The sequence below is a fragment of the Moschus berezovskii genome, chromosome 22, assembly GCF_049115385.1.
Source record: "Moschus berezovskii isolate FMDL1 chromosome 22, NW_MosBer_1.0, whole genome shotgun sequence".
Classification (NCBI taxonomy): domain Eukaryota; kingdom Metazoa; phylum Chordata; class Mammalia; order Artiodactyla; family Moschidae; genus Moschus; species Moschus berezovskii.
The window spans coordinates 16,638,738-16,690,413 of NC_142481.1; the positions used below are offsets into that span (position 1 = coordinate 16,638,738).

The following is a 51,676-nucleotide window of genomic DNA, read 5'->3' on the forward strand; positions in this document are numbered from 1 at the left end:
ACTTATTGTCTGTCAAACAGCTTTACAGATCTAACATACCTCAAATTCGATTCTGTTCCCTCCTAAACTGCTTCTCCATGGCCCCTAACATCTTAATCAGCTAGCCTTACACATTAAAAGCTGGCACAGTACTCGATGTCTTCCTGTTACCATGCACCTCGTAAGTCTTGTCAACTCATTTCCAAATAAAAACCAGAACTATCCATTTCCACCCATCTCAAATGTTAACATGTCTTAAACTTTTATCACCTTGGTTTAGTGATTACTCAAGCCTCTAAAATGGCCACTCTGCTTCCATTTCAACCCACTCTTCACAAAGCATCAAATGGTCTTATCAAAATATCAATCACACTGCCATACTTAAGTCTTCTTTGGCAGATTCTCATGGCACTTAAGAACAAATCAAGTCTTTGACACAATGGCCTATGACTCTCACATCATATGCTCCATACCTGTATCTTCAACCACATCCTACACCAACTCCCTCTGACCCCACCCAGCACACACAAAAGCACTGCTGCTGCTGCTAAGTCACTTCAGTCGTGTCCGACTCTGTGTGAACCCATAAACGGCAGCCCACCAGGCTCCCCCATCCCTGGGATTCTCCAGGCAAGAACACTGGAGTGGGTTGCCATTTCCTTCTCCAATGTGTGAAAGTGAAGTCGCTCAGTTGTGTCCTACCCTTAGCGACCCCACGGACTGCAGCCTACCAGGCTCCTCCATCCATGGGATTTTCTAGGCAAGAGTACTGGAATGGCTTGCCATTGCCTTCTCCACACAAAAGCACTAGTATGACATTAAAAGGACAGTAGTATGTTGTTTTGATATTCATTATATATCTAATGACCAGCATGTAAGAGGTAGTAAGCAAATATTTGCCAAAGTCTGCAAAACCCATCTCTCCCATCTATTACACTGAAATAATCACAAGAAGCCATAAAATAGACATAACACACCAAGTTTGTCACTTGCCTCTCATTTTTTCTAGATATAAAATGGGTAAATAATATGCATTCTCTCTACTACCCAGTGGAGCTGTTCTGAAGATAAAATGGTTTAGACGAAGTTCTCATAGTGTGGTCTGTGGCACAGCAGCAGCAGCATCGTCACCTGGGAACTGGTTGGAACTACAAATTCTAAGCCCCCACCAATGTAGATTTCCTGAATCAGGAACTCCGGAAATGGGACCCAGCAATAAGCCCTCAATAAGCCCAATAAGAGATTCTAGTGTACACTGAAGTTTAAAAATTTACATGAAAACACTGTAAAAAATAGAGCCAGGTTATGTTATTACGCCAGGTTATGTTATTACTGCCTTGTATGACAAAATCACGTTTGCTGTTCACCAATGTTACATGGTAAAATTACAAAGTGGGTTTTTTTTCATAAAAAGCTTGTGTTGGCCCAGTATTTTAAAACAGAACACCTTAAACGTGAACTACAAATGCAGTATCTAAGCAAGGAAAGCAGAGATAGTATTGCTTAAACAGATATAACTAAGGAATACCTGGAACAGTAGATGAAAGGTTATAACTGAAAATTAGGATACTTTATTCTGTTGGGTTTCGGGAAGAGATGTTTTATGGTGCCTCACATGGTTTGGGTATAAGGGAACTATTAATATGTATGTGGGCAAAGTGCGATTAACCATAATTTATCTTATACATCTTGACTAACAACGATTCAGGTTCCCAACAAACTAGATGTTCAGGTCATCTGCCTCCTGACATGTTAAATAAAATGACAATTGTGATTTTCAGATTCAACTTCCCTCTTTGGGTCAACACTGCCAAGCTGGGTGGGAGTACAGTCAACAGATACATTAATGTATTCTCTTAGTTTAGTCTTAGCGTTACAGGCTTTATTTGCTGACTCCAAAGCGGCAAAAACAGAGCCAAGACCTAAATGAAGCATGAGAGATTAAGAAAATGCCTTATGACTAAAATCTTTATGGGGAATGTTCTTCCTTCAGCTGCACCCAGTCCCCAACCAGGGATTGAACCCACACCCCTGACAGTGCTAAGTGCAGAGTCCTAATCACTGGACCACTAGTGAATCCCCTGGAGACAGTTTTTAAATGGTGCACAAACAACTGGTATAATTCCTTAGTAAATTTAGTACGTAACAACACAGTATCGCTGTGGATTTTTTTTCTTTTTGGCCATGCAACATGCAGGATCTTAGTTCCCCGGACCAGGGATTGAATCCTAGACTAGGGATAGAACCTGTGCCCCCTGTATGGGGAGCATGGAGTATTCCCTGAACTGTGAGGGAAGTCCTTAAGAGCTTTTTAAAAAGCGGTTTTAAGTCAATCTCAAATGCTATATTGCTGATGTTCACCATTCATGAAAATCTTAAAACATTTATTTTGTGATGAGGGAATAAAATGTACCTTCAGGAAGGATTGGTTTACACAATAGAATCCTGCCCAGAGTGTGAACCACTTTTTCCATACCCATCCCATCCTCTCCACCCTTGTAAAAGAAAACAGTAAACTTGATGGGGAAAATCCCTTCACAATGTCTACCAAATCATCATGTTGTACGCTTCAAATATCTTACAATTTTGCCAGTTATACCTCAGAAGAGCTGGAAAAAAACAACAAAAAAAAGGTGTGTTTGACAAAGTAGGGGAAGAATGAAATAATCTGCAGATTAAGACTGAGATCCAAGCGTTGACATTTAACTCAAACTGTGGATGTTCTGGGATGCTGAGTGGTTTTCTCTTTTTAAAAATGAAATAATTAAAAACTTTCTTGTTAACGCATATGCTGTTCCCACAGAAATGTACAAGACAGTAAAAGGGTCATTCCAAAGTCAGTTTATCTGAAAAAGACAAATTATATTAAGTCTATCTTTATTTAACTAAATGTTCTTAAAACTTCCTAAGCTCGAATGATATGTCACAAAATAGTGTCAGAAACATGAAGACATAAATAAATTAAAACATTTGGATTATACTGTCAGTTTTAATTTTAATAAAATAGATAATTTCCTACTACATAGAGAGCAAGTCCATCCACTCATTGATAAAATTTTAGAAATATTTCCTATAAAAAGTTTAGTAGCTGATTGGGAATGAATCCATTAGAACATGATTTCTATAGGTACAGTGTTCCCATCCTCACCCCCATTCTTACTAATTTTGAGAAAATTTAAAAATACAGAAAAGTACAAAAAATAAGACAAGATATCCATATACCACAATCCAGAATTAACCAGTATTTCAATATATTTTCTGTAGTCTTTTAAGAGAAATTGATGTTTATATATAAAACTGAAGTCCCCCTCTAACAGCCCCCTCCCCTATACGCATTCCCTTCCCTTCTGCATTCTTCACAGACAGCCACTATCAAGAGTTTGGTCTGTATCCTTCCAACCCATTTCAAAAACACTTAAAAAACATACATACATATATGTATCCATTACCAATATATAGCACTGAAATTCTGTGAGGAAGTTTTAATTCAAATTTACAAAAATGTCATCGTATTATGTCATTCTGCAACTTTCTTGCCCCTCAACATGACTTTTGAGATCTTTCTAATACATATAGATCTCATTTATTACATTTTACAGATATACAGTATTCCATTGTTAAGTATTTTCCATTTTGTTCCTGATGGGCATTTAAGTTGTTTCCAATTAATGAGTACTACAAATCATGCCACAGTAAAGTCTGATACATAATTTCCTGAGCATACAAACTCAGAGTAGAATTGCTAGATATTTTTCAATTTGCCATAAGGAATATTTCCCATTCCCAAGGTCATAACCATTTTACTATATAGCTTTCTCATACTTCTGCTTTTAACCCAATCCCCTTCCTTTGTGTATAGTTCATGTTCTATCCCCCCACCCTTGGAGAACAAATTACCTCCAAAGCACTTTTTAAAATAGTCCCATTAGCTTCTCAGCTCCTGATGCTTTTTCTATATTATAAATTCTAATAAATGCATAGGTTTTTCCAGAATCTCTTCTGTTCTGCTAAATCAATAACATAGAAGTCTCTTTCTTTGTAATACTTATAGCTCTTTTTTGTTTTTATTACACTGGTGAAGATCTCCAGATTCATGCAGATGGCAATCGTAAAAATGTTTTTCACTCCCAATTTTAGTGGAAATGCATCCAAAGTTTTCAGCATTACCTCTGCAGTATGTTTTTATTGGATACAGGATTTTAATCATACAAATGTCTTTCTCTTCAAGATGAATTCTCTGGTGTCCTTTAAGTTTTTAGCTTTTGCTTCCCTCATTTGTGATGCCTTCCTTCAGAAGGATTATTTCTGATGCGTTATAAGGTGTAAATTCCTGATGAACACCTTTCATGATATCCACAGGGTTTTAATGGGTATGAATTTTCTGGTGTCTAATGTGGTGTGACTTCTGGCTGAACGCTTTCCCGCATTCACTACACTGATAAGGCTTCTTACCTGTGTGTATTCTCAAATGTAGAGCAAGGGTTGAGAACTGAGAGAAAGCTTTCCCACACTCATTGCAACCATAGGGTTTCTCACCTGTATGGCTTCTCACATGTACAGTAAGAGATGAACTTTGAGAGAAGGCTTTCCCACATACATTGCATTCATAAGGCTTATCACCTGAATGAATTCTCACATGTACAATAAGTGATGTTCGCTGAGAGAAGGCTTTTCCACATTCATTACATTCATAAGGTTTCTCTCCAGTGTGAATATTTTGATGTTTTATGAGGTACTTCTTCTGACCAAAAGCTGTTCCACATTCATTACACTTGAATGGTTTCTCTCCGATATGAATTTTCTCATGCTCAGTAAGGTTTGATTTGCCACTGAAGGTTTTCCCACACTCCTTACATATAAAGGGCTTCTCTCCCGTGTGAGTTCTCTGGTGTCTGATGAGGTTTGACTTCTGAATGAAAGCTTTCCCACAGTCCTTACACTCAAAAGGTTTTTCTCCAGTGTGAATTTTCTGATGGGTAAGAAGGTTTTCCTTCTGGCTGAAGGATTTTCCACATTCGTTACATTCAAAAAGCTTCTCTCCAGTATGGGTGTTCTGATGCTTAATGACATACTGCTTTTGGCTGAATGCTTTTCCACATTCATTACATTCAAAAGGTTTCTCCCTATTATGAAAATGCTCATGCTCAGTAAGAGTTGATTTGTGGCTGAAGATTTTCCCACATACCTTACAGGCAAAGGGGTTTTCCCCACTACAAATTCTCTGCTGACTGAGGTGTGACATCTGAATGGAAGCTTTCCCACATTCACAAGGTTTCTTTCCTGTATGAATTTTCTGATGAATGAAAATTTACTTTTAGCTGAAGGTATTTCCACATTTCTTACATGTACTGGGCTTCTCTGTGTATGACCTTTCAAACGTGGAGTAACAGATAAGGTTCAAGAGAAAACTTTATCATAATCAGTACATTCAGAGCTTTCTCTCCAAATCTAAATTTTCTAAAATATTCAGTGAAGATTTATAACCTTCACTGGCTTCTCTCCAGTATGAATTTTCTTCTGCTCAATGAGATGTTATCCAGGTAAAGGCTTTTCAATATTCTTTAGAAGCACAGGATTTCTCTCCAGCCTGACTTCAACAATGAATGAAGTGCAACATACGAATGAAAGTTTTCCCACATTCAGTAAATTCATAGGTTTTCTCTCCAGTATGAATGCTCTGATATCATGTGGGGTTCAAATTTTTAATGAAGGCATTTCCACACTGATTTTATACCCTTTTACAAAAAGGGTTATTACTACTACAAGGAGTAAGCTGTGGCAGATTTCCACACTATTAAATTGATGATTCTTTCCTACACAACTAACTCTAAATTGTGTTTCAAACTCTAGGTTGAAAAAGTTGTTGCCTTAAAAGATAGTCTGATATCAAAGGAAGCACTTTTCCAGTTTTCTTTAGTCACTGCTTTTTTTCTGTCTGTACTTTATTGAAGCTGGATGCAACTTGTCTTCCAAGTCTTGTTGCCAATCTATCTGTTCATCATCTTCTCAAGTTTCTTCTAAATAAAATGGAGTACAAAGAATCATCATTTAAAGGAGTCAATGTATAATATGCTTAGAACTGTGGCTGGCACATGGTAAGCACCCATAAATGTTAGCTTTATGTTATCATTATTTATGAATTTTCCCTAGTAATGAAATTTCAGATTGTGCTTTGGGGGATGAACTAGCTCAAAGTATGAAAGAATCCTCATGATCAATGTCTTCAACTAAATTCTGAGATGGAAACCCTTGAATAGGACTTCTGGTTGAAAATTCACATATGTATAAACAGCTCAGAAAACTCTTGAAAAATAACCTAATCTCATAATCCAGCAAATTGAATATAACAAAAAATGAGGGATTAACAAATAGGATAAAAAGATAACCACATAAACTTGAGAAAGTCTACTAGGGATTCTGAAAAAGGGAAAGGAAAAGACAACTGCTTCCTTCTAAAATTCCATTCAAAGGACAAGAAAAGGGAAAATGGCACAAACTCACAAGAAAGAAGAATGACAGGCAACATCAATACACACAGGTTATTAATTTTTTTTAAATAACATAAAGTACATGGAAGATTTTCAATAGACAGAAGAACTGAGGAAGTTCAAATAACATAAAAGTACTGCAGAAGAGGACACTGATGTCAAGCAAGCAAACCTGTGCCACAAAATATCATAAAGAGTCAGGAAATGAAGGGAAATTTTAAGCACCTCAAAAGAAGGAATGGTATTTGCTGTAAAAACAAAAACTGTTTAAGTTGCAGTTGGCCCCTTACTGTCAGTCATGAGGACAAAGGACCACTCCTTTCACAAAATCCAAGTTATTCTTTGCAGGAATTTAATCACAGAAGCCCCAGTATCAGGGACACTCAATAAATGAGATGACAGGTGCTTTATTGAAAGCAATAGGATGTATATGTAATATGATGAGACCCCAGCTCCATTCTGTAGTCGATGCCAAAAGTGTTGGAAACTTTGAGCAGGATATGAAAGGACCCTTTTCTAGACAAACTAAAAGGCCAGTGAAAAACTTAAATAGGATGCCTCCCATCTAAGATGATACTTATTTGTGGTCATTTTTTTCTGGTGAAACAAAGGACCTGGCAACATCTGATCAGGACAGTATAACTCAGAAGGAGACCCCCAAGTCCATGAGGCACTCTGTGCTCTACTCTTTATCCACTGAAGCCTACCAGTTGACTAAAAGCACCCAGGCGCAAAAGAGCTTACCTTTTAGTGAATCACTCTTAAACATGACTGTATAGCCAATACTCCACACACAGTAGAGGAACCCCACTAACATGAAAGATCAACACTGAAAGAAAGTAAGAAACTCTAAGGAAATAAAGGTAAGGCACAGCAAACGACAAAACCCTGAAACCAATTGCAGACAGTTATGAGAAGATATTTTATCAGTGAAACAATAACAGCATTCTGGAAGCAAGAAACAGAAAAAGGTCCCTCAGAAAGTAAGACTGGGGAAAATGGGGTGGGGTGAGAGGTAAGGTAAGAGAAATTGTATTACCATTCACCAATAACAGGGTCTCCATGGTGCAGAAGGATTGCACAGCTTCACCCTAGCAAACTCAGGTGTGGCCAGGTGCCTTGTTTGGTCAATGACATATAAGCACAGGTTAACAACTGTCATTTCCTGACAGAAGTTATAAGAAGACACACTGAAGGATAAACCAAAGTAATAAAATAGCTGAGTATAAAAGAAGTTCCAGAAAATGAAGGGGGAAACTGGTTTACAGGAAATATTCAAAGACCAAAAAAATGTCCTCTCCTCTAAGTCATGACTCTTCAGATGTCTTAAAAGGTGCACTTGGTACCCTGCACAATGAATAAGAAAAGATGAATATCTAGACACATTACTGGGACATTTCAAAACAGCGAGGTGAAAAATGCTTTCAAAAGAAACATACATCATTCAAAGAAAAGAGAATAAAATTTCCCAACAGAAAAACAGGAAGCTAGACAATAGAATTCTGATTGAAAAAAATTTAAGCTTAGACTATCAATCTAATGAGATGGTCAAGTACAGGCATTTTTTAGTTATGCAAATGCCCTAAATGCACCTTTTCTCCCAGGATGCTATCAGAAGATGTGTTCCACCAAAATTAGTAGACAGAGATGGTAACAGATATAGAATCCAAAAATGAGGGGATGTATGGGGGGGGGATGAAGTAATTTCTATGTTAATGGTGATGAAAAGCTGGAAGGTAAGAGATGATTATCAGGTCAAAGTATAGCCTCGTCTACACTGAAATAAGAGGACAAGAATTCTAGACTTATTGTTTTCAAAGGGAAAAATGGAGATTTCCCAATGCATGTAACAATGTGCAAACTAGTACTGAGAGGGCTTGGAACTATTCTGAATAGGAAATCTGTGCTTAAAGTATAGGAAAATCAAGCAAACAAAAAGTGTAGTGAGTATCAAATCCATGAAAAGCAAAAACTATACATATACTACTGTTATACATGAGAAGATGACAGTTGTCTTAAGGGAAAGCACTTGGGCAAACAACAGATTAAATTGTGAGCTAAACCTAGCCACTTTACTCATGAAGCACCATTTTTTACTTTATTTCATGCTGCACCATTAATTTGCTTTAAACAAATAAATGCCTTACTAACTATGGTTATTAAGACTTGGGCATTGTTTGGCAGGAACTTTCTTCAGACAAAAAAGTAAGAGAATCATCTCAAGGAAAATAATTGATACTGTATGCTGCCAATGATAGAATTCAAGTTCTCGAACAAATGGAAAACCTGTTTCCTCCACCATGTGATTGAAACTTCCAAAGACTTTTCTAACGAGACTGGTAATGTTAACAAAATATGACATTTTGATATTGTATGAGTTATGTCAATATTTTTGTGTTCAGTCGTGTCTGACTCTTTGCAACCCCATGGACTGTAGCCCACCAGACTCCTCTGGTGGAATTTTCCAGACATTTCCTTCTCTAGGGGATCTTCCCAACCCAGGGATTGAACCAGCGGTCTCTTGTGTCTCCTGCATTGGCAAGCAGGTTCTTTACCAGCTGGCCACCCAGGAAGGCCCCCATGTCAACATTTGAAAGAGCTGCAGTTCAACTGGCCAGTGCATGATGGGTTTCCCTGGTGGCTCAGAGGATAAAGAATCTGCCTGCAATGTGGGAGACCTGAGTTCAATCCCTGGGTTGGGATGATCCGCTGGAGGAGGGCATGGCAGCCCACTCCAGTCTTCTTGCCTGGAGAATCCCCATGGACAGAAGAGCCTGGTGGGCTACAGTCCATGGGATCACAAAGAGTCAGACACAACTGAGCACATAATGCATGATGTTACAAAATCATGCATGGGTCAGAAATCCATTCAAAGTTTACAATAAATGGATATTGGTGTAAGAGAACAGAAAAATCTGTTATAATTTCAAATTTCACATTGTGGCTAATCTTGAAAAAATTACCACTTGTAAAGTGTTAGTATAGTACCAAAGAATATTCACAATTATCTGAAAAGGCTATTAAAAACACTGCTCCACAAACATGCAAAACAATGCCACTCTTCTCACTAAACTTTTTTATTTTGGAAAACTGTTAAACTAAGAATTATAATTTAAGTTTATATATAATGAGATTATTATTTGAGTTTTTAAAATTAATAAACGTTTTCAAAAGTTTCTCGATTTTACATTAAATAAACATCATAAAAGTCCACATAATAAACCAAAGCCCTTTGGAGGCCCTCAAGTTTTAGGACTGACTATAAATGTTATTCGGAGAAGGCAATGGCAAGCTACTCCAGTACTGTTGCCTAGAAAATCCCATGGATGGAGGAGCCTGGTAGGCTGCAGTCCGTGGGGTCGCTAAGGGTCGGACACGACTGAGCGACTTCACTTTCACTTTTCACTTTCACACATTGGAGAAGGAAATGGCAACCCACTCCAGTGTTCTTGCCTGGAGAATCCCAGGGACGGGAGAGCCTGGTGGGCTTCCGTCTATGGGGTCACACAGAGTCGGACACGACTGAAGTGACTTAGCAGCAGCAGCATAAATGTTATTGCTCATGGGTAATGGGTTACATTCTATGATGAGGAAAATGTGATAATGGTGATGATTATACAACTTTGTGAATATACTACAAAACACTGAACTGTAAATCCCCAAAAGGGTAGATTTCATGTTATCTGAATTACATCTCAATAAAGCTGTTTTTTTTTTAATTTAAAAAAAAAAAAGAATGTGAAGAGTTCCTAAGACCAAAAAGTTTGAGAACTGATGCTTAAAACATTTCTCATTATTCATTCAACAAATACCTTCTTCTACCTTCTTACTGTGAGTCTGGCACAGTTCTAAGCTCCAAGGATAAAAAGTATTGAACAAAACTGACAAAACTTTCTGCACCCATCAAGTTTACATTCCAGTGGACAGAAAAAAATAAAAGAGAAGGTTTGTTAACAAGTTTTAACTGCTATGGGAAAAAATTAGGGAATGGATGAAGAGTTATAGTTTCAGACAGAACAGCTTCTGAGAAGGTTAAGATTCAAGACATGAAGGAAGAGAGTGAGGCTTACAGATGCGTGGAGGAAGAGCATTCTAAGTAATGGTTAAGTTCAGAAGCCCTGAGAAAAAGCCTACCAAGCGTGTTAGGTAAGCAATCAATGAGTCACAATTAGGCATATTATGTTCCTTATGTCCCTTGGTTTAATCCAACCCCTTCCTATATCTTAGACTTCTCATAATCTATAAAGCTCCTGGAAGCAGTTCCAGTAACAGGTTCCTCAAGACTTCTCCAATCTTGTCTTGTACTTCTAAACATCTTTCCCTTAACTTCTAGTCACAATCACATGAAGTATTTTTAAACCCAAATTTCTACAGAGCTAAATCAATATATGAACTATAATCTGAGATGCTGGATTGCAGTAATGGTTGTACTCTTTTTTTTTCTTTGGATGGCTGACAGTAAGTAAATACAGGGGGCAAAATCAAGGGGGAAATAAAGGAGGACAGTTTACCATTTAAAAATTAAAAAGACAGTAATCAGATCCAACGTTTAAACCTTGACTGGATTCTGGCATTAAAGACAAAAAAGCTATACAAGGTATTTTGGAGACAACTGGGGAAATCTAAATATTATTACATAATATTAATCATCTAAGGTATGGAGAAATAGTGGAAACAGTGGCTGACTTTTATTTTTTTGGGCTCCAAAATCACTGCAGATAGTGACTGCAGCCATGAAACTAAAGGACGCTTACTCTTTGGAAGGAAAGTTATGACCAACCTAGACAGCATATTAAAAATCAGAGACATTACTTTGTCAACAAAGGTCTGTCTAGTCAAGGTTATGGTTTTTCCAGTGGTCATGTATGGATGTGAGAGTTGGACTATAAAGAAAGCTGATCACCGAAGAATTGATGGTTTTGAACTGTGGTGTTGGAGAAGACTCTTGAGAGTCCCTTGGACTGCAAGGAGATCCAACCAGTCCATCCTAAAGGAGATCAGTTCTGGGTGTTCACTGTGAGGACTGATGTTGAAGCTGAAGCTCCAATACTTTGGTCACCTGACGCAAAGAGCTGACTCATTTAAGAAGACCCTGATGCTGGGAAAGATTGAAGGTCAGAGGAAAAGGGGATGACAGAGGATGAGATGGATGGATGGCATCCCCGACTCAATGGACATGGGTTTGGGTAAACTCTGGGAGTTGGTGATGGACAGGGAGGCCTGGTGTTCATGAGCTCACAAAGAGTGGGACACAACTGAGCGACTGAAGTGAACTGAAGGTATGATAATAGTATTTTTGTTATATGGGCCCTGGGCCCCCCCACATAACATTATTTTTAGAAAATGCATACTTCATTATTTAGGAGTTAAGTGGCTTGCTGTTTCAATGCACACAATACTCATGCAGTAGGAAACAGATGCATCAAACATAGCAAAATACATATTACTGAATCTATGAGGTGGGTATACAGTAGATCAATGTACTCTTCTTTCAATGTTTTTACCGTTTGAAGATGTTAAGAACAGATTTTAAAAAATTCTTCTACAATAATTCAGATTATTTAACAAGTTACTGCATGTGTAATCAAAATTTCAGACAGAATAAATAAAATATTGGCCTTCCTTTCAACAGATCCATATGATAGATTCCACACATAAAAGTAAAAAACATGTAAGATGTTTACTAAGGACTTTTGAATTTCTGTGCAAAATGTGAAGTAGGATGGACAATCATATGGTAGATCAATAAAAGAGGAATTAAGTTACGGGTTTAAATAAGCAGGAACTGAAAAGGTAGGGAATTTCATAATCAAAGGTCAAGATTCAAATAATTTTATAGAAAGAAGGAAATATGCCTGAGAGTCATTTCCTAGGCAGGTTGATAAGAAGTCTTCAGGTCCCCAAGGAAGAGAGGGGTCTGGAATTCTCGAGGAGAAAAGGACAAACATTTTTCCTCTACATTCCTTAGGATTATGTATCCTGCCTGAGGACAGTCTCTAGATTAAACCTGGCTAATTATGTTATCTTAAAATGTAAATTATGGCCTTCTCTTTTCATGAAGATGGCGAACGAAGGCGAAGAAGGAAGCCCCTGCCCCTCCTAAAGCTGAAGCCAAAGCAAAGGCTTTGAAGGCCAGGAAAGCAGTGTTGAAAGGTGTCCAAAGTCACAAGAAAAAGAAGATCTGGACGTCACCCACCTTCTGGCAGCCCAAAACACTGCGGCTCAGGAGGCAACCCAAATATCCTCAGAAGAGTGCCCCTAGGAGAAACAAACTTGACCAGTATGCCATCATCAAACTCCCCCTCACCACTGAATCCGCCATGAAGAAGATAGAAGACAACAACATACTGGTGTTCATTGTGGATGTCAAGGCCAACAAGCACCAAATTAAACAGGCTGTGAAGCTCTATGACATTGACATGGCTAAGGTCAATACTCTGATCAGGCCTGATGGAGAGAGGAAGGCATATGTTCAACTGGCTCCTGACTATGATGCTTTGGATGTTGCCAACAACATTGGGATCATCTAAACTGAGTCCTGGAGAAGGAAATGGCAACCCACTCCAGTGTTCTTGCCTGGAGAATCCCAGGGACAGGGGAGCCTAGTGGGCTTCTGTCTATGGGGTCACACAGAGTCGGACACGACTGAAGTGACTTAGCAGCAGCAGCAGCAGCAAACTGAGTCTAGCTGGCTAATTCCAAATATAAAAGTTTTCACTATGTAAAAAAAAAAAAAAGTAAATTATGGCAGTAGGTCTGGTCTTTACAACCTCCAGATATTCTTTGGATTCACTGGAGAGAACATAACTCCATTGCTAACACTAGCAAGTGGGTACTCTTGCTACCCCTTTCTGATGTCTATGTCAGAAGCTTTCTCTATCTCCTTTAAATTTTAATAAAACTTTATTACACAAAAGCTCTGAGCAGTCAAGCCTCGTCTCTGGCCCCAGATTGAATTCTTCTCCTTCAGAGGCCAAGAATCTTGGTGTCTTTGCATGATTCAGCAACAACCTTTCATGTCCACATTACACTCACAGGGTTAATATGTCCTCTCCTGATTAAACTGTATCTTTTAAGGACCATGAGAAAGGAAATGATCCAGACCTAATTTGATATGACATCTGAACCTGAAATAATGAGCTGAAATCTATAACATAATGAAAATGAAGTCAATTGGATAACTGTTATCCCGTAAATAGGTAAAATTATGGTGGGAAAGACAGAAAGGCTGGAGATGCAAAAATAAAGACTGATATTTAGAGAAAGCTTGGGACTTCCCTGGTGACTCAGATGGTAAAGTGTCTGCCCTACAATGGGGGAGACTCAGGTTCAATACCTGGGTTGGGAAGATCCCCTGGAGAAGGAAATGGCAACCCACTCCAGTACTCTTGTGTGGAAAATTCCATGGATGGAGAAGCCTGGTAGGCTACAGTCCATGGGGTCGCAAAGACTCGACACACAACTGAACGACTTCACTTTACTTTCCTTTTACTTCTAACTCCAGAATGAATGAGTCGTTTCTAAGAATTAATTTATAAACGGAAAGAGGAAAGGCAGAATGCAGAGTTCCAGAAGACATGTTCAATAAGAGGGTAACGAGAAGGGGGAGAAAAAAGCAAAAGATGGGTAAACACTTAGACAGACAAAGCAACAAAAGCACCAATAAAGCTGAAACTGGAAAGAAGTCCTAGAAGGGTAACTCAAACATAAGTAGATCCTTTCCTCTAAAATGGTAAAATAAAGACACATTGGGATTTCCCTGATGGTCCAGTGGTTACGACTCCACCCTCTCGCTGCCTGGCTCCCTGGCTCCCTGGCTGGGGAACTAAGGTCCCATAAGCCTCAAGGTACAGCCAAAAAAACCAAAAAGACATCTCTGCTCACTTTCTGTCTGAGAAGGAGAAAGATAAAAAGGAAAAACTGCATTGTTGGCAAAAGTAGGAAATAGCTATAATTCTGATGTCCTACTAGGATAAATATAAGTAGGCAGCTGTCACTGCTATTTTTTAGGAAGAGCTCTTATGCACAACACTCTCCAAAAACAAACAGCACAGTCTCAGGGGGTCACATCACCACAGCCTAGTTTCTAACAACAGAATCTAGGAATGCAGGCAGGATGCAGGAGACTTGGACACAATGGCATCTCTGAGCCGTAAGAAAAGTAGAACTGAGCAAGGAAATGCAGACACCGCCACTGATTAAAGCAGCTTGTCAGTATAGCAAAACATAAGTCTTCTCAACTTTCTAGGTCCCCTAAATTCCTAACTTTCCAGCTCCCTAGATTCCTGACTGCCTACCTGAATATGCACTTAGATGATGGATCAGTAGACAGGACACAATTAACAAATCCATAAGAAAATCCTTGATCAGTCTCCCAATATTCCTGAAGTCTTCTTGTCTCATCCTTGTCTAGTTAAGTCATCAGTGACTTCTCTTTCTCTCATATCCAACATAAAATCAGTCAATCTTTCAACTATTCCTTTAAACTATCTTAAAAATCTGACCACTTGTCACTAAGAAATAACTATTACCTAGATCACTGCAGTAGTGATCACTCGCATTAATCTCCTAGCCTTGGCCCCCTATACCATCTTTTCTTTATAGCAGCTCAAATTTAATTCTGATCTTTTCACTTCTCACCTCAAAAACCTTTGATGGCCTCTCAAATCACTCAGAATAAAGGTCAAAGTCTATGATTTGGCCTGTTACCTAACCAAACCCTTTGTCACTCTGCTCAAGCCCACTGCCCCGATCACTATTTCCTTAAGAGGAAGCTCCAGCTTCAGGGTTTTTAAGACTTTTTGTTCTTTTTGGCTGAATGCTCTTCCACCAAATACTGCATACTGCACTCTCATACTCTTAAATGTTACTCTCTTAATGAGACCTTTCCCTGACCAACTTATTTAAAATTATAACCTCCAACTGGCCCTCACTATGCCAGTTTTCCTTGCTTTATTCTTCTTCACAGGACTCACCACCATCTGATAGAATACATTTTTTACCTATTTACTCATAGTCTGTCTTCCCCAATTAGAATGTAGACCTCAAGAGGGAGGAATTTTTGACTGCTTGATTCACTAACATTTCCCTAGTACCTGAAATGGTGCTAAATACAAATCATGCAGGAAATACTTATTGAATATATCAATATACCATGTTGGTAGACATGTAAATTGGTTTATTTCTTTCGAGAACAATGTGCCTGTTTCTATCAGATCTATAAATAAACTTAACTTTGACCCAGCATTTCTACTTAGAGTAAATTAGGATGTAACTGTATCTGCACATCTCTGCAAAGCAATATAAACAAGTATATTCACTTGCATCTTCACTCACACAAGTCTGGAAACAACCTAAATGTCCATTAGAGACAGGTTAAATGAATTAAGTGTTGATGGAGAAAAGAAAACCATGTACACAGCAGAACACACACCACCATTTAAATGAAAAGACTGAGTGCTTATATATATTTATATATATATATTTATTTATATATATATATATAATATATATATAATGCACCACAGATACATTAATAAATGCTTGTTTATTCACAGACTGCCTCAAGAAGAATCCATGTGAAACTCTTAAGTGATTGCAGCTTTGAAAAGGAACTACAGGACCGAGGGTCACATGTTTTCACTGATGTTCAAAAACTTTTTACAAATTCATGTATATTAAAAAATAAATACAGATTCATCCATCCATCCATCTATACACACACACGTAGCAAAAAAGCAGAACTGATTTCTATAGCAAAAACTTCTGAAAAGAGGTACATTGGGGCAGAAGGGAAGGAGGCAGTTTACTGATGCATAATGGGGGAACTGGATAAGAAGACAACAGGAAGTGTGATTACAGATGTAAAATATGATGCTGAAGCATTTAACCACGAAAAAATGAGAGAAATTGCTAAGTAACAAAAAGGAACCTAAACATCAGACAATATGTAAACCTAAGATATTAAAAGACAACACACAAGGAAAGGAGCCTACACACACGAGAAGATATGAGACTGAGGGTATCATGGAAGATAGAACGATCACAGAGAGGCAGCGGGAATGAAGTGCGAAGGGCTGACATGCAGAATAAAAATAAGAAGGGCACCTGGCCCTCTAGAATCTGATTAAAGGGATAGACTACTAAAAGAAAAAATGATGACTGGAAATGTCCTTCAGGTTTCTAAAGACTTACTCTAAGACTAGGCCTGATAAAAAAGCTTTTCAGAGATGGCAGTGCTGACTGAACAACTGTGATGTGCCTGGTTGTGATGCACTCACCTGAACAAACTTCCTTTCCACTTCTTTCTCCACCATCCAGTGTTTGTCTTCGTGCTTCAACAGAGGATCACATCCAGCCTGATCAGTTCACAACCTGCTACTGGGGAAATGACACAGCACTAGAATGTTAATGCTGGAGCCAAAGTTCTCACCTAGAACTCAGCTGAGCCCCGGGGCCTCCCGGCCTTCTGAAGGATGAGAACGGTGCAATCTCCAGGAATGCACAAGGAAGTGACCCTGAGAAAAAGAATAAAGTAATAACTTTTTACCTTAAGAGATTAAAGCACATACAACTATATGAGCAAAGGTACTATCTGGATCCAGAATTTCAGTCATTTACTCATTAAACCATTTAAGGCTCCACACATCCAGAAATGGAGGAAGAAAGGGGGAATTTGAGAATTTGACTTACATAGGAAAATCTGTTCACATCTTACATGACTGGCTGCTACTGTTCTCTAGCATCACACTCCTATGTAGGTTTCTAAGTATGATTTTAACTGTGACCCTTACTCTTGGATGAAATTTAATATTCATTATCTAGAACAACATATACCTATCACAACTAAGTCACATGGATAAAGTTGTTCTTGACAGTATTTAGGAACAAAAACTGAAAAAGTGTTCCTGGATTCCTAATATTTGATTGCAATATACTCTAAACGAAACTATATATTAAAAATGTCCTATAAATATGTTCACCCACACATTCAAAACAAAAGTTATGAACATTGTTGGGACAATAGACAAAATTTGAATATAGACTTTGAATTAATAGTATTGATATTATATTTTCTGATTTTGATTACTGTACCATGATGATGTATAAGAATGTCCTTGTTCTCAGAAAATTTATGCTGAAGTATTTACAGATAAAGGGAGCAGTATACAACTTAGTCTCAAATAGTGCAAAAAAACCTACACGTTTCTGGAGAATTAGAGAAGGAAAAATAAGGCAATTTAAAAAGTAAATGCTGAATTTGGGTGAAGTGTATATGGAACTTCTCTGTATATTGCACTCTTCTCTAGAAAGGGTACATGCAACTTTTCTACAAAGCTGAAAATATTAAAAAAAAAAAAAAGCAAAATCCTAAAAACTACAAGTTACTACTTATACACTCTATCTACTACGCATGGTGAAAAAGCAAAGTCACCAACTTGTACTGGGGTAGGGCAGATGGAAGGCTCAGAGCCTGACTTAAATAGTAATGTACACAGAGATAAACATGAGAGTGCAGGTTGCCTAGAAACAACCTGCAGGAAGGAGATCAAGTTTGATCTCCTGGACATTCAGAGTGTCAGGTTTCTAAGGAACATGCAGGCAAATATATGCATTAGGCAACTGCATACATAAACGGGAAGCTCAGAACAGCCTAGAATGGAAATGGGAATCGGTCAGCTGTCAGACTAACTGCTGCTGAAGACAGGTGAAATGTTATGTGATTGCTTATAGAGAGCATACACAGTATGTGAATGGTCAAGGACAGAATCCTAGGAACACGAATTGTCAAGGAGACAAGGAAACATTTCACAGGAGCAAAGTGACAGCTTAGTTTCAATCTTTTAAGTACTTTTCCTTAAAACCATACAAAATATCAAGCAAATGGGCTAATGGGAAGAGGGGAGTAAGGGGCAAGCAGCTAACCCATACATTACACCTGTAGTGAAAGTAGTAGAATTTATTTTAACTCTAAATTATATGTAAGTGTGGCCCCAAAACCTAAAATAGCAGAGGTGGTACAGGAAGCACAATAGTGTGTGTCAGTGTAGCAAGAAAGACTAAGATAATGGTGAGAGTTCCTTAAGGTAGCAGACCTCAGAAATAACCAGGAAAGATTCATTCTCAGAATGAGGAATTCACCCTGAGTGAGGACTGTGGTAATCAACAAGACTCATGACAAAAAAAACAAAAACAAACCCAAACTCCATGTTATCTCTATCAAAGGAAAACCCACATAGGGGGCCTAAAGAGTAAGTTGCAAAAAATCCTACGAAGAACTGGGAATGCTGAGAGAGATTCTAAGGACTTAGGGAGTTCAGAAATCCACAGTTAATATTTCCTTACAGAATGAGTATTACTCTAAGACCAAATCAATGAGGGTAAAACCTAGATTAACCCGAAAAAGACTGCAGGGGAAGCAGAGCAGACTTAAAAAGCACTTGGGAGTGGGGTTACCCCAGATTCAGAAACCTCTAAAAATAAATGCATCATCCTGGAAGGCAACTACTATGAAGATTTATGGGGAACAGATAGAGGTCGGCCTCAACCAAGTTAGGATCAACTAGCCAAAGAAGGTGCAGAAGCTTTCTGCTTTTAAACACTAAAAGAGGCAGGAGAGCTTTGAAGCACAGAATGCTACTATGTTTCCCTTTTCCTGGTACTTGTCTAGGAAAATCTACCTCCTACAAACATGGAAAATACTTTGTGTCTATACAAGGAGGCTTTAAGAAAAACAGTGGCAATCAACAGCAGAATTTTCCAACAGTTAAACTCACCTGAAAATTACTGCCACAAGTACATAAAACAAAGAAACACAATGTAACAAAATTATTTTTTGAAAAAAAAAACAAACAAAAACTTTAAGCAAACAAAAGCTATAAAAAGAACACAAAAGATAAATGGAAAAAGTGAGTTAAAAAATGGTCAACCAAAAGGAGGAAATGGAAAAACAGAATATGAATGGGTATCTTATTTTTGTTCTGTTTGATGTTTTAAAGACTGTAGTTATCAGAGTTTAGAGATTTTTATTTCCTTGGTTAATGTGATCTTTCCTGGTTGTTGTATATGAAGCGTGGCAGTGGTCTCAGTTTTAAACTTTTTATTTCTATTCACACCCCCAGAGATCCAGGCAGGAGGGGTAATATTTACACATATAGGTCATCATAATCTATGTCTGACCATAAAAGCCAGCATCTTATCTAATGCAAAAACACTGAGGGCATTTCTATTAAATTCTAAATAAAGATAAGGATGCCCAATGTCTCATTTTTTAATGTAAATATAAACAATAATAGGTTAAGCAGGGAATAAAATTAACTTATAGAAACCAAGCTTTATATTATATACCACAACAAAGACTCCATTCAAAACAGCAATATAATAAAGGACCTAGAAATAAACTTATAAAAAGTGTCTAAAATTTATATGAAGAAAACTTTAAAACACTCTAAAAGACCCAAAAGGAAACTAGCATATATACAACACACAACATGTACACAGACAGGAATATTCAACACTATAGTCCCTTTCCCTAAATTTTACAAAATTTAATGCAGTATCAATTAGTTTTTTCCTAGAACTAGACAAGCTAATTCTAAAGTTTACACAGAAAAATAAACAAGAATAGTTAAGAAACTGAAAAAGATAAGCAATAATAGGAGACCAACTATACCTGATACTAAAACAAAATCATAAAGCTCACACACTAAAAAGATAAATATGGGTACATGAATACAGATTGGAAGATGGATGAGAATATAAAGTCCAGAAAAAGATCAAATACATGAAAATTTAGTATATGATCAAAATAAAGAATCTTAAAATAGTACATTAAGGTCTTTTAATATTAATAAATGGTGTTGGAAGTACTGGGTAGCCTACTGGAAAAAAATATAAACCTGGATGCATACCTAAATATCATATGCTAGGATATGAAAACCCATAAAAATGATAACCTTGTAAGGATTTGAAAGTAAAGATGAAACTTGGAGAAAGCCTTTCTATGACCATAAATGAAAAGCCCAATTAACTAACATCATTTAAACTAACTGATAAATCTAACATAAGAACAAAAACTTCCTGATTCCACGTGATTTTTAAAAAGAAACAACCACTGAACAATATCAAAACACAAATTTAAAACGTGAAAAAAACCTGCAACTCATCTCACATAGGGCTAACCTTTCTAAAGTAATTTAACAGTTCCTAGAAGGAAGAGGGAGAAGGCAATGGCAAGCCACTCCAGTACTCTTGCCTAGAAAATCCCATGGATGGAGGAGCCTGGTAGGCCGCAGTCTATGGGGTCACTAAGTCAGACATGACTGAGCGACTTCACTTTCCCTTTTCACTTTCATGCAATGGAGAAGGAAATGGCAACCCACTCCAGTGTTCTTGCCTGGAGAATCCCAGGGACAGGGGAGCCTGGTGGGCTGCCGTCTATGCGGTCACACAGAGTCGGACACGACTGAAGCGACTTAGCAGCAGCAGCAGCCCTATGTGCAATTCCACTTGCAGCAATCTACTTTAGAGATAATCAAGGGGCTTCCCAGGTGGCGCTAGTGGTGAAAAATCATGCCAACGCAGGAGAACCTTCCATAAGTACAAAATGACATAGGTGAAAAATTACTCATTACTGCAAGTAATCAGTAATAGCAAAATATTAGGAATAACCCAAATGTCCAACAGCAGAATCAACTACAGTACACACACACACGAGGCAGTTAAAAATCATGTATATGATTAAGAAAGGGTATCTCCAGGACATATTGTGAAGTGACTAAAAAGAGGAATGTACAGAATGCATCTTTTATATAAGGATGGGGGACAGGAGGGAAATAAATATACAAGAATGGCCCAACAAATACAAAATCTACTTGAAAGATAAACAACAGCAAAAAAGAAACTATATTTAATTGGGACGGAGAAGAATGTGACAGGGAGGAGAGCAAAATGAGATCACTCTATGAGATACAGTTTTTGTTGAAATGCATTATCTACTTTTTATGTAATCAAATTCATTTCTTAAAAAGCAGTCACTAAACTGGAAACTGGGCTTCCCTGGTGGCTCAGAGGTTAAAGTGTCTGCCTCCAATGCGGGAAACCCGGGTTCGATCCCTGGGTCGGGAAGATCCCCTGGAGAAGGAAACAGTAACCCACTCCAGTATTCTTGCCTGGAGAATCCCATGGACAGAGAAGCCTGGTAGGTAGGCTACAGTCCACTGGGTCGCAAAGAGTCGGACAGGACTGAGCAAGGGAATGGAATGAATGAAATTGGAAACAAATTGAAACACATAAACTCAACTGTGCATTAACTTGGTAATTAACATAATTCCTCAAAACAAGGATTTATTTCAAATGACTTTAAAACAGAGAACTTTGACTCTACATCTTTAGTGTACCCAGTGGAAGGGCAAAAATAGCTACAAAGAAAATTTTCACAGGATACAGTAAGCTTATGGTTACTACACTACCAACATTATTATTTTGAAACTATTTTCAGTTATTTTAAAACTGCAGAATAAAGCAAATAAGCCCACACTTGTATTAACCTATTCCAATTTTTTTTTTTTACTATAAAATACAATTAGAAGCTATTGAGGTAAAAATAGCTACTGAGGTAAAAATCCTGAAACATTTAAACTGAATTAGAAATACTAATATGAACTCATTATTTTTTAAAATGGGTTTATTCATTCTGTCTATGAAATGGCCTCGAAACAATGTTACCTCTGTAGCAATGAGAGCATCTAGCACCCAGATCTTGGTCTTTTACTGGTCACTCTCCAGTGAAAGGAACCAGAGCTCCTTGGAGAAACGGCCAATTCCAAGTCTGGGAGGGAAGGTACAAGGTGGGCCTGGAAATTTCAAAGTTAAATGGTGGCAAGTTAAAATGAGACAGGAGTTAGCAAGAAGAAAGGTCCACTGAATAAAATTGTGATAATATGACCATCAGAAAAAAAACTAGCTATAGTTATAAAAGTACAACTTTAAAATGATGATTAAGGAAGAAAAAAACCAGGATAAATTTGATACAATTTGAGGCAGCAATCAAATAAATGTAAAAGTAATGAAAAAGCTAGAAAATCATCACTTTGCAAGCCTGAAGAAATTACTGCTGATTCAGCTAAAGGATTATTTATTGGTGTTAAAACCATTCATTAGGGACTTCCTTGGTGGTCCAGTGGTTAGGACTCTGAGCTCCTGATTCAGGCAGCCCAGGTTCAATCCCTGGTCAGGGAACTAGATCCCATATGCAGCAACTAAGACACAGTGCAGCCAAATAAAAAAATAAATTAAAAAAAACCCATTCATTAAATGATCAATGAGGAATGAGCAAATTATGAAACCATAAAGATTACATTTTGGTCATAAAGGAGAAAACACAATCACTAGTGGTGGATCAATCATATATTTCTCTCCTAATGTTATTACGTATACAATTTGAAGATCACCTCTGATGAAGTCTGACCCAAAATAACTCACAATTAGGATCTGTAAAAAACATCACCAGAAGCTCTGACTTAACCATGAGAAAATAACAATCACGAAATCAAAGAACAAAATCTCATAAAGCAGGCAGTGATGAGCTGCTAAAGATGTGTAACCTGAACAAAGAATTCTAACTTCCTCATTCCAGTTATAAAAGGAAATGTCAAAAAAAAAAAAAAAAACTTAAACATAGCAATTTACAAAGAGCATCTGCATATCTGAATCTTTCAGAAATTTTTACCAGAAACAGTAAGAATAACTACTATTTCTGAGGAATTTTTTCTCCCTTTCTGTATTTTTAAACTGTTATTTTATATTGGAGTATAGTTGGATTATCAATGACACGTTAAAGGTGAACAGCAAAGAAATTCAGTTATACCCATAGAACTAGCCATTCTTTTTCAATCTCCTACTGATGGACATGAATTGTTCCTAATCTTTTCCTATGTGAAACACTGTATCTGTATTACTTCATGTAAATTCAGGTACATTTGTAGAATGAATTTCCATCTGTAAAATAACTAGGTCAAAAAGTAATTATATATACTGCTGAATTGCCCTTCATAGGCCTACTTCCTTCTAATACCAATACTATTTTAATTTCTGAGGATTTAAAATGCTATACCATCAGGGGAACTCCCTGGTGGTCCAGCAGTTAGGACTCTGCGCTTTCACTGCCCAGGGTGTGGGTTCAATCCACACCCTGACTGGAGAACTAACATCCTGCAAACTGAGCAATGTGGCCAAAAAAAAAAAGTAAAATGTTACTGTTGGCTTCCCACTTCCCCACACCCCAACTGCCTTTCTTTTTTAGTTTTATTGGCTATTCTAGCCTATTTTTTCATATGAAGTCCAGAATCAGCTTAATCTAGGTCCCCCACCCAAAAAAATTTGTGGATACTTTTATTGGGATAACATGAAAAACACTACTTTTGTTCCTATCTTACATTACGCCCTTCAGCAGTATTTTAAAGTTCTTTTCCGGTAGTTTTGCATATTTCTTAAGCTTATTCCTCAATTTTTAAAAAACTGTCGTTGTAAAAAATGGTTTTCGTCTATCCATACCTTCTAACTGGCAGTTGTTTGTGTATTTGAAGGCTACTGCTGTGAAGGTATTGATTTGGTACCCAATTATTTAAAATACAAGAAGGATAACTGTAGGAGATTCCTTAGAAAAAGTACCTTTGTTACGTCACAAAATCCATAACCCGGGAAAAAGCATTTAGCAGTCAGGATACCTAACTGGTCCAGATTCATGGATAAACATTGCAGGAATTAGTTTTTTCAAAGAACGAGGATAATAGTGCGGAATGTAGAACCTCAAACCCTTGACTCCCCAGTTCTCGGCTTCTGCGCAATAGGACACTGCTTCTAAAAACGTAACGCTGATATTTACTCTAAGACTTAACAGCAGTCCTATTAAAGTATCCCAAAGATCAGAACATTGAAGATCATTTGAAGCAGGCTCTCCCTAACAAAAATATCCTTTGAAATATTGCTTGTTTAAAAAAAACAACAACAGTGATTTGCCTTCTACCCAATTAAAAGGAAACGCACTTTTATACCAAAGCTCCTTTAAAAATTATTTACCACTTAGCTTTTATAGCCCTTATCTTCAAGTAAGATGTTCCAGAAAGATGGCACCGTTAGTCACCAGCACTTTCGACAAGGGAAGTGCCGCTCGGATGTTATTCTCCCAGTGCTGGTCTCCTACATCTCTCTTAGCAGCAGCCATACAATCCCGGACCCACAGTTTCTCCCTCAACAATCTCAAACATCCGGTCAAATTTGCGGTCAAACTCAGGGTCACGTATCGCTCGAACCCTCCCCAGAGGCCCCCACCCCCACCCTACATGTAGGCCAGAAGCTCTTAAACCCACTCCACACCCTCGCACCGCACCCCAATAGATCCGGAATCCTTCCCTTCAACCTCCCCGACCCCATCGGCCCGAGACGCCCACATCCCACCTCCTATTTTCGCGCCACGTGGACCCAGGGGCCGGACTGACCCGCGGACAAAGACCAAAATGTCCACTCGGTGCGCTGCGCCTGCGCACTCCGAGGGCGAGTGATCACTCCCAGAAGTCTACGCGACGAGGCCCGCATGGTCACGGTGGCCGAGTCAAGGCTGCTATTTGATTACCTTCTGTCAACAGCAACGGCGCTTTCCCGGCCCTGGACTACATTTCCCTTGAGGCTTTGCTGGTTGACACTCTACGTCTCTCCGTCTCTTTCCCACAGCCAACTTGGCGGCCTCTTCCTGTGATTATGAGGCTCTCAGAGTGAGTAATCCTGACTTGGAGAAAGATAAGTTCAGGCATGATGGAAGGTTTGGAGAGGGAACTCCTTTCTTTGAAGGCTTTCGAGGGCATTGTCAAACGGGGCAAGCCCAGTCTGTGAGTTATGAGGACGCCATCTTGTCTGTGGCTGGACTGTCTCTGGACTACGTTTCCCAGAGTCCACAGTGGCCCAGCGTTAGGTCTCTCTTGACGTCGTGGCGAGATCTTTAGCTCCGCAGGGACCCGGACGCGACCAAGGGAAGGCAGAAGGTGAGGGGTCTGGGACTCTGGGGCGGGGACGGGGCGTGTCCAGAGAGCCTTGGGTTTTTGCGCGCTGGAAGCTGAGGATGCGAGATTCTGTATGTGGCTTTGTGTTTCATAGTGTGAGCAGATTGTGCGACTTTGTGTGCCTTATTGGGTGTGAGGTTGTGACTGTGTATAAAGATGTGGAGGTGTCTCATTGTGTGGTTGTGTCCTTGTGTGTCCTAAGAGCGAATATGTGGTTGTATTTGTGTGATACTATTTGTTCAGCACCAAGTGTGTAGCTGTGAGGTGCCTGTGACTCCAGTGCTCTGACAGATTGTGACCCCAAACAGTAATTATAACCTCAGCCTTCCCGTGTAACACCGGCATGGGGCATGATGTCCATTCTTCTCTGCTCACCATTGCCTGTGAGGGAGAGTTGGGCGATGTACATTTAAAAATGCCCTGATCCCTCACGATTGCTTTTTCTTGATTCTTCTCCAAGAGATATATTGAGAGAACTCCTGTTGAACATTAAAAAGCCAGGTTCTCCGTCCATCAGTTTTTCTTCTTTCCCTGAAACCCTTCTTGTTTTTAGAGATGTGTGCTTAAACACATACACAAGTAATTCAGCCAAATGTGAAGATTAATTGGCTTTATTCAACTTCTGAATCCGGCAGTATCCCATCTACCAAGTAGCTACTCCAAAGGGTTGTACAAAATGGAAGTTTTTTACGGGCAGCAGGAAAGTGGGGCAAGGAAGTTAGTAGCAAAAGAAAAGAAAGGATTGTTTTAGGCCAGGACATCTTTTAGAGGAAGGGAATGGCATGGGTCTTACGCAGATTACCTCACTGGTGCCAAGCAGGAAATTTCAGATCGATTTGTTTAAAGAGTACATTTTCTTGAGAAACATTTAAACTGGAATTAAGTCTTGGTTTGTTGTTATGGGACAAATGACTCCATCTTAGGCTTTTTTTTTTTTTTGAACACGTGCTTTTCCTTTTCATCTGAAACTTCTTGCCTAACAAAGCCCCACACCACCATTCACCTCCAAGTGAACTGGAGTCCTGTATTTGCCATTGCAGCCAATTACTGAGTGCCATGAAGGTAAACTGAAAGGCCCACACTTTCCATATTCCCTGCACACCTAGTGTTCATCTAAATGTTTTAAACTTTTCATTTTAAATACTAAAAAATAAAAATAAATACTTAAAACTGTTGCAAAAATAGAATTCCCAAATACTCTTAACCCAGCTTCTCTATCAAAACCAGGAGATTAACAGATACACTGATAGATACTGATATTGTTTGTTATAGTGTCCAGGCTTGCTCTGCTCACCACAGATAGGCTAATGAATCCGAGAGACGAGGCGTGGAGGCAAGGAAGAGACTTTAATCGGGGAGCAGACCAACAGAAGAGATGGCAAGCTAGCGCCTCAAAATAACCAGGGTCTGAATGCCAGGTTCTTTTATAGATCAGAGAGAAGGAAGCGATGAGGAACTAAAGTCAAAAGACAGAATAGAAAGGGAGATACAGAGGGGAAGTACACTGAAAGAGTCTTCAGTCTTGCAAAACATCTCCTAGGGAATGGTCAGCCTTCAGAAGGGGTGTGTTAATCTCTTCTATTCACAGGTGGGCAGGGACAAACTCTCTCTCTGTCAGCTGAACAAAGGCACTTTAGTTTACAGTCAAGCAGAGGGGCAGGGTCCTCCAGGCAATCCATTGAATATGATTATAATAATAAAAGCAAGTCAAAGAAACAGTTTCCAATTGGCTTCCTCTCTGCAACAGTTGTTGTTCAGTTGCGCAGTCATGTCTGACTCTTTGTGACCCCATGGACTGCAACATGCCAGGCCTCCCTGTCCCTCATCATCTCCCGGAGTTTGCCCAAGTTCATGTTCAGTTATACTAAGAGTTAATAACTAATCTACAACTTTTGTTCAGATTTCATCAATGTGGCTTAACTGTCCTGTTTCTGGACAAGGATCCAATCCAGGATCATATGTTGCAGTTAAGTTGGTAACTCTCCTTAATCTTCTCTTTTAATTTTATTGTATTGTTTTTATTATTTAAAAAAATTTTTTGCTGCACTGCATAGTACATGGGATCTTAGACTAGGGATCAAATCCCCTGTATTGACACATGCAGTCTTAGTGACTGGGCTGTGGGATGGAGGAAGTCCTCCTTAGTCTTCTTTGATCTGAAACAGTTACTTCCTAGGGCTTCCCAGGTGGCTCAGATGGTAAAGTGTCTACCTGCAATGTGGGAGACCTGGGTTCAATCCCTGGGTCAGGGAAGATCCCCTGGAGAAGAAAAATAGCAACCCACTGCAGTACCCTTGCCTGGAAAATCCAGTGGACAGAGGAGCCCTGTAGGCTACAGTCCATGGGGTTGCAGAAAGTCGGACATGACTTAGTTTTTCATGACCTTGACACTTTTGAAGAGAACTGGCAATTTATTTTGTAAATTCTGCAATGTAGAATTTACAGCCTCAATTTGAAGTTGTCTGACACTTCCTCATAATTAAATTCAGAGTATGTAGTTGAGTCAAAATGAAAGTCACTCAGTTGTGAAAGTCGCTCCATTGTGTCCAACTCTTTGTGACCCCATGGACTGTACAATCTCTGGAATTCTCCAGAACAGAATAGTGGAGTGGGTAGCCGCCATCCTTTTTCTCCAGGGAATCTTCCCAACCCAGGGATCAAGCCCAGGTCTCCTGCATTGCAGGCAGATTCTCTTACCAACTGAGCCACCAGGGAAGTTCTGTTGGGAGACATAAGATCAATTTGTCTCATTATTAGCAGTGTTAACTTTAATTTGCCAGGTTTCTTCACTGCAGTCATTCTTTTTTAATTACAATTAATGTGTCTTATGGAGAATTACTCTTTAGTCTATATCAATATGCTGTTTCTTATCCCACTTTCACCTACTACATCCATTGATAATTCTTGCCTGAAAATTTATTACCAAGCATTTTCCAAATGCTTTTTTTTTCAGATTCTGTTATTCATTCTATATTTATTCATTATAATTTTGTTAGAAATAAATTTTCCCTCTCCCCATTTAACTTACCAACTCTCTGGATTTAAGTACTGTAGGTTATAATCCATTACTATCACTATTTTATTGCTGAATTATCCCAAATTTGACCACTGGAAAATCCTTTGGATTGGCTTCTGTATCTTTTCAGTGTGTCTGCTAGATGTATTTATTTATTTTTAGTAGTTCCTTATTTTCCTGCACCACAAGATGTTCCCGGTTGATACTGTACTTTCCCAGCCCCAGTTGTGAAATCAGCAAATTTCTGAGGGATCTCTGGCTCCTTTTATGTGAAAATTATACTTAGAAACCAGGATTAGATGTACTCGTTGCAAATGGGATGCTCTTGCTTCTTGACTTTCTCAGATATGAAATACATGCATCTTTACTCACATATATGTATTTGTCTTTATTTATACTTATATAGATAATCCATGATTTCATATGATCTCTCCAGTTCAGTACCACAACACTTCCTCTAGCCTTCTCCATTTCCTTTTCTGGAATTCCTTTCTCTGACAGTAAAAAACTTGGCTTTCATTAACCACATATATTTATATATTTGCTCAGTCTTAAGTAGAAAGTAGCTTAAGAATTGCTAACCCATATCCCCAAACCTCATACAGTACTTTTTGTACTTAGTCTTACAATCCATAGTAAAAATACAGTTGTTTATTCACTAAGTCTTGTCCAGCTTTCTGCAACCCCATGGACTAGAGCCCACCAGGCTTCTCTGTCCATGGTATTTACCAGGCAATACTGGAGTGGGTTGCCATTTCTTCTCCAGGGGATCTTCCCGACTCAGAAATCGAACCCATGTTTCCTGCATTGGCAGGTAACTTCTTTACCACTGAGCTACCAGCAAAATCTCCCAAAATACAGTACCCAACCCAAAAAATGAATAAAAATAGTTTTCCCTGTACCTTTCTATATGTTAACATTACTCATTTGTAATATACCTGGGTTCATTTGATACTGTATGTATTTTATTTGGGGTTCCCAAACACACATCACACATCTTGGTTGATTTTAATTATTTTTTGAGTATGTGAAACTTGAACATATTGTGAAAGTCAGAATTAGATCAAAAGATCTACTCAGTTATTCCTCCATCATTTCTTCTCTTCTAATTCCATTCTCCCATTCTTTCCACTCTGTTCCCAGTCACCCATTGTAGGTAACCAGTCCATCTCAGTTTGTTGGGTGTTTTATGGTCCCTTGGACTGAAAGGAGATCCAACCAGTCCATTCTAGAGGAGATCAATCCTGGGTATTCATTGGAAGGACTGATGCTAAAACTGAAACTTCAATACTTTGGCCACCTCATGCGACGAGTTGACTCACTGGAAAAGACTCTGATGCTGGAAGGGATTGCGGGCGGGAGGAGAAGGGGACGACAGAGAATGAGATGGATGGATGGCATCACCAACTCGATGGACATGAGTTTGAGTGAACTCCAGGAGTTGGTGATGGACAGGGAGGCCTGGGGTGCTGTGATTCATGGGGTCACGAAGAGTCAAACACGACTGAGCGACTGAACTGAACTGATACATAACATAAAATTTGCATTTTAATTGTGCTGTTCAGTAACATTAAGTGCTTTTACATTGTCCATATATACCACATTATGTTTATTGGTTTACCTATTCATGAGTGCTTAGGTTACTAACATCTTTTCACTTTTGTGAATAATACTGCTGTGAACACAGGTTTACAATTATCTGATCAGGTCCCTGCTTTTCCTTCTTTTGGGTATATATCCAGAAGTTGAATTGCTGGATCACATAGTATGTTTATTATTTTGAGGAATCACCATATCATTTTCTAAAAGAGCTGCACTGTTTTATTAATACATTCCCACTGGCAGTGCACAAGGGGTCTGATATCTCTACATCCTTGCCAGTACTTGTTTCTTTCTGATTTTTCTTTTTTTTTTTTAATAATACCCATCCTAATGAGTATGAAGTGGTATCTCATTATGGTTTTGATTTTTGTGAATTGTCCATCTCTTTTTCCTGTTTACTTTCATGGTGCTTTGTTTGGGGATTTTTTTTTTTTTGATGCTTTGTCACATGTTTAAGAATTCTTTATGCATTAGGAATATTAGTTCCTCATCTGTGATGTATGGTGCAAGTGTTCAATATTTTCTCCCTGTTTGAGAGCTGTCTTTTGACTTTGCTTTGCTGGTGGCTCAGCAATAAAGAAGCTGTCTGCAATGCAGGAAACCCAGGTTCTGTCCCTGGGTCAGGAAGATCCTCTGGTGAAGGGAATGGCAACCCACTCCAGTGTTCTGGCCAGAAGAGCCTGGCCAGCTACAGTCCATGGGGTCGAAAATAGTTGGATACTACTGAGTGACTAACACACACTTTTGACTCTGTTTATGTTACTTTTTTTTCCATTGAATGTTTTTATTTTTATATAGTCAAATTACCAGTATTTTCTTTTATTGCTTCTAGATTTTGAAAGCCTTTCTCGATCTCAGAATTAAAGGAGAATTTACATGTGTTATCTTTTAATAATTGTAGGGTTTCATCTTTTACATCAAGCACCCTGATCCATTTGGAATTTAATCTTGGGGTATGGATTTAATTTTATATTTTCTAAAGGGCTATACAGTTTTCCTAGCACCATTTATTAAAAATTTTCTTTGCCACAGTGATTTGAAATGTGATCTCTGTCATATACTAAATGTCCATGCACACTTGGTTTTCTTTATAGGTCTTTGGTTCTCTTCCACTGGTTTGTCTGTTTATGAACTACTGCCACACTTTTTTTAAAGAGGCTTTATGGTACATTTTAATAGCTAGTACAGCTACTTTCCTGATGTTCATTTTTTTACTGTCAAATTGTTCTGTTTCTCTTTTATACCATCTCTGCAGCAAAGAGTTCTGTTAGCATAGACCTACATCTCTCTCTTTTTTTGATAGATCATATGATAATTCTATCTTTATTTATTTTTTTAAATTAACTTTTATTGGACTATAGTTGCTTTACAATGTGTTAGTTTCTACTGTACAGCAAAATGAATCAGCCATACATACACATGTATTCCCTCCCGTTAGGACTTTTTGTAATGAATTCCTTTGGGTCAGGCATTCAGTTCAGTTCAGTTCAGTCACTCAGTCGTGACCAGCTCTTTGCGACCCCATGAATCACAGCACGCCAGACCTCCCTGTCCATCACCAACTCCTGGAGTTCACTCAAACTCATGTCCATCGAGTTGGTGATGCCATCCAGCCATCTCATTCTCTGTCGTCCCCTTCTCCTCCCGCCCCCAATCCTTCCCAGCATCAGAGTCTTTTCCAGTGAGTCAACTCTTCGCATGAGGTGGCCAAAGTATTGCAGTTTCAGCTTTAGCATCAGTCCTTCCAATGAACACCCAGGATCGATCTCCTTTAGAATTGACTGGTTGGATCTCCTTGCAGCCCAAGGGACTCTCAAGAGTCTTCTCCAGCACCACAGTTCAAAAGCATCAATTCTTCAGCGATCAGCTTTCTTCACAGTCCAACTCTCACATCCATACATGACCACTGGAAAAACCATAGCCTTGACTAGACGGACCTTGGTTGGCAAAGTAATGTCTCTGCTTTTTAATATACTATCTAGGTTGGTCATAACTTTCCTTCCAAGGAGTAAGCGTCTTTTAATTTCATGGCTGCAGTCAGCATCCGTAGTGATTTTGGAGCCCCAAAAAATAAAGTCTGACACCGTTTCCACTGTTTCCCCATCTATTTCCCATGAAGTGATGGGACCAGATGCCATGATCTTTGTTTTCTGAATGTTGAGCTTCAAGCCAACCTTTTCACTCTCCTCTTTCACTTTCATCAAGAGGCTTTTTAGTTCCTCTTCACTTTCTGCCATAAAGGTGGTGTCATCTGCATATCTGAGGTTATTGATATTTCTCCCAGCAATCTTGATTCCAGCTTGTGCTTCTTCCAGCCCAGTGTTCCTCATGATGTACTCTGCATGTAAGTTAAATAAGCAGGGTAACAATATACAGCTTTGATGTACTCCTTTTCCTATTTGGAACCAGTCTGTTTTTCCATGTCCAGTTCTAACTGTAGCTTCCTGACCTGCATACAGGTTTCTCAAGAGGCAGGTCAGGTGGTCTGGTATTCCCATCTCTTTCACAATTTTCCACAGTTTGTTGTGATCCACACAGTCAAAGGCTTTGGCATAGTCAATGAAACAGAAATAGATGTTTTTCTGGAACTCTCTTGCTTTCTCCATGATCCAGCGGATGTTGGCAATTTGATATCTGGTGCCTCTTCCTTTTCTAAAACCTGCTTGAACATCTGGAAGTTCACGGTTCACATATTGCTGAAGCCTGGCTTGGAGAATTTTAAGCATGACTTTACTAGCGTGTGAGATGAGTGCAATTGTGCGGTAGTTTGAGCATTCTTTGGCATTGCCTTTCTTTGGGATTGGAATGATGACTGACCTTTTCCAGTCCTGTGGCCACTGCTGAGTTTTCCAAATTTGCTGGCATCCTGAGGGCAACACTTTCACAGCATCATCTTTCAGGATTTGAAGAGAAACCCAAATAAGACGGTAGGTATTGCGAGGGGGCATCAGAGGGCAGATACAATGAAGTCATAATCACAGAAAACTAGTCGATCTGATCACACGGACCACAGTCCTGTCTAACTCAATGAAACTAAGTCATGCCGTGTGGGGCCACCCAAGACGGGCGGGTCATGGTGGAGAGGTCTGACAGAAGGTGGTCCACTGGAGAAGGGAATGGCAAACCACTTCAGTATACTTGCCTTGAGAACCCCATGAACAGTATCAGAAGGCAAAATGATAGGATACTGAATGAGGAATTCCCCAGGTCGGTAGGTGCCCAGTATGCTGCTGGAGATCAGTGGAGAAATAACTCCAGAAAGAATGAAGGGTCAGGCATTAGACATTTATTAAGAATTTTCAAATATGGAAAATGCTAATCTAGAACACAGGGAAACAAAATACTTTAAAAAAGTGAGTCTCTATTTTTAAATTACAGATAATGTAATACGGGAGATAAAACTGGTATACAAATGTCCAAAGCAAAGGATGATAAAGGGCACTAGTTCACTTTGCTATTACGCTGTGTGAATTCTTAGGAGGAAGATATTTGTATGACAGAGAGCAGTCATTGTCATGTCATCATATGTAAGTCAAACTGATCCCATAAGAACTCTGAGGAGGTGAATTGAGTCACCTGTATTTCCTGCAGTTTTCATTCTAATCTTCAGAAATCCAAAATATGACAAGTGGAGTAAGGTGCCTCTATAGCTATTCAGAGAACCCTGAGGCCAATAGGGCAGGTTATAAAAACATCATAAACCCATCTGGCAAGAAGAACTGAAAGGAAGCATCACTTATACACAGGACTTGGTCTCAGTGACTTTTAGTTCTTTTCCAGCTACATAAATGTAGTTACCAAATCAAGAAGTTTGCAACTATTGGGATCTGACCAAGTAAAAATAACAAAAGCCATTCTGTGAAAGAGAACTGCTTTCGAATATCTTGAGCTATTATTTCATGTTCAAAGGAAGATTCTTAGGAAAGTACTTTCTTTTTCATCTGCTACTTGTAGGTTATATTTAAAAATTAATGTGTGGTTATTGAAAAAATACACTTAAGTAAAACTAAGAAAATTGAAGATCACAACCCAGAAATAACCAAAGTAATCTGTAAGGATAAAAATTTCCAGAGGGACTTCTACTGGCTGTCTAGTAGTTAAGATTCCACACTTCTAGTGCCTCCACCACAAGGGGTGCAGGTTTGATCCCTGGTCAAGGAACTAAGATCCCACATGCCTCACATGGCATGGCCAAAAAACAAAGTACATAAAACTTCCCAGATGTGTTCAGTCTGGTTTTTCTATTTTGTCTACTTTGATGTATACATGTATTTTACAAACAAGACCACATGATGCCCAGTTGTTTTGTAATCTGCTTTTATTTCACTAGCCATATCTTGAATATTTTCTATGTTATGAACTACTTCATTACTACTAAATTTGTGAGTACTCAGCATTACCATTTTATAGAAATCTTTCACTTATTTAATATGCTGTTGTCTGACTCAGAATCTTGACCATTGCCTAGGAATGTACATACCTCTCCGTGTGTAGATTTTGGGTTGATATTTAGACTGGAAAAATTTATGTTTATGTCCATAAAGCTCAATATATATAAAAATATGACATACAGGGAAAGTTTCAAGTTACATCAGAAATTCACTTAGTAAAATATCAGTGTCATGTGAGTATTTTGACAGAGGTATAGATTGGCTTGTGAACGAAAGGAATAACTAGTTGTCAATAGCCATAATAATCAGTGATCAGGAATTGATGTTTTAAGAAATTTTCATCTTAATACAGTAGTTTCTTATTTATATGTAGATTTTTTGTGTTTAATTATGTTTAGAAATTATCTAGGGGCTTTGTATTAAAATGTGGCACATTTTATTTTTCCACATTTTAAGTATTGGGAAAGATGCTCCTAGTTTGAGTTTTTACTCAGGATGATTGCTTTTTCAGGAATAGGTTACTGATGTTAAGGTGACAACACCTATATAGATCTCATGACCTACTCATGACCAGCAACGTCTCCCACTACCCCTTCCCAGGCACTGGCAATCCAGCCCAGTATTCTTGCCTGGGAAATCCCATGGATGGAGGAGCCTGGCTGACTAGTATCCATGGGGTGGCAAAGAGTCGTGACTTGGCGACTAAACAACAGCTACAGAGGACTGGAAAATGTCATCTGCGTGCCCAGAGGGAGAGGAAAACTGGATGCTTGAAAAACTGGATAATGGTGAAACTTTACTAATTAAATTAGTAATGTCTACCACCCTGGCTAAGACCCATTTCTTTTTCTATGTATAGAAAGTTGCTTCTGGATATTAGGTGTGAATTCTTTTTGGAACAAGGAAGACATCCTGGGCTGTGGAGAGAGACTGACAAAAGGCCTGTGCATAGGTGAGTGAGTGCGTGCATGCGTGGTCACTTCAGTTGTGTCCGACTCTTTGCAACCCTATGGACTGTAGCCAACCAGGCTCCTCTTTCCATGGGGATTTTTCAGGCAAGAATACCGCCATCGGTTGCCATGTTCTCCACTAGGGGATCTTCCTGACCCAGGGATTGAATCCTTCTGACTTATACCTCCTGCACAGACAGGCATTTTCTTTACCACTAGCACCACCTGGGCGGAGAAGACAATGGCACCCCACTCCAGTACTCTGGCCTGGAAAATCCCATGGATGGAGGCGCCTGGTAGGCTGCAGTCCATGGGGTCATGAAGAGTCGGACATGACTGAGCGACTTCACTTTAACTTTTCACTTTCGTGCATTGGAGAAGGAAATGGCAACCCACTCCAGGGTTCTTGCCTGGAGAATCCCAGGGACGGGGGAGCCTGGTGGGCTGACGTCTATGGGGTCGCACAGAGTCGGACACGACTGAAGTGACTTAGCAGCAGCAGCAGCACCACCTGGGAAGCCCAGGTGAGTGAGGAGATGCAGGCAATGCAAAGCTTTTTATATGAAAGCTTATGTCCTCTGTGGGAACCAGGAGCTCTAAGTCAGTCCTTCAGCGGCTCTAGAACTACGTAGATTAAGTTCCTTCAGTACACAAGTTCCCAAAGGCATTTCACTGTCACTCATATCATAGTTTATACATACTTTAGGTCTTCTCGATCTCTCTTCCATATCTCTGTCCTTTATCTTCAGAATTCATCTTATCTTCAGGTCTTCTACCTTTTTTATTCCTTCCTTTCACTCTTCTGTAGGCATTCTTATTTAGTATCAGAGCTTTAAATATCAATTGAACATCGGTAACAATTTTATATTCCTGCATTTAGGCTTTCTCTGAACTCCAAGATCAAACATATAATGGACATTTGGCATTTCCACTTGGATGTACAATAATCATCTCAAGGATTGATGTAAAAGGTAAAACAGAACCTGTAATTGGTCCATCCAAACCCGCTTCTGTCATAGTCCATTGTGTTAAAAACTGGCAACTTCATGAGAATTCCTTGGTGGTTCAGTGGTTAAGCCTTGGGTTTTCACTGCTGTGGGCCTGGGTTCGATCCCTGGTTGGAACACTAAGATTCTCACAAGTCACGTGGTGCAGCCAAAAAAAGGGCAACTTTATACTTCTAGTTGCTCAAACTAAAAACCTTACCATCTTCTTGGCCTCTTTTTTTTTTTCTTTAATACCTAAAGTCAGCAAATCCTGTCAACTCTTCCTAGAATATCTAGATTTTGATCAGTTCTCATCACCTCCCCTGCAACCATACCACCCTAACACAAGCCCTTCATCCCTTGCCAGGATTACTGCAGTAACCTTCTCACTGGTCTCCCTGCTTTGGCACCCCCACACACACACCCCTACCCCCAACTCCAGTCGTCTTAGTCCATTTTTCCATGAATGATCCCTTTTTAAAATCTATATATATATATTTACTTATTTATTTATCTGGCTTCTCTGGGTCTTAGTTGTGGCATGTGGGATATAGTTCCCTGACCAGGAATCAAACCAGGCCTCCTGCATTGGGAGCCAGGAGTCTTGGCCACTGGACCACCAGGGAAGTCCTTTGTGATCCTTTTAAATTAAAAGTAGATTATGTCAATCCTTGGCTTAAAATGTTTCAGTGGCTTCCTGTCTTACTCAAGAATAAAAACCAAAGTTCTTACAATGGCCCATAAGCCCCATGTGATCCAACTTCCATCTTCCTCTCTGGCCCTCTTTTTCTCACTCACCTGATTCCAGCCGCTCTAGTCTCCTTGCTCTTTGTTGTCAGAGAAACCTGCTCTTGTCTTGAGGCCTTTGCGTTTGTTTTTCCCTCTGCTGGGACTGCACTTCCCTTAGATATCTGTGTACCACGTGTCATCTTCCCAGTGAAAAGTGTCCTCGGGCTGCCCTTCATTCCCCCAACGCTTCCTGTCTCCTTAACCGTTTTATTTCCCTCCACAGAACTTTGACCTCTTTACATATAAACAGGAATATCAATGTCAGTGTATCAATATTTGTTACTTTTTCCATTAGAACGTGAGATCCTTGGGAGAGGGGCTGGATTTGTTATCTTCCTTACACGTAGAACCATGCCAACTGAGGTAGGAATTCAGTAAATAGGAAAGAATTCCTGACTCCTTTTTCTCTCTCTGTGTGCATATCCGATCAGATGCCAGAGCCTGTTGATTTTACTTCTCCAACATCTTGAATTCATCCCCTTCCTGTTTCTGCTGTCACTGTCTTGGGTCAGACCCTTTGTTTGGGAAAGGACAATCACCATTCAGTTGATTTCCTTGACTCCAGTTTTACTCCTCTCCACAAAAATAATCTGGCCATATTGGCCCTATTACTTCCTTCTTTAAGTGCTTCAGTGACCTTCCATTAATTTCTGGTGAAAACCAAACTTTTATATATTTGATCAGTATTCATTGGTCACCTTTATCCTTCAGTCACAGTGGCAGGTGCCATTCACAGTGATGATGAGACCTGGTTCTCATAGCTAATGTTGTAAGCATTATCTACATGCATTATGTAGTACATGCATGCTCAGTCACTTTGGTTGTGTCCAGTTCTTTGCGACACTATGGACGGTAGCCCACCAGGCTCCTCTGTCCATGGAAGTTCTCCAGGTAAGAATACTAGAGTAGGTTGCCATTTCCTACTCTAGGGGGTCTTCCTTACCCAGGGATTGAACCCACGTCTTTTGCAACTCCTGCATTGTAGGCAGATTCTTGACCGCTGAGCCATCTTCCTCTAGATTCTAGAATTAATTAAATTTAAATTCAGATTAACTAAAATTAAATTAAGAACTCAGTTCCTGGGTTAGACTAGCCACATTGCAAATGCTTAGTTGCCACATGTGGCTATTGGCTGTGTTATTGACAGAACAAGATGTGTAGATTTCCCCCATCACAAAGGTTCTATAAGACAGCACTGGTCTGAACTCTGCCCCAAACTATACAAGTTATTCCCTGTATTCTCTGCTCTCCAAACACACCATCTATGTTTGGTCCACTGTTTTTTGCCACTACTCTTCACTCTGCACAGAGTGCTTTTCTGTCCCTTTCAATGTGTGTGCACTCAATCATGACCAACTCTTTGTCACCCCATGGACTGGGGCCCGCTGGGCTCCTCTGTCCTTGGGATTTCCAGGAATGACTACTGGAGTGGGTTGCCATTTCCTTCTCCAGAGGAGCTTCCCAACCCAGGGATCGAACCCATGTCTCCTGCTTGGCAGGTGGATTCTTTACCACTGAGCCACCTTCTGTCCTTTTTGTGTCTATTAAATTCTCTGACTTTTAGGTCCCAGATCACATTCTGAAATCTTCTTGACATCACCCCCCAATGATTTAGTCTTCCTTGTGACTCTCCTCACCATAGTAAGCTCCTTGCCTCTGTAATTAGAACCAGCCTCTTTAAAAAAAAAGAAAACCTTGAGTTCTGGGACTTCCCTGCAGTTCAGTCGTTAAGAATCAGAGCTTCCATCCAACTACCATATACTCTTTACTGCAGCTGTCTTGCAGAGCACTTAAGAGTTACTAAGTACATATTTGTATAATGCTGCTGCTGCTGCTACTGCTAAGTCGCTTCAGTCGTGTCCGACTCAGTGCGACCCCATAGACGAGGTTATAATAATAACTCTTCACATGAGATTATAAATTTTATGTATGCAATGACTATATCCCCCAATGCTGAGCACATAGTACGTGATCAATAACTATTTGTGAATAAATGAATAATTTTAACTTTAAAAAAAAAGAATCTGAAAGTAAAGATAATTGAAAAAAAAAAAAATGAATCTGAGTTTCCACTGCAGGGATTGCAGGTTAGATCCTTGGTCAGGAAACTAAGATTCTTCATGCTGCTCGGTGCGGCAAAAAAAACAAAAAACAGACCCAAAAAACCCCCTGCATTCTCCTAATTTTGAAGTAGGCTGTTCTCCACCAGCCTCAGCAGCTGCCAGCCACAGAAGGAATCTTATTCTTCAGGAAAGCAGTGGAGAGGGCTTAGGTGGAAAATAAGGATTGCCTGGCCAAGAGGCTTCTAGGAACGGAGTTCTCACTCAGGTCAGTACTCTGGATGTGTCCGTATGCTTGTAAGATGCCTGTTATTACTGTGGTTTCCTTGCTCCTATCTGGTTAGTCCAGCTCTGGCTAGAGGCTTTGACAGAGCCCCTCATATGGATGGCGTGGCTCCTTTTTGGACTTGGAAGGAGAACACAGAGCCAGGGACATACCCAAGAGGTTTTGCCTATTGAGCCCAGAAAAACTGGAAAACTTTGTTTAAGGATGTCTTTTTCATTAGGTTTGGCCTGCACAGGCATGCTCTGCTCCTAGCCTGTAGGTCCCAGCCTATAGGTACTGTCCTCACATGAAGGCTGAGTCTGTGTTGCAATCTTCCTTGCCTCAGCCACAAAGGAAGGCCTGCTTGGAATGACTGGGAGCTGTCTAGGCCCCAACTGGGGTATAGATTAGCATTAACAATAGGTGATGCTATCCCAGTCTCTGGGACAGAGACTGTCCCAGCTGGAACCCCACCTGCTGAGATGCTTGGATTCTATGTGAATGATGGAGCACATTCACCTTGATATCATCTTTCAGTTTCCCTATGGTCTAGGAAAGGGCTGGGTTTTGTTAACTCATTAGTTCTTGGTATTAGTGTTGTGTGGTGGGTCAAGGAGGTGGCAAAAGAAGCCGAGCAGGGACCCCGGAAGTACAGTTGTTTTAAGCTTGTCTGTTTAGGTGGTTTATGGCTAAAAAAAAAAAAAAAGTCACTCAGTTGTGTCCAACTCTTTGAGACCCCATGGACTGTATAGCCCGCCACGCTCCTTTGTCCATGGAATTTTCCAGGCAAGGATGCTGAAGTGGGTTGCCATTTCCTTCTCCAGGGAATCTTCCCAACCCAGGGATCAAACCTGGGTCTCCTGCATTGCAGGCAGATGGTTTACCGTCAGAGCTACTGCTGCTGCTAAGTCACTTCAGTCGTGTCCGACTCTGTGTGACCCCATAGATGGAAGCCCACCAGGCTCCCCTGTCCCTGGGATTCTCCAGGCAAGAACACTGGAGTGGGTTGCCATTTCCTTCTCCAATGTGTGAAAGTGAAAAGTGAAAGTGAAGTCGCTCAGTCGTGTCCGACCCTTAGCGACCCCACGGACTGCAGCCTACCAGACTGCTCCATCCATGGGATTTTCTAGTCAAGAGTACTGGAGTGGCTTGCCATTGCCTTCTCTGTCAGAGCTACTAGAGAAGCCTAAATAAATGCTGTCTCTAATTCAGCTCAGTTTATGAGATGTGCCCCTTCTCCCCCATACTCTGTTTTTTTCAGGACTCTTCACTTGTTCAACAGAAGAATTTAAAGAAATCCAAGCAGGACAGGTAGTTCTAAAAGCCATGATCCAGGTAAGTGGAAATTTCCTCTATTCTTGAAATATTATCAACATTTGTGTTCCTTATCCTGAAATTTTCCTGTCTCGCTTGAGCCCCATTTGATAACCTGCTCTCAGTTCCTCCATTGCAGGGAATGAATGATGATGACCCCCCACCCCCACTTCAGGTGGCCCTCTCTTCTCCAGCAGTGTTCTTACCAGAGCACCAATGGAGCAGAAGTATATTCTCTTGAGAGAAATACCAGAGCTGCCCTTATCAGAACCATAGCTAAATAGAGCCAAAGAGAAGATAACCTTGACCTTTTCCATTAACCCAAGTAGTTTCTTTTTTTCTCTTTGAATTTTAAATGTCACCCCCCCCATAAAAATCATAAAACATTTCACACTATCAAAGAATATATAGAAAAACATATCTATAACATGCATGTGATATAAAGAATAATAAAATGAATGTTGATATATTCATCACTCAGCTTAATATACCATCTGAGCAACCCCTCCCACATCCCGTCACGTATTATGTTACTGCCTTGCCAGTGTTTTTAAACTTATTTATTTATCTGTGGCTGCACTAGATCTTCATTTTTATGTGAGGGCTTTTCGGCAGGTGGAGCTACTCTGTAGTCATGCACAGGCTTCTCATTGCAGTGTCTTCTCTTATTGCAAAGCACAGGCTCTAGGACTCAGGCTTCAGTAGTTGTGGCACAGGGGCTTAGTTGCCCTGCAGCATGTGGGATCTTCCTGGACCAGGAATTGAACCAGTGTCCCCTGCATTGCAAGGTGGATTCTTAACCACTGAACCACCAGGGAAGGCCTGCCTTGCCAGTGTTAATGACTATGTTTAATTTTGTGTTTGTTGGTACTTTGATTCTTATTTTTTCTTTTTACTTTGATTCTTATAATAATTTTGCCATACATGGATTCATGCATGCGTGTGTGCTAAGTCACTTCAGTCCTGTCTGGCTCTTTGCAACCCTATGGACTGTAGCCTGCCAGACTTCTCCGTCTGTGGTATTCTTCAAGCAAGAGTACTGGAGTGGGTTGCCATGCCCTCCTCCAGGGGATCTTCCCAACTCAGGGGTCAAATCCACGTCTCTTATGTCTCCTGCATTGGCAGACGGGTTCTTTACCACTAGTGCCACCTGGGAAACCCACATGGATGCCTACTAAACAATTTGCTTTTGAGTTTGCCATTTTTAAATCTGATGTACACTTATCATACTCTATTTTTTACCAGATTTTTTTACTCAGCACAGTGTATTTTCAAGTCTTTCATGTTAAATTGTGTAGCTCTAGGTCAGCAGTTCTTAAAGTGGTCCAGGAAGACTTTGAGACACTTTCAGGAGGTCTAAGGGCCAAAATTACTTCAATAATAATACTAACACATTATTTCCTTTTTTTACTCACAACTCTAATGAGTATACAGTGGAATTTCCCAGAAGCTATATGAAATGTGTTAGCCTAACAGACTGGGGAATTCCCTGGTGGCCCAGTGGTTAGGATTCCAGGCTTTCACTACCATGGCCCAGGTTCAGTCCCTGGGTAGGAAACTAAGATTCTACAAGCCATGTGGCATGGCCGAAAAATAAAATAAAAGTAAGTTGACCAACAGGTTGAATACAGAAGGTATGAAAATCTCTTTCATTCAGCCAATCATTAAAGAGATTTGCAAAAATATAAAACAGTACTTAGTAATACTTTTTATTCTTTTTATTTTGACAGTTATTTTTCATCAAATGTGTTATTTATATTAACATGTAACAGGCTAATTATTAGTTATTTAAATAAATTAATAATAAACATTTTCTCTCTTTTAATTTCTAATGTGGTATATGTTAGTAGATTTAACTTAACAAAAGCCTTCAATAACACTTAACAGCTTTATTTATTATACATGTATATAATTCACATACAATGAAAGTCACCCATATAAGTGTATTGTTCAGTAGTTTTAGGATATTTGCAGAGTTGTGCAACTGTCAGCACAAGCCATTTCAGAACATTTACATCACTACCAAAAAATAATAATCCTGTTTGCATTAGCCATCCCTCCCAAACTCCCCTCCTCTTCCCCTGACAACTACTAATTTACTTTCTGTTTGAATAGGCAATTTCAAACAGAATTGCCTATTCTGGACTTTTTGTATAAATGGAGTCATTCAGTATTTGATCTTTTATGTGTGATTTTTTTTCTCAGTATGTTTTCAGACTTCTATGATATAGCATTTATCAGTACTTTGTTAATTTTTATAGCAAGCAATATTCCATGGATATTGTAGACCACATTTTGTTCATCAACTCATCAGTCTTTGGACATTGGAATTGCTTCTACTTTTTGGCTATCATGAATAATGCTGCCGTAAACATCAGTATATACCAGTTTTTAGGTGGACGCTTTTCTCTGTACCTAGGAGTGGAACTTCTGGGTAGCTTGATAACTCTCTAACATTTTGAAGAACTGTCACAAATGTTTTCCAAAGTGGCTACCCCATTTTACATTCCTGCCAGCAATGTAAGAGGATTCTAGTTTCTCCACATACTCATCGAAATGTGCTTTTGTAAGTTTTATTTTTTTGTTTTCTTCTGTTTTTCATAATGGCCATCCTAATGGATGTGAAGCGCCATTTTATTGTGGTTCTGATTTGCATTTGCCTAATGATCATCTTTTCATATGCTTATTGGCCATTTGTATATCTTCTTGGGAGAAATCTCTTCAGATTCTTTGGCTAGTTTAAAATTAGGTTGTCTTTTTTATTATTGAGTTGTAAGAGTTCTTGATATATTCTGGATTCAAGTCTCTTATCTGATACACAAATTGCCAGTACTTTCTCTCAGTTTTGTGGGTTGAATTTTCACTTTCTTTATGAAATTATTTGCAGAACAAAAGTTTTTAATTTTGATGAAATTTATTTTATCTTCTTGTTCATTTTGTTTATATTTGGTGGTTGGTGCCATGCCTAAGAAACCATTGCTTGACCAAGGCTGTGAAAACTCCTGTTTTCTTCTAAAAGTTTTATGATTTTAGCTTTTACATTTATATCTACAATCTATTTGGAGTTAATTTGCATTTAGATACTCACTTATTCCAGCACTATTTGTTAACAGAGACTAATCTTTCCCCATTGAATTATGTTAGTTGGTTTGATATGTGGTAGTCCTTAGGGAGCTGGTAGAAGATGCCTTTCTTCAAAGAGGCTTTATACCTAGGAGTGTCTCACTGACTCAGTGGACATGAGTTTGAGCAAACTCCAGGAGATGGTGAAGGACAGGGAAGCCTGGTGTGCTGCAGTCCATGGGGTCACAAAGAGTCAGACACGACTGAGAAACTGAACAACAACAAGAAGATACCTTTCTTCAGAAAGGCTTTTTACCTAGGAGTGTCTCACATTGGGCAGACTTTAATTTTTCTCCTGTTTCCCGCAACTGCATGAATTTTAACCTCATTAAAAATGAGACAACCAGTCATTATGTGCCTCCTAATGAGATGCTACCGGAAGAACATAGTACAACCTCTGAAATATTTATGACCCTTAAAAAAATATGGAAGTAGAGCAGCGTATTAAACACTACCATGAAGATGCAATGAGCCAAATTCAGAATCTGGGAAATGCTACTGATTCAAATGTTTGTTTAATGAATAAATAGCAATAAAACTTTTTAAAGGGGCTGTTAGAGGTTTGAGAGATACAGGAAGTCTGTAAAAGAGTTTCAAGGGGTGGATTTTGTTTGAATCCTAATTTCAACAAACCAACCATCAAAAATCATTTCTGGAAAAAAAAATCATCTGAGAAAATTGAGGCAACTTGAAACTTGATCTAGTTATTAGGAAACTTGTTAATTTTATTCCATGTGATGGTGATATTCTGGTTATTCCCTGGTGGGCCAGTGGTTAAGAATCTGCCTTGCAATGTGAGGGACACCAGTTCAATCCCTGGTCTGGGACGATCCCATACGCCATGAAGCAACTAAGCCCGTGTGCCACAATTACTAAACCAGCACTCTACAGCCTGCATGCTACAACTACTGAAGTCCACATGCCATAGAGTCCATGCTCTGCTACAAGAGAAGCCACCGCAATGAGAAGCCCACGCACCACGATGAAGAGTATCCCACACCCACCGTAACTAGAAAAAGCCCATGCTCAGCAACAAAGACCCAGCACAGCCAAAAAATATACAAATAAATCTTTAAAAAAAATTTTTTAAGTCTAATCTGTTAGATACTAAAATATTTGTGAGTGAAATACTAATTTTGTATGTGGGATTCACCTCAGAAAACACCAAGGGTAAAAAATGGAAATGTATAAGGTCCTCTTAAATGACTGAAGCAGAGTAATGGACACATGGGGGCCATTATACTATACTCTATACTTCTGTGGATTTTGAAAAATTTTTGTAATTTAAAAAATAAAAGTCATTTCATTTACTGGTAGTGCCTGGGTTTATTGTTTCAGGGATTGGTAACATTTAGGGATGTGGCTGTAGAGTTCTCTCAGGAAGAATGGAAGTGCCTGGAACCTGCCCAGAGGGACCTGTACAAGGAGGTGACTTTGGAAAACTTTGGCAACTTGGTCTCACTAGGTAAGGACATTGTATAATACAGGAGCAGCCAGGAAAGATGGCTGCCAGGGGACTACAGCAGTGGGAGGCTGTTACCCACTCTGGCTGGAGGGGGTCAAGGGAGGAAAGGCTGCCACTGGAAAATGGTGAGAGCACAAGCCGTGGAGAAGAGCTGGCTAGCAGCAGATGTAGCTGCATCCAGAACTCCTGGGTCAAAGGAGGGCGGCAGAGGAAAAAGAAATATCCTGGACTGTCTCTTCCTGCCCACTGATACTTTCCACCTAACAAACCCAGTGAGAAATGATAAGATCAGGGTAATAATACAGTCCTTGTGTCCCAGGTGGATCAGTGGTAAAGAATGCAGGAGACATGAGTTTGATCCTTGGGTTGGGCACATCCCCTGGAGGAGGAAATGGCAACCCACTCCAGTATCCTTTCATGGAAAATTCCATGGACAAAGGGGCCTGAAGGGCTATAATGCATGCGATTACAAAGAGTCACACATGACTGAGCGACTGAGCACTCACACAAGCACACACGTGCAATACAGGTAAACTAGGGCACAGCTGGGCATAGAGCAGGACCAGGAAGAGTGAGGACTGGGGAGAAGGAGAGAACAAATGGAGAATGCAGTTTCTGGTTTCTTCATGGTGAATTTCTAGGAAGACATACAAGTGGCTGGCTAAGTTCCTGCTCTGTCTCCAAGGGAACTGTTTAGTGCTTCATCGAAGTGCAAATGGATAGTGCCTTGGCACCTCCACCTTCCTATCCTGCGGCCAGCCTTCACACCTCCCTTTGTGTAACTGCCGCTCTTCCTCAGTGGCCGGGGGACTGGGTTTGAGTTTAGGAACAGTCTGATCATGCCCCATTTCTTTTCCTATAAACAGGACTTAGCATTTCTAAGCCCGATGTTGTCTCCTTACTGGAGCAAGGGAAAGAACCCTGGATGGTTGTGAATGATATGACAGGACCATGGTGCCCAGGTGAGTGAGGGCTGATCAAATGGTGGGAAGTCACTGGCAATGACAGCCCTGCAGGAGTGTTAACTCATCACAGTAACTTGAGTTATTGTCAGGAAACTCCCTCAAAACCCTGCTAAGGAAGAAAAGCCTGAGAAATGAGGCCATGTGCTTTTTAGACATTGCACAGCAATATATGAGGCTTACACAAGCAGTTCACCAATTATGGTGATTATTTTCATTTTATCTCTCTAATCTACTGGAGAATTTTTAAATTTCTCTTAGAGGGAGAGAACAAGTTGTATTTCCTTTTTTTCATTTTGCAGACTTGGAATCAAGGTGTAAGACATTTCTGCAGAAAGATACCTTTGAAGTCGTGTCATTCAATTGGGAGCTAATGGAAAGCCTTCAGTGCTATGATGAAGAATGGGCATACAAAGGCCAGTTTGAAAAACAACAAGTAAATCATGAGTGCTGTTTTAAGCAAGTGAAGATCACCTATGGAAACATGTCCACTTTTGAGTGTGGGCGTACATCACTCACCCTACATCCCAGCAGTGAGACTGACGAGAAATCGATTGAATGTGATGAATGTGGGAAAGCATTCAGCCGTGGCTCACACCTTATTCAACATCAGAAAACTCACACTGGTGAAAAGCCCTTTGAATGTAAGGAATGTGGGAAGGCCTTCAGTCGTACCTCACACCTTGCTCAACATCAGAGAATTCATACAGGTGAAAAACCTTATGACTGCAAGGAGTGTGGGAAGGCCTTCAGTCGAACTTCAGAACTCATTCTCCATCAGAGACTTCATACAGGTGTCAAACCTTATGAATGTAAAGAATGTGGAAAGACCTTTCGACAGCATTCACAACTTATTCTGCATCATAGGACTCATACAGGTGAGAAACCCTACGTCTGTAAAGACTGTGGCAAGGCTTTTATTCGTGGCTCACAACTTACTGTTCATCGGCGAATTCATACAGGTGCTAGACCCTATCAGTGTAAAGAATGCGGGAAGGCCTTTAGACAACATTCACAACTTACCGTACATCAGAGAATTCATACCGGGGAGAAACCCTATGAGTGTAAGGAATGTGGCAAGGGCTTTATTCATAGCTCAGAAGTTACTCGACATCAAAGAATTCATTCTGGGGAGAAACCCTATGAATGTAAAGAATGCGGGAAGGCCTTTAGACAGCATGCACAGCTTACACGACATCAGAGAGTTCATACAGGTGACAGACCCTATGAGTGTAAGGACTGTGGAAAGGCCTTCAGTCGTAGTTCATACCTTATTCAGCATCAAAGAATTCATACAGGTGACAAGCCCTATGAATGCAAGGAATGTGGGAAAGCCTTTATTCGTGTTTCACAACTGACTCATCACCAGCGAATTCATACTTGTGAGAAACCCTATCAATGTAGGGAATGTGGAATGGCCTTCATTCGTAGTTCACAACTTACTGAACATCAAAGAATTCATCCTGGTATCAAACCTTATGAATGTAGAGAATGTGGGCAGGCCTTTATTCTTGGATCACAGCTCATCGAACACTACAGAATTCATACTGGCTAGAAAGCCTTGGTGTTAGGGATGTAGGAAAGCCTTTATGTGGAATTCATGCCTTGTTCAATAGTAAATAATGCATAATGTAATGTAATTATTGTCAGAGAACCTTCATTGTCACTTCCATTATGGAACATCAGGTAACTCATACCAGAAGAAAATTCAATAAATGTGGAAATTCTTTTTGCCTCATATTCACTGTTTACTAAAGGAATCAGGGAGCTTATACTGAAAAAAATTTAATATGAATATAGAAAAGCCTCATATTACCACTCCAAATATATTAAACTATGAGAATTCCTAATAGAAAATGACCCTTTTAAAGTATGTTATGGCTGTGCCTTTTGCCATTTACCTTATTTAATTAACATTATCTCACTTCCACCAATTATTGACTATACAACATTGCACAAATTATGCAGTGTCTGAGATCCTCAGTTTATTGATAATTATGTGTATCTAATGCTGAAGCTCCAATACTTTGGCCACCTCATGTGAAGAGTTGACTCACTGGAAAAGACTCTGATGCTGGGAGGGATTGGGGGCAGGAGAAGAAGGGGATGACAGAGAATGAGATGGCTGGATGGCATCACTGACTCGATGGAGGTGGGTTTGAGTGAACTCCGGGAGTTGGTGATGGACAGAGAGGCCTGGCGAGCTGTGATTCATGGTTTCGCAAAGAGTCGGACACGACTGAGCGACTGAACTGAACTGAACTGAATAGAGTTTTTGTGAGGACTGTCAGAAATTTTACATAAGCCCATGCTCAATAAATATTAGTTATTGTCATTAATTAATAACAGTATTACTGTTAAGGACATAAGTCCTAGGGTGGCTCAGATGGTAAAGAATCTGTCTGCAATGCCGAAGACCTAGGTTCAATCCCCGGGTCAGGAAGATCCCCTGGAGAAGGGAATGGCAACCCTCTCCAGTATTCTTGCCTGGAGAACCCCATGGACAGAGGAGCCTGGTGGACTACAGTCCATGGGGTCTCAGAGTGGGACACGACTGAGCGACTAAACATACATACATATACTGTTAAGGAGTTAGGAGTTCATGTAAGAGGTGGGCCTTATGAATATATCAAATGTGAAAAACCCTTCAAAACCACCTCTTCTGAAAAACAGTAGCAAAGTAATTATCATGAGAAGATGTTCATTTAAAGGGCTGTAAAATTTGAAGATTAGAAATGGAACAGAAGAGTAGTCAAAGAAATCTGCCCAACTAAGGAATCTAAAACCATCTCCAAGTATAACTTCAAGAGAATCAAAACTAAAATTACAAACTAGAAGTGAATGGCAGTGAATTCTGCATATCAAAACCAGTTCATGGGACTTCCTTGGTGATCCAGTGGTTAAGAACCTGTACTGCAGGAGGCACGGGTTTGATCCTATATGCCACCTGATATGGTCAATGAATGAATAAACAGTTCAGTGTAACCAAAACTGTACTCCTATCAGAACCCAAGGTATAAAGGTAGATTAAAGGATCCAAGTAAATCTCCAGCATCTACTCCTTGCCAATCACATACTAAACACATTAAGTGAATGGTCAACTAAAAGGGGAAATTATCACATCAACCCAAGTTAACAGTAAGAATGATTATTAAAAGTAAAAGAAAAAGCCAATAAAATCAGAAACGATAGTGGACCTAAACTGAAAGTTAACAATAGACCTTCCCTGGTGGTCCAGTGGTAAAGAATCCACCTGCCTGACCTGGAAAAAAAAAAAAGAATCCACCTGCCAGTGTAGGGAACATGGGTTTGATCCCTAATCCAGGAAGATTCTACATGCCCCAGGGCAACAAAGGCAGTGTGCCACAACTACTGAGCAGCCCACGCACCGCAAGTAGAGAAAACCCATGTGCAACAATGAAGACCCAGCGCAGCCAAAAATAAAAATATACATAAAATTGTTAAAAAAAATTTAATAGACAATTGAGAATGCTGATATAGGGAAAAAAAAGACATTTAGCAGTATGAATGAGGAGGGGGTATTTTTTAAAAATAGCTACTATGCATGACTTTAGAAATCTAGAAACAATGGATTTTTGTAAAAATATCAACATTAAGAAAATATGGGATTTCTGAACAATCAGTGATTGTGGAAGAACATAAAAAGTCATCCAAGCTCTGTCTCTTCAGAGAAAACAGTTTAACCTACAAAACTTTAAAGAACAAATAATCCCTGAGAGAAGCTTGCCAATTCATCATCAAGGCTAAATAAAATTATGATTAAAGAAACTCAACAAGGATAGCTCCTGAAGAACAAACCATAGATAATTATCATTTGTGAAGATAAATAGAATTCCAGTTAATTTGATCCAGTTTATCAGAATTAATTTTAGATGGAATGTCTGGAATTGTACCCATTTCTGGATTAAATGTTCAGTTCAGTTGCTCAGTCGTGTCTGACTCTTTGCGACCCCATGAACGGCATCACGCCAGGCCTCCCTGTCCATCACCAACTCCCAGAGTCCACCCAAAACCATATCCATTGAGTCGGTGATACCATCCAACCATCTCATCCTCTGTCATCCCCTTCTCCTCCTGCCCTCAATCTTTCTCAGCATCAGGGTCTTTTCAAATGAGTCAGCTCTTCACATCAGGTGGCCAAAGTATTGGAGTTTCAGCTTCAACATCAGTCCTTCCAATGAACACCCAGGACTGATCTCCTTTAGGATGGACTGGTTGGATCTCCTTGCAGTCCAAAGGACTCTCAAGAGTCTTCTCTAACAGCACAGTTCAAAAGCATCAATTCTTTGGCACTCAGCTTTCTTTCAGTTCAGTTCAGTTCAGTCGCTCAGTCATGTCCAACTCTTTACGACCCCATGAATCACAGCACGCCAGGCCTCCCTGTCCATCACCAACTCCCGGAGTTCACTCAAAGTCATGTCCATCGAGTCGGTGATGCCATCCATCCATCTCATTCCCCGTCGTCCCCGTCTCCTCCTGCCCCCAATCCCTCCCAGCATCAGACTCTTTTCCAGTGAGTCAACTCGTCGCATGAGGTGGCCAAAGTATTGCAGTTTCAGTTTGAGCATCAGTTCTTCCAATGAACACCCAGGATTGATCTCCTCTAGAATGGACTGGTTGGATCTCCTTGCAGTCCAAGGGACTCTCAAGAGTCTTCTCCAGCACCACAGTTCAAAAGCATCAATTCTTCGGCGATCAGCTTTCTTCACAGTCCAACTCTCACATCCATACATGACCACGGGAAAGACCATAGCCTTGACTAGATGGACCTTGGTTGGCAAAGTAATGTCTGCTTTTTAATATGCCAGCTTCCTTTAAATATTAGAATTTTGATATTGTAACTCCAGGATATGATGGTGATGGGGAAAAAGGCCTTGATCCAACTCCAGGGACATCCAGGTCAGGGCCTGTGAATGAATCTGAGAATCTTAGAAAACACATCCCCTCAGCCCTTGTGGTAGCCTGGGGCAGAATACCCATTGCACCCTGATGCTATCCATCTTCTCAGTCATCCTAAGTGTTCAGTCAAAATACCTGCATTTTCTGCATATAACACTGCCTACAAAGGGTTTAGAAAGCAGTGTGCTGTATGTCATTTTTAAGTGGTTTAATGATTAGGATGTACAGTTGGAAGGGCTCAAAGCTATGACATTAAAAATGATCTCTCATGGGACTTCCCTGGTGGGATGGGGCTTCCCTGATAGCTCAGT

The 51,676-nt window shown here is 39.7% G+C and overlaps 2 protein-coding genes, 1 non-coding gene and 1 pseudogene across 11 annotated transcripts; 3 read left to right on the top strand and 1 right to left on the bottom strand.

Moving 5' to 3' along the window:
• Positions 1 to 2,948: 2,948 nt before the first annotated feature.
• ZNF146 (zinc finger protein 146) lies at positions 2,949 to 25,225 on the bottom strand. 9 transcript variants are annotated; one of them, XM_055410943.2, is made up of 4 exons: positions 24,924 to 25,060; positions 16,748 to 16,984; positions 12,664 to 12,725; positions 2,949 to 5,996 (listed from the first exon to the last, which is right to left on the bottom strand). In XM_055410943.2, the coding sequence occupies exon 4, from the start codon at positions 5,219 to 5,221 to the stop codon at positions 4,343 to 4,345; it is 879 nt and encodes a 292-aa protein (XP_055266918.1). In that variant the 5' UTR covers positions 5,222 to 5,996; positions 12,664 to 12,725; positions 16,748 to 16,984; positions 24,924 to 25,060; the 3' UTR covers positions 2,949 to 4,342. The 9 variants fall into 9 exon arrangements, with proteins under 9 accessions (XP_055266918.1, XP_055266924.1, XP_055266919.1 ...); XM_055410949.2 differs by lacking the exon at positions 12,664 to 12,725 and adding an exon at positions 22,194 to 22,321 and having other exon boundaries at positions 16,900 to 16,984; positions 24,924 to 25,007; XM_055410944.2 differs by lacking the exon at positions 12,664 to 12,725 and adding an exon at positions 22,194 to 22,321 and having other exon boundaries at positions 24,924 to 25,007.
• On the top strand, positions 10,567 to 12,997 carry LOC129547323 (large ribosomal subunit protein uL23 pseudogene; annotated as a pseudogene).
• On the top strand, positions 22,634 to 22,706 carry TRNAR-CCU (transfer RNA arginine (anticodon CCU)). Its single transcript has one exon. It is a non-coding gene; the product is annotated as a tRNA-Arg (tRNA).
• Positions 25,226 to 25,365: 140 nt separating the features above from the next.
• Positions 25,366 to 48,181, top strand: ZNF565 (zinc finger protein 565). Its single transcript, XM_055410873.2, has 8 exons — positions 25,366 to 25,504; positions 35,391 to 35,483; positions 36,362 to 36,452; positions 39,466 to 39,584; positions 40,843 to 40,916; positions 45,357 to 45,483; positions 46,350 to 46,445; positions 46,748 to 48,181. The coding sequence occupies exons 5-8, from the start codon at positions 40,908 to 40,910 to the stop codon at positions 47,998 to 48,000; spliced, it is 1,485 nt and encodes a 494-aa protein (XP_055266848.1). The 5' UTR covers positions 25,366 to 25,504; positions 35,391 to 35,483; positions 36,362 to 36,452; positions 39,466 to 39,584; positions 40,843 to 40,907; the 3' UTR covers positions 48,001 to 48,181.
• The last annotated feature ends 3,495 nt before the right edge of the window (positions 48,182 to 51,676 follow it).

Excerpts from the sequence above, each read along its gene's own strand:
- ZNF565 (XM_055410873.2), top strand. Across the intron at positions 45,484-46,349 it reads TGGCAACTTGGTCTCACTAG|GACTTAGCATTTCTAAGCCC; the intron begins GTAAGGACATTG and ends TCCTATAAACAG. Across the intron at positions 46,446-46,747 it reads GACAGGACCATGGTGCCCAG|ACTTGGAATCAAGGTGTAAG; the intron begins GTGAGTGAGGGC and ends TTCATTTTGCAG.
- ZNF146 (XM_055410945.2), bottom strand. The coding sequence starts at position 5,221 with ATGTCACACCTCAGTCAGCAGAGAATTTGTAGTGGGGAAAACCCCTTT.